The sequence below is a fragment of the Heterodontus francisci genome, chromosome 25 (assembly GCF_036365525.1).
Source record: "Heterodontus francisci isolate sHetFra1 chromosome 25, sHetFra1.hap1, whole genome shotgun sequence".
Taxonomy (NCBI): Eukaryota; Metazoa; Chordata; class Chondrichthyes; order Heterodontiformes; family Heterodontidae; genus Heterodontus; species Heterodontus francisci.
In genome coordinates, this window is record NC_090395.1 from 29,116,755 (window position 1) to 29,188,843 (window position 72,089).

The 72,089-nt window shown below is 44.0% G+C and overlaps 1 protein-coding gene across 4 annotated transcripts; it reads left to right on the forward strand.

Moving 5' to 3' along the window:
* The first annotated feature begins 3,480 nt into the window (after positions 1-3,480).
* On the forward strand, positions 3,481-51,511 carry ampd1 (adenosine monophosphate deaminase 1 (isoform M)). Of its 4 annotated transcripts, none has more exons than XM_068057638.1 (15): positions 3,481-3,502; positions 6,607-6,781; positions 11,420-11,585; positions 12,366-12,531; positions 14,647-14,866; positions 15,906-16,035; positions 21,837-22,031; positions 29,843-29,974; positions 34,166-34,329; positions 37,072-37,198; positions 38,367-38,530; positions 45,108-45,228; positions 46,628-46,801; positions 49,093-49,203; positions 51,353-51,511. In XM_068057638.1, the coding sequence occupies exons 1-15, from the start codon at positions 3,481-3,483 to the stop codon at positions 51,509-51,511; spliced, it is 2,226 nt and encodes a 741-aa protein (XP_067913739.1). The 4 variants fall into 4 exon arrangements, with proteins under 4 accessions (XP_067913739.1, XP_067913741.1, XP_067913743.1 ...); XM_068057640.1 differs by lacking the exon at positions 3,481-3,502 and adding an exon at positions 7,442-7,453 and having other exon boundaries at positions 6,717-6,797; positions 11,514-11,585; XM_068057642.1 differs by lacking the exon at positions 3,481-3,502 and adding an exon at positions 8,739-8,746 and having other exon boundaries at positions 6,717-6,797; positions 11,510-11,585.
* Positions 51,512-72,089: the final 20,578 nt, after the last annotated feature.

Sequence of the window (72,089 nt, forward strand, 5' to 3'; positions counted from 1 at the left end):
TTCTGTGCTGTGTTTTGTTCTATGTTCTATGTTCTAAAGGTGGAAGTTTATTAACCTTAAACTTTAATTCAGTTAATGACTACAAATACATAACGCGACCGCACTAGCATGCATACACGATAAGCACACACGAAGATAGAGACATAAAAGTAGACAGAATAAAGGGGAGAAGTTTGAGGCAATAACTGGGATTTATTTACGGTCCTTTGAGTTCGATGTAGAGTCTTTGATTGCCAGTAAGTCTTGCCGTTTCATTGGGGCCCAGTGCACGCTTTAAAACTTGTTTCGATGTAGGAGTTTTTTCTCTCGAGGTTTAAGTGACTTCAGTGGATCCGGAGATTCATGAGAGAGAGAGAGAGAGCTAGCCAGGAGAGGGGCTCTCTTCTGCCAAGTTCAGTTCAATCTGACCCAAACTGTGCTGTGATCAGTTCAAACAAAAACCTGGGCCAGCTGGTTAGTTATGTAACTAGCTGTTTTAACAAACTCCTGCATTTGTGGATTCTCCATCTTAGCAGACACCCTGGAATGCTGGGTTTCTTACACATTCAATGTCTGGTAATCAAAATCCATTTGGGTTAATTGGATCAGAGAGTCATTCTATTGTCTCTAGCCACTGACTCTTAGTATGCAAATGTTTTCCAGCCACTGCTGATCTCGTTAAACAAGTCATCTCTTCCTTCCAGCAACAGTTTAAAATTAATGTTCATATGACAAAATTAATATGCCTCAATCATGGCAGGTGGAGTCTTCATGGCACTCGCCTTGTTTGACCACAACACGTTTAATTCTTTCTTGAAGTGGATGGACTGGACAATTCAGTAGGTGTTTGATTACTTACTTGTTATGATCATAACAAGAACCAATCAGATAGGTTTCCTTGAGTTTAACAAAGAAAGAGGTTAACTTTATTGTACTAAACCGAACTAATGGAAATAATAAACTATGCACCAACTTTCACTCACACTAGAGGTTTACACACACACACACACAAATAGGTTACAGAATGGGGAAAGGTAGATTGGTTGAGTTAGAGTCCATAGAAAAAAAGAGGTATACAGTCTGTGGGGTTTGGTGATTCAGCTGGCTTCTAGCTGAATTCAGTGGTCCTGAGGCTTTTAGTTTGAAAAGTAGATGACTGGTTCGATGGGTCTCTTGGAGCCAACGATGTGGATGATTTCCTCCAACGTGGTTTCTGATTAAAGCCAAAGTACGCAAAGCTGGTCAGTCAACAGGCAGGATTTGAAGCTTGCAAACTGGAATGGAGAGTGAGAGAGAGAGAGAGGGACCCCCTCTTGGGTCTGCACGCCTGAGTCCAGATGCTTCTCCTCACTGCAGCAGAGAAATACAAGCTTAAAACCACAGATGGGCAGCGGCTTGTTACATGACAGTCACAGTCATTCAAGCATAGGAATTAGCAGTATTTCTTCTTTCTAAAAGAAAAAGAACAAGCAGTTCCCTTAAACCTCCTGGGTCTTGGTTCTTGCTGGGATGAGCAGACATTTCATCTCTCTCCTCACAGGCTTTTCAATGTTGAAAATTAGGTGGCCATCTTAAGCTGTCAGCAAAGTCATCTTTTTCTATTTTTTAAATTTCTTTAAAAAATATATAAATTCAGATCTCCAGTCAGTGGATTAAAGAAAATTATAATTCAACAAAGCAATTTGGCATGACAATATGAATACACATTTTTGTTTCATAATATTCTCTATCTCCCTTGTCATCCAAGGAGCCCTGGCTTTGGCTCTCCTACCTTTCGCCTTTGTTGGAATGTACCTAGCCTGTACCTGAAATATCTCTTCCTTACAGTTTTTCCTGCCAGCCTTTGGTTCCATTTTACCCTGGCTAGATCACTTCTCATCCCATTGAAGATAGCCCTCTTCCAATTTAGAAGTTCTGCTTTAGATTGTTCCTTGCTCTTTTCCATTGCTAATCTAAACCTTATGATACAATGATCGCTCTTACCCAAGTGTTCCCCCACAGACACTTGGTCTTATTTCCCAGCACCAGATCCAGCAATGCCTCCTTTCTAGTTGGACTGAGAACATACTGGTGAAGGAAGGTCTCCTGAACACATTTCAGAAATTTCTTGTACCTATCCTGTGCATCAATGGTAGGGCTGCTTAAAGGTGTAATCAACCACATCTTTAGAGGGTATCCCTTGTCTCCAAGGAGCCATCTGTTGAGTCTGCTTTGAGCTTGCAAGACTTCTGGGAGACTTGACTAGCACAGAAATGAAGGCATCATTGCAGCTTCCTAGATATCTTGCACAGATCTTCTGGTGGTTACATACCAGCTGCACATTAATGGAATGCCTTTCAGTTGATAAATACTCCTGGGTGATCTGAGGGCATCTTGATTGCCACATGGGTGCAATCAATGACTCGCTGGATTGTGGAAATCCAGCCATTGCAGCAAATTCTAGAGCCCTCTTTTTTGGACTGGCCTCATCAGTTTCAAAATGGATGGAAGTGGCGGTCCTGGCAAAGATGGTGTCAGCAACCTCGGAGATGCACTTGTGCACATCAGATGTCACCAGCAGATCCTTGGAAGGAGCCGTAGGTGAAGAAATGCAGAGTTGTGGTGACCTTGATTGCCACTGACCTTGATTGCCACTTGATTACCAATGGTCCATCAGGCAGGAGGTCTTATTACAGGGGTTTGGAGAGGTCAGCAATGACCTGCTAAGAGGCACTGTTGCTCAGTCAGAAAGTTGATCTTCTGTTGGCATACCCTGCGAGCATATTAGACAGGGAAGCAGCTGTCCTGGTTCAGTATTTAAAGGTTTTCAAGCCTGTCAATTTGCCAAAGCTATCAATTCTCCCTACTCTTTCGCCTTGTTGATCATGACGAATTTCAGACAGCTTGGGAAACCCGTGTGCTGGCAGTTAAAGCCAGAATGCAGAGTTGCCATTTTTCATTTTTAACTCATTGACCCACCTTTCCCAAGAAGATTTCCCAGCACTGTGAAACGCTCACAAGTTAAATGCAGAAGTCAGCGAGTTCATGTTGGATTTCTGACACACCAACATTTTTCCTTCTTTAACCCTATCCCGCACCGACATACGCCCCCCCCCCCCCCACCCCCCCCACCTCAGCAGGTTAACATTCCGCCCGGATGTGTCAGTCTGGATAATGCACTCAAGCCCTGATTGTGATGGGCTAGATAAAATTCCTTAACCAGTACCCATTTATATCATGTGTGTATGATTTAGAAAATCCAATAAAAATGCTTTCCAAATTCAGGATGGTAATCCAGTATCTGACAGCAGTATCTATCACACAGCATTCACACACTAGGACACTCCTCCAGAAATAGCTACATGTATAAATACTTCCAGCCTTTTATAGGAGCGGGTCAGGCGAGCTCAAGCAGCAATTAAAGGGCAGACCAAACACTGTGTAAGAGCTTCAGATCGACACTCAATGACAAATTGCTGCATTCTGCCTCAGGCGGAGAAATCACTGTGAACTACAGCTAAGATGTCTAAAGTCAAAAAGTCAGGTACAAACATTCTCAAGTACTGTCACCAATCTATACTACAGTCTGGTATAAGAAAAGGTTTGAGTTGAGCTGAGCAGTTTTCAGATGCATGGAGGGAAATGCTTATGTCTTTGAAGTGACTTGTTACGTTAGGAATCCAGTTTGGTTGCTGTAATCATGTGTGGTCCAAGTCCACACATTGATCACAATTGGGTACTTGCAGAAGAATTAAAACCAATGCTTCTGCTGAGTGGATTTGATTGAGTTAGCCATATCTCACAATAACATTCACATTATCTCTCAATTACAGATCCCTGTCAGGAACAGAGATATGTTTATGGTGTACTTTAAGGACTCTCCATTTTTTCTAGGTACTGTATTGAAATGTAATTATAGTTTCCTGGGAAATGTGTTATGATTCAATTTGGAAGCTTAGAATATAGCAAAATATCGAGCGGATCACGACAAAGCATGGGGACTTAGAATATTACGTGGATTTGGACTATATGCCAAGCAATCCATGTGCAGTAAGTGTAGGTTCTATATTCTGACAGTGAGATTTGGTTTGTTTTTGGATAAATTGGTTTTCCAAAGTCCAACATTTTATAGGGTTCATGATTACTGTGCATGAATTAGAAAATATGGTTCATATAAATTGAACGGACTTCAGGTCTTTGTGGAGGCCAGACAGCAGAGGATCCCACAGACCTGAAGGGGTTAAAACGTGATGTTGGGCAGAGTGGTAAAATAGAATGGAACAACAGAGAGAGATTCTGCAACAAGATCATCAAGATTAGAGTTGGAAAATGAGTCAAAAAGGCCAACTTTTACTGTGAGAAAATTAATAATTGAGGATGGAAGAGGACAGAAAGGAAGATTCACAGAAGCTGTAAAGGAAAGTTGTAGCAAGGGATCATAGAGAATAGTTGGTGAAAGGACCACAGTTAATGTTCCTTTTCAATAATGTTATGTTTAGCTGCTCTGATAATGGATTTATGGAGATAAAACGGTAAGTGAACACCACAGACAGTTATCAGCACACCAATATAGGAATTGAACCAAGGGGAAGTGTAAGAGGAAGAGTGAGACTTGAATCTTTCCATGCCAGCTGAAATAACATCATTACCTCTCTGGCATTGACGGAGACCAGAGCAGTAGGTGAAGCAGCTGAACCAAGGAAAAACAGCAAGGAATCCTGAAGACGGTCCCAATAAATTGATTTAGTGTCAAACATGATGGGCCGGATTTTGTGCTGGAGGCGAGTCTCCGAGCGCTGGGCCGAAAAGGAGGGGGGATCCCCGCCTCTGCCTTTACGTGGCCTCCTCCCCCAGCCCCCCATCCCATCCTCTGCTCTTTTTGATTCAAAGTTTTAGGAGGTGGGGTCCCTGCCCCTCCAAGAGCTGCTGGCCAATCAGAGGGTTGGCAGCTCAGCAGTACCACTGGGAGTGGTGGCCACTGCCAGTACTACAGAGGCCTGAGACCCAGGCGCAGCAGTAGAACCCCAGAACAGAAGTAGGTGAGGTGTGGTCGCCGGGGCCAGTCCGGAAGACCCCGGCGAGGGGGTGGGGAGGTGGTCGTTCAGTCCATGGGGAGGGGGGTCTCAGGGGGTAAAGTTGTTCCTGGTTGGGGTCCTCTGTGGGCCACGAATTTCCCATGGAGGAGGGACACTCTCCCCAAGCCCGCAGGGAGGTCGTCTTGTTTTGCAAGGCAACCTCCCCATGTGGCGGAGCCCCCACCCCCCACTGCTGGTAACATCCAGGCCGCAGCAGAAAGAGGCCCTTAGTTGGCCTTTAATAGGCCACACATCAGCCTATCCCACCCTGGGAAGATCGCTGGGCAATGGGGAGGTGACTGGGCCTCTGTCCCGTTGCCCTCCCTGCCTCTGACCCCACCTCAGGGGGGCCTGTAAAATCCCAGCTGATGAGTCTTGTTTATAGATAATAACGTTTAAATTTAGCAGCTTTGAACTATGATTCCTTACAGAGTCAAATGCATGTTGTACAAGACAGGATAGTGGGTGATGCTGGAGCCTTTATATCGAACAGGAACATGAACTGACATCTTCCATTTCCATCTGATCTGCCAGTATATTGGAAAGTGGCTGTGTGTTTCCTTTTTCTTGGCTCAGACAATATAAGAATTAGTCCTGTTCTTAATAAAACGTTCCAACTTATCTTGCAGGTCTTATCTTGCAAGACAAATCATTCAAGTCAACACAATCTTTTTATGATGCCTGGTGCATACCTCTGATTGGTAGATTGTCAGTCTTTGGTCAGCTTTACAGATTAAGCTCAGTTATTTTAATCTGGATCCATTACTTGCTTGAATAAGAAAGCAATTTATTAGCACAAAAAGTATGCAACAGCAGAGTCTTCAAGTGCCTTATCAAAACAAGGCTGACAAGATACTTGACAAATTCACATCACACAGTGGCTGACATTTCAAAGTGCCTGGTCCAACACTTTCCAACGTATTTTTGTGGATGCAGTAGGGATTTATAAACAACATACCAGTGGTATGAAGGTTGGCACCATTACTATCCCAGCATATTGATTTCAAAATACTTATCCTTGTTTATAATTCCCTTCTGCTTCTGCAGCCTCCTTCAGTTCTATACCCTAGCCAGTCCCGTCTTTAGTTCCGAATCTGGACTGGTTCTCCCCCTCCCATTACTGGCATAGCTTTCAACTACCATGGATCTACACATGGAATTCTCTTTCTAAACCACCCCTACTGCAACCTTGTTGCATCATTCCTAATTTCAAAAGCTTCATTGAAACCTATTGTTTTAACTACACCTTTAGTCACCTCCCTAATTTCGTTCACAACCCCTGCTTGATGTCCAATCCACTTCATTGATAAATATTGTGGGATGTTTTGCTACATTAAAACCACTATATTAATTCTTACAATATATTTTTAAAGTTTTGTAGTGATTCTACAAGAAAAGTCTTGCCCTTTGTTTAAAAAGTTGTCCCAGTCCAGTTGTAGTGGGTATGGTCTCATACCTCTAATTTAACACTTGCACCTGATAGTCAGTCTGAGGGTTCCTGCTGCTAATATTTTAATGCTGATGAACTAATCCTTCTCATTATTTAAAGTAACCACCTGACTATCCTATTTAGAATTAGACGAAGCTGCACGGATCTTGGCTGAGAAAGTCTTCGCCCATGATGCTAAAGATGAAGACTCAAGAGATGAGATCTCGCCATTCGACGTCGGAGAAGATTGTCCAATTGGACAAATTGAGATGCAACACAACCTAATTGACAGAAAATCAAAGGAATCCACTAAGAAGAGGTACCTAAACACAAAAGTTAAATTACAACCAGAACTTGCATTTATATATCACCTTTTACATAGCAAACCATTCCAAGGCGCATTATCAATAAAAATTTGACTGAACCACAGAAGGCGATATTAGGATAGAAGACCAAAAGCTTGGTCAAAGAGCTAACTGTTAAGAAGCAACTTAAAGGAGTAGAGAGAGGGGTGGAGAAGCAGAGAGGTTTAAGGAGGGAATTCCAGAACTTTGGGCCAAGGCAGCTGGAAGCATGATCACCAATGTTAGAGCAATTAAAATCAGGGATGGCAAAGGCTGGAATTAGAGGAGTACAGATATCTTGAAGGCTTGTAGGGCTGGAGAAGCTTCCAGAGATAGGGAGGGACGAGGCCATGGAGGGATTTGAAAACAATGATGAGGATTTTAAAATTAAGCTGTTCTTAGACTGGAAGCCAATGTCGGTCAGCAGGCACAGGGGTGATGGGCAAACAGGATTTGTTCAAGTTACGGGCAGCAGAGTTTTTGGTATGAGCACAGATTTATGTAGGGTAGAAGATGGGAGACCAGCCAGGAGAGCATCGGAATTGCCAAATCTAGAAGTAACAAAGGCATGGATGAGGGTTTCAGCAGCGGATGAGCTGAGGCAGGGTTGAATTTTGGTAATGTTACAGAGGAAGTATGCAGTCTTGGTGATGGAGTGGATACATGGTCGGAATCTCATCTTGGGGTCAAACACAACACCAAGGTTGTGAACGGTCTGGCTCAGCTTCAGATAGTTGCCAGGGAGAAGGACAGAAACAGTGGTCAGGGAACAGAGTTTGTGGTGGAGACTGAAAATAATGGCTCTGGTCTTCCCAATATTAGGACAGTACTCTTTGATCTGTGGAGCTGCTAGGAGTGCGGGGAATTCATGGAATATGAGGAAATCTGCCCAATGTCAGAACTGCTAGACCAAAGTGGTACTGTATTTACTGGTCTATAAGATGCACCAGACCATAAGAAGCACCAGGATTTTAGAAAGAAATATCCAGGAAAAAAATATTTTAGTGCATATAAGTAATTATGTATAAACATTTACCATCACAAAACAAGAACAACAAAGCTATACAAAGGCTTACTAATCGCAAAAACAAAAAAATTCGTCATCATCACTGGTGTTATGTGAACTGTCACTTTCATCAAATAGTACGTCATCTTCACTGCCAACTGGGGCATTGCTCATTCTGCATTTCTTGAATGACGTCACAATTGTCTCGTGTTTCACTAATTGCCATGAATTGGTCACTCACTTGCACACCTGTGAAATGCTGGGCCCTTTCATTCGCCCTGTTGGTGTCAAATCGTGATTCGGAGCCTCCATCTATTTGGTCCACTCCACACGCATGAATGCTTGTTACGTCTGGAGTATGGCTCTGAACCTAAGTGAGACTCCACAGGGGACTCTCATACCCTACACTTTAAATGGCTTGTTCAATCGAAACGTCCAGTGACTGTACTCGGCTAGCAAGACTGCCTGGAATCACAGCTAGCTGCGTCTTCAATTCTGCAACCCTCCTTTTCCTGGCCTCAGTTAAATGTGCCCAGAACTGGTCACACACCAATAAGGCTATTTTTTATCAGAAGGCCACCTGGACACTTTGACCACACTTTCTCCAGTCACAGTTTCATCCCTTTTTCATTCATCCATGCCTTAGGATGAACATGAACAAAAATTCCATGTGGAATTCCAACCTTTGGTGCTGTTTTGCTTTTAAAGGTCAGTCACAGCTGCACATTTTTGCCTTCAGAACAATACACCAAAATGACCGTGTATTATTTTAGCCTTCAATGTCCACAGTTTTGTTTGATGGAACATCAAAAGTTAGGGGAACTGTGCCCATATTGCCTATCTGTCCAAGTTCAAAACTCGTTTTGTTTTCTTGCGTTAATCATAAACCTGTGAAATTCAAAGATTTTTGCTTCATATACAGCCAGCATCTTCTGTGCTACCCTGGTTCCATGCTTAGCCTGTGCCACTTCATAAATCTGTAGCACCAAGATATTGTCCTGGCAAAATCAGTAATGCCGCTTGCTACCACGACTCTTCTTGCTTCATGTACAATCACTTTGGTAGATACATGAATTCTATTTTTCCTGTGATCTATTATCCAATTTTTCACTTTTTTCCAGCTGTGGCCATTTTGCAGCATGCCCACAAAAAGTGTGCTTGCCCTTTTCTAATTTCACTCGTTCTTCATCCTGCTTCTTCCATTCCCATGCCATTTTCTCGTTAGGAAGAGGACCAAAATGTCTTTCCGCATGCTCTTTGGCATACCTTACCACTTCCCGTTTGAAACCTACTGTCATGAAGACCTCACCTGTCATGAGTGAGGCATATTAATTTCGTCATATGAAATATTAATTTTAAGCTGTTGCTGGAATGAAGAGATGACTTGTTTAAAGAGATCAGCAGTGGCTAAAAAACTCTGCATTCTAAGAGACTGTTGCCTGGGAAAAGACAATGGAACTGCTCCCTGATCCAATTAACCCAAATTGATTTTGATCACCAGACATTGAAGGTGGAACAAGCCAGCATTCCATTTCCTTCCACGCTGCCAAACCCCCTGCCAACTACGGGTATCTGCTAAGATGAAAGGGATCCATAAAAACCAGGAGAGTTTGTTAAAAAAACAACTAGTCACATGGCTAACCTGCTGGCCAGGGTTTTTGAATTATGCTGACAAGACAGTTTGAAGACAGAGGCTGCTTTGAAGACAACAGAGAAGGAAGGTCTCTCTCCCTGGCTCTCTCTCAATCAAAGTCACTTAAACCTCAAGAGAGATGGCTCCTACATCGAAGCAAGTTTGAAAGCGTGCACTGGGCCCCAACGAAATGGCAAGATTTAACTGCAATCAAAGACTCTACATTGAACTCAAAAGATAATAAATGACCTCGAGCTATTGCTTCAAACTTTTCCCCTTTATTCTTTCTCCTCTTCCATCTCTATCTGCATGTGTGTTTATAGTGTATGCATGCTAGTGTGATCGCATTGCGTATTCATAGTAGCTTTAACCGAATTAGAGTTTTAAAGTAAATAAACTTACACCTTTCTTGTTTAAATCTAAGAAAACCTGTCTGGTTGATTTCTTTGCCTTACAATTGGAGAGCAGTGAACAAGGATTCACTGACGGGGAGCTAAAAACAGTGTTTTAAAAATTAAACCCTGTTACAGTTAAACCAGGAAAAGGCTGAGAGGGAACTCCTAAACCCCATTCTCACCTGGTCATAACACATACCATATAAGAAAACCTTGTTGTTTTGTACCTATTTGCACCAGATATTCCAAAAACTCCACAACTAACTACCAGTATCATCATCACTGTGTGTATCTCTGAAACACGTGCTCATAACTTGTGCGACATGGGTAACCTTCGGACCACAAGGCACACGGCAATTTTAGGTGACTTTATTTCCAGAAAATAAGTGCATCTTATGGTCTGGCAAATACGGTAAGTGAAGCATAAGATTACAATGGGGGAGATAAAATCTGATGTGCAATGGGAAAATATTACCTGTATTAACATTATTCAACATTCCATTGATTTCATGTGTGAACATTTTATGTATTTGATTATTAATAGTTTAATTAATCATTTGTTTCTTCTCTCCACAGTAAAATTACATTGGCCTCAAAAAGTGAAATCGAGATAAATGAGATTCTAGCTATTTAGCTTTGAACATGGCCCTTGATCTGAACAACAGTAGATTATGAGGCTTATCCTTTGAGTTTCAGCTCCCTCTTTGTAGAATAATGCTTTGAGGTGGGAATCACAGGTTACCAGTGTCTTCCTGCTGTGTGTCACAATGCAGTTGAAGATGAAGAAGAAAGATCTTGCATTTATACAGCACCTTTCACATCATCGGGGTATCCTAAAGCCAATGAATCTCTTTTGAAAAAGAGCCACTGTTGTTATGTAGATAAATTTCGCAATCAATTTGTGCCCATCAAGTATGCACACGTAGCAAATGAGATAAATGGCTGGTATACCTGTTTTGGTGGTGTTAGTGTTTAGTGAGGGCTTAGTGTTTAACACTGGTTTTCCCCTGTTTTATTTTTGAATATGTGATGTGACAAACACCTGAACAGCAACGTGTTAGGTCATTGCACTTTCCTGACTGCTGAAAAATAACTAAGATCACAATTGCTTGGATTTCACTGTCTGAAGCTTACCTGAAGGAGGTGAATCCTTCCCCCCAACCCCCCAAAACCATAGACACCATCTCACACTGGGGTAAGGTTCCACAAGTGCCCTATGGTAACTTGCTCGAGATACCTTTATTCATGTCTGAGACTATGCAAACTATTCAATCATGGGAACATGACTGCCAAGTCAGATTCTATCTTCACCTGAGGTCCATCCCACATTTCCAGTAGAGGTGACTGGATATGACCCACTGGCTATGACAGTGAGCTCAATTGTAATGACCTGCCTGGTTCCTGAGATGACATTAGGGTCTGAGATTAAACTGCTCTGGTCTCATGGCTCAATACTACAGCAATTTTAGGCAAGGTCTTGTGGCAAAGGAGTTGCTGGTGGCGATAACATGTTTCAAAACTAAGTTTCAATTTTTTTCTTCAACACTGGTATGACTTTTGGACTGTATCTTCATGTCAGGTTGAAGATAATAATGAGAGCAAAGGCATTTGCTACAACATTTCCAATTATCCAGGACTCTGAAGAAGCACAGCCTACAGACTCAGCCAGTCAGATGGTGCAGCCATTGTACGCAGATGTACCTGAGTTCCAGAGAGTCACTATTGCTGGAGACTTCACATCAGGGGTAAGGTGAATGCTACTGCATTGAATGGAGCTTTGGACCTAGTGCCATCCCTTCCCTACTATAGCCCATTGGAGGGGTATCTCTCCCACCTGAGTCATAGAATGGGCAGAATTGGGGAATCTGAAACATTTATGAGAGTGGGTGAGGAAAACTCAGCAGCTTGATGACAGGAGAAGGGTCCTTAGAGGCATGGAGAACCAGAGGAGAATTTAAGAGGGACAGAATAGTCAAACATGGGTTTTGCAGAGATAAGGTGGTGGCGCAGTGTTGGATTGGGCGCCTTTTATACTCAGTGCCTGGTTCTTGACTGGTTCTTTTACCAGTTAACTTAAATCTGTGTCTTCTGGTTACTGATCCTCCAGCTGATGGAAACAGTTTCTCCCCTTCCACTCTATCAAAACCCCTCATAATTTTGAACACCTCTATTAAATCTCCACTTAGCCCTCTCTGCTAAAAGGAGAACAATCTCTTCTACACTGGTCTTTCCACATAACTGAAGTCCCCCATCCCCGGTACTATCCTAGTAAATCTCATCTGCACCCTCTCCAAGTGTTTTATAAAGGATGGGCAATTTACTCCACCTGATTACTGCTCAGACAATGAAGATGAAAACCTACCCCAGAGTGTTGTCCACCTTTTTGGCCCTTGTATTTGCACTCTGGTTAATATGAATGGGATCCAAACTGGGTTAATTTGGGATGTGGGACAATTGGAGAAATTTAGCGACAGCGGGAGACTCCAAGCCTACCATGAGTTTGACTGTTTTCTGTTTATGAACAGGTAACTATGGAAGATTTTGAACTTGCCTGCAAGGGCCTGTACAGAGCTTTGACCATTCGGGAGAAGTACATGCGACTGTCATTTCAGAGATTCGACAGAACCACTGCACACTTCCTGCGAAACATGGATAACGAGCAATGGAGAGAAGAGAACGAAGTGCACCCAAGTAAGGATGTAGAAATGAGAGAAAAGGCTCCCATCCCATCCTGCTCACTCCACCAGTCAGTCCTGTTTGACAGTCTGATCTAACCATTTTCATCTTATCTCTATGCCAGACCCAAACTTTGCATTGTTCTCAGATCCAGAATAGGATCTAATTGCTTTCCCATTGATCATCTGAGTCGGTATTTGCTACATTCTTAAACTGCAAAACCTGGATGAAGGACAGCTTCAAGACTGAAAACTGTGGGAGAGAGGGGAGATCGTCATGAAGTAGTGATTGGGTGACACCACAAGCTTGCAGATTGTCGGGGGAGGGTTGGCTGAGGAAGATAAGGTGTTATACAGTTTCAAGACTCTGGAAAGGAAACAGCTAGTGTTAGATAGCATTCCATTTGATAAATAGTCTATATATGGAGTAATGATTCCTTAAGTGTTCCTTTTAATTTGGTGCTATTTATCTAAGTTAACTGTTACCAAATATAAATGGCAGGGGTACAGCCAACAGCTGGAGTGTGGAGGCGTTCAACCAAGCAAAGATTTACTTCAGTGAAGCTTGTGAATCAGTGGTGTATGGGACAGCTAGAATTCTGCAAGGAACCCTTGCACATCATCCATTTTTCAGTTAATAACCATGCCCTCTTGCTTTGCTATGCTGGTTTGCAATTATCTCTCCTTCCCTGTATTGATTCCCTTCATTAAGTTACAAATTTGGATCATACACTTCCTCAAATGCTTTTCCAACCACAATTAATTCAGTTTCTTTAATCTCTGTTCATCGCATGGCAATCTAATCCACTCTCTTGCCCTTATTTCTAGTCTTTCTGTTGCATCATTTTGTAACCACGGTGGTCACAACTGGACAAATACTTCATGTGTGGTAAGGAATGCTGAGGATGCTGAAATGAATTGTGATTTATTACAGTCTTTAGCTCAGCAGAAAAAGCAATGTGTGATTGTGAAACTTATAGGACTGAGTGGAGTACTGCTAAATTTACCTCTATTTCATTTTTGTTCTCAGCTGAAATTGTTTTGTGCTGTTTTCCATTGGTAGGTGGCAGAACATTCCTATAATTTCTGTTGTTACTTCAGTTTTCCAATTGCGGAATTTCTTTTTATCTCTATTTTTAATGTCATGTATCTCTCCCTTGATACTCAGGTTAGCTGATTCAAATGTGGAAAGTAATGGAGGGAATTAAGATATTTTCTGCTACTTATCTGTATTAGATCTGGACCTTAAAGCAGCAGCTCAAATCTAGGAAACCATCAGCGAGGCAAGAATTAAGAGTCTTTCAGATCATTTCGCTCCAACTAAAAGGGAAACAGCTGGAAAAGTGACTTGGTCAAAGTTATCGCTGGACTGTCTGCTTCACTGATACTTGGTGTGGGGATGAGATAAAATGACACAATGCTGCTTATCAATTCACCGGTCTTTCCTCAGCTCAGCTATGTTGGTCTTTTATTTTTAAGACAATTCAAATTATTCAACCAGAATTCATTAGAGTGCTATGCTGTTTAATTGAATCTCAACAGATTGAAAGAAATTACAGTTTTTAACAGCAGAAAAAGTACTATATATGTGTCTAAAAATGCCATCTATTTTACACAGTGGACTACCTACCATGGCATGTGTCTTGAAGGTATCCTCCGTCATAGAACCATAGAATGATATAGCACAGAAGGAGGCCATTTGGACCATCGTTCCTGTGCTGGCTCTTGGAAAGATTTATCCACTAATCCCATTTCCCTGTTCATTCCCCATAGCCCTGCAAATTTTCCCTATGGTCATAGGCAGATGAGAGAGGTAAGAAATTTTGTAGTATTGAAGTCTTGGGAAAGAATGAGTTAGAATAACAGATGGCATGTTGACTCTTGATTTCAAAGCAGAAAGGATGCAGGGAGGTAGGAGATGGTGTAGGGGAGTATAGTTATAGTTACATTGCTATAGGGGAACAATAGTGTAAAGTTCAGAGGACCAATCACCACAGTAACATCAGTAAAAGAGAAAGGCAGCGAGATTGGAAGTTGGATGCTAATGGTGATTTCCTGCCATACAAACTTTATCTTGTACCTTGCATCTGGTTTTGGTTATACATGGAATAAGAATTTTTTTTTATTTCAGAATTTACTCCACCTGTAAAGACTGGAGGGGACCCCTTTAGCCCAAAGGATCTACCTGAAAACCTTGGCTGCGTTTGTAAAATGAAAGATGGCGTAATCTATGTTTATGCCAATAATGAATCAGTCAAGAGAAATGAACCCAAAGACTTACCATACCCAGACCTGCCTTCCTTCATAGATGACATGAATTTTCTAATTGCATTGATCGCTCAGGGGCCTGTGTAAGTTACCACATTGACGAAGGAAGAGATATTTTAAGATTTAGCTCTTTCATGATTGTCATTTAAAAAATGGTGGGAATTAGACTTCCCTAATGGTCCATTAAGTCAATGCACCACACCAGACAAGGAAGGCCCCAGGTTTGATATTGGTGCACATTACTCTCTGCTAGGACAGCAGTAGGAGAAGAACGAGTGACTTGTGTGTGTGCAAGTGTGAGGTCATCCACTTTGTACTTAAAACTTAGAACTTTCATAATGATGAAAAGCTAGAAACAGTGGGTGCCCAAAGAAACTTGAGGCTCCAGTTACACAGATCTTTAAAATGTCATGAACAGGTACAGAAAATAATCAAAAAGCCTAATGGAATGCTGGTCTTTATATCTAGAGGACTAGAACACAAGGGGGTAGAAGTCATGCTACAGCTATACAAAGCCCTGGTTAGACCACACTTGGAGTACTGTGAGCAGTTCTGGGCACTACACATTAGATTAACCTTGGAGGGAGTGCAGTGTAGATTTACCGGAATGAGACATGGTCTCCAAAGATTAAATTATGAGGAGAGATTACAAACTAGGCTTATCCCCAGAATTTAAAAGGTTAAGGGGTGATTTGATTGAAGTTATCAAGATATTAAGGAGAAACAGATACAGTAAAGACAATGAGACACTCCCTCAATACTGCATAAACTGTCAACCTTAAATTATGGGGGTAACTTTAATCTAACCCACCCAGTGGAAACCAGCAGGATTGAATCAGACAGGGTGTCAAATGGGCACACAATCCGATCAGTTTCCTGGCGGGCAGGATAGGATTAAGTTACCCCCATGTACTCAATTCCTGGCATGGGGTTTGAAACCATAAATTGCAGATTTAGGGGTAGAAGTACTTCCACTGAGTCAAAGACAAGATGATACACATATGTGCTGCATGATCCTCCCCCATTATGTACAATAGAACAACCAGTTTTTGCAGAGGAGAATAAAGTTCTATTTTGCTTTAAAAAGTCCCTGAATGAGATGGGTTTCATTTCTTGATTTAGAAAGACGTACGCCCACCGCCGCTTGAAATTTCTTAACTCTAAGTTCAATCTGCACGAGATGCTGAATGAAATGGATGAGATGAAAGAAGTGAAGATGAATCCTCACAGAGATTTCTACAATGTCAGAAAGGTAGAGTGCTTACCTCTTTATCTTGGGATGTAATACAGCAGGCTTACCCCACTACTGTCTCTGAAATACATTTGTGTCCTCCCAAACATCTCAGGTCTCATTGATTGGACCACCCAATACTTCCTGGCCCCACCAAGTAAGAAATGAAACAAAAAGCAAAAGTGAAAATTAAGTAGAAGTGCGGTGCAAGAGAAAGAAACAAAAAGGAAGGCGAGAGAGGGAAGACAGAAAGAAAGAGGAGAGCACAGGAGATAGACAGGGACCAACATGAAGAAAGAGAGTGTTAGAAATGGAAGAGAAGCAGCACCACAAAGTGAAAGAGGAGAGAGGAACAGACAGAAAGTAAGGACAAAAGAAGGACAAAATGGCAAGAGAGTAAAGGAGGGAAAGGACAGATAGATAAAAATGAAAAGAGCGAGAGTGATAGAAGTGAAGGATAGAGACAGATAAATGGATCATGTTTCAGACTCTCTCTCTAAGTGTTCCTACTAAAAAGCTCTTCGGGATGTTTTTCAGGGTAAAACGTTTTTGTGAATATAAGTTTAACAGACAGCTGAGCCTTCGATTACCCTTGGCCTCTTCTCTCCTGTCATCTGATCAGGCCAGCTTTCATTTCTCCCCTCTCAGGTATTTTGCCCACCCCAATCTCTGTCTGACCACCTCACTATTCCTCTGCCTTTCTACTTTCCTGCAGCCATTCCAGGCTTGAACTCTCCTGGAAGACACCCAGAGCATTCTCTGTGCCTTTCTTGGTAGTCTCTGAAGAGCCCATCCTAGCACCCATTGCTGTCTCCTTACAAGCAGCAACCCAAATGTCCTGTCCTCCTATAGAGTCATAGAGTCATATAGCACAGAAACAGGCCCTTCGGCCGATCGTGTCTCTGGGTGAAAACATTTTTCCTCAAATCCCCTCTAAACCACCTGCCCCTTACCTTAAATCTATGCCCCCTGGTTATTGACCCCTCCGCTAAGGGAAAAAGTCTCTTCCTATCTAACCTATCAATGCCCCTCATAATTTTGTACATCTCATCTTATCCCCCCTTATCCTTCTCTGTTCTAAGGAAAACTTATCTTGCTGACCTTCCCAAATAATGCTCCCACTGGAGACTAATCTTGCCAACCATCTTTGGTCCTCTGCCATAACTCTATTCTCACTTAACGACTAATCACTAAATTCCCTTCCTGATCTCCATGGTAGGTGACATTGTAAATGGTTGCCTTCCAATGTCATCATCATATCTTTCCTCAAAATGTCCGCTTTAGGCATTCTGCCTTTCCAAACAACAGCCCCATCTTCAATGTTACTTTCCTCTTCAAAGTTCTTAAACGTGTTGTCACTTCCCAAATCAGTGCCCATCTTCCCTACAATTGTTTGAAATTCTCCAATCAAGTTTCCACCACTGCCTCAGTACTGCAACAGCACTAACCAAAGTCACAAATGACATCCTCTGTACCTGTGATATTATCCCTCCTCCTCGTCTTCTGCCTTGCTGCACTGCCTGACATAGTTGGCTACACCATTCTCCTCCAATGCCTCTCCTCAGTTGTCCAGTTCACTGGTTCCACAATTCAAAACCCAATTGTAGCCAGAACAGTTCCAGTAATGTCTTCTTGTCTCATTCCTGTACTGTTACCTCAGGAGTCCCTTAGAGATTTATCCTTGTCCCGTTTCTTCATCTGCATGCTGCTGCCCCTTGGTGATCTCATCTGCAGACAAGGGTTGGCTTCCACATTAAGCAGATAACACCCAGGTCTATCTTACCACCACCTCTCTCAACCTATCCAAGGCCTCTGCATTGTAGGTTGTTTGTCCAGAATCTCACATTCTCAAAAGAATTGCTGTTTCCTCCAGTTCAACATGAGATGACCATTGTCACTGCCCCTGCCACAAACTCCATTTCCTTGCCACCGATTCCAGCCCTTTCCCCAGCCACTGTCTAAGCCTGAACCAGGCTGTTTGCGCCCTCAAAGCCCTATTCGAGCCCAAGCTAAGATACCACACCATATTCTCTCCATCATAGAGCTCCTCCAAACCAGTTCTGCCTGTTGCCCAATCTTCACCCATCTGCCGTTCAAATTTTCATCTATGCCTTTGTCACCTCCAGGCTCGACTATTCCAATACTCTTCAGTACTCCCTGACCTCCCTGCTCTTTTGATGCCATCCCAGGCTTGACTCCCTATTATATAAGCCGACCGTTTCCCTCTATGCCTCTATTGGCATCCTCTGTTGGGCTCATCCCACTCTCTCGTCGATCTTCCCACCCAATCAGCCCACTGGGATCTAATCTTGCAAATCTTCTTCCTGTCCAAATCAGCCCACCCACTGTTGACTCTGTGGACTCTGCTAGTGGATCAGCTCTCAACACCCCTCTGCACATCTCCAACTAGAATGTCTATTTACTTGTGAACAAAGCCCTTGCCATCCATGAACTTATTGTGGATGATTGCATGGACATCATGGCCTTCACGGAAACCTGGATGAGGGGTGATGACACTTTTCCCCTTAATGAAACCTGCCCACCTGGCTAATCTTCCACCACTTGCCCCACCAAGACCATCATGGTTGCTGTTTGGCGCTTATCATCAGATCACACCTTGGCCTGAACCCCTACTCCTCTGGCACTTTCTCCTCCTTTGAGCATCTCACCTTGTTCCACCCCTCTCACCTCTCTTTCAAAATCATTGTTCTCTACTGCCTTCCAAGTACGATAAAAAATTTATCACTGAGATTATCTTCACTGCTTTTCTACCTCAGACTCTCCACCAAATGATTTCTCATCCTTGGTGATTTCAAAGTCTGTCTAACTCATTGTGCTCTCTCTCTCTCTGTAAATTCACTGCCCTCTTATCCTCCCTAAATTCCTCCCTCCATGTAAACTCCCCAACCCACACCCTTGATATGCCATCTCACGTGGTCTTGCTAGTCCCACTGTACCAATTACAGATAAGGCCATCTCTGATCGCTTTCTTGTCTCACTCTCCACCCACATCCCCCTTCCACACCCTAACCGTACCTCATTCTGTATCTGCCCCTGGAAAAACTATTCCCCAAATCACTTACAACTGTACTTTTAAAATCCCAACTACATAGCTTTTGGCCCTCTGTTCAGCTACTAATTTGTTCAACTGCAAGCTCACTTTCACCTTTGATGCCCTAGTCCCCAATAAAACATTACTCTCTTGCACCCTAGCTGCTCCCCTGGTACAGCCCTCATCACCACTCACTTAAATCCAAGGGTCACAGACTTTAAAGGAGATTGCGGAAAACTGCTTTAATCATCCACTGTCAGATCTGGCTGGACCACTTAAAACATGATTGGATCTTGCTGTTATTTGCTAAAACTGCTCACTATTGCAGGATCATCTCTGTTCAGCTGTTGTCCCTCACTCCTTTAAATCTGCCGTTATCGCCCCTCTCAAAACACCAACCCTTGACTCCACTGTCCTTACAAACTGCCATACTATCTCCAACTTCCCTTTCCTTTTCAAAGTCCTTGAACATATTGTCGCTTCCCATATCTGTTTCCATCTTTCCTGGAACTCCATGTTTGAATCCCTCCAATCAGGTTTCCCCTGCCACAGAACCGAAACAGGTCTTATCAAAGTCACAAATGACATCCTGTGTCAAAGATAAACTTTCCCTCCTCGTCCTTCATGACCTGTCTGCAACCTTTGACATGGTTGACCACACCACCCTCCTCCAACACCTCTCCACTGTCCAGCTGGGTGATACTGCTCGCACTTGATTCCATTCTTTTCTATCTAAATGTAACCAGAGAATCACTTGCTATGGCTTCACTTTCTGCTTCTGCACCATTACCTCTGGTGTCCCCCAAGGATCTATCCTTGGCCCCCCTCCTATTTCTCATCTACATGTGGCCACTCAGTTACATCATCCAAAAGCATAGCATTAGTTTTCACGCGTATGCTGATGACACCCAGCTCTACCTCACCACCACCTCTCTCAACTTCTCTGTTATTGCTAAATTATCAGACTTATCCAACATTCAGCACTGGATGACCAGATATTTTCTCCAATTAAATATTGGCAAAACTGAAGCCATTATTTTCAGTCCAAACTCCATTCCCTAGCTACTGACTCCATTCCTCTCACTGACACAGCCTGAGATTAAGCCAGTTTGTTTGCAACCTTGGTGTCACATTTGACCCCGAGATGAGCTTCCAACCTCATTTTTGTTCCATCACTAAGACCGCCTTTTTCCACCTCCCTAACATTGCCCAACTTCACCCCACCTCAGCTCACCAGCTGCTGAAACCCTCATTCATTCCTTCGTTACCTCGACTCTTGACTATTCCAACACACTCCTGGCTGCTCTCCCACATTCTACTCTCCTAAAACTTGCGGTCATCCAAATCTCTGCTGCCCATGTCTTAACTTGCACCAAGTCCCATTCCCCTATCACCCCTGTGCTCGCTGACCTACATTGGCTCCTAGTCAAGCAACAGCTTGATTTTAAAATTCTCATACTTGCTTTCAAATCTCTCCATGGCCTCACCCCTCCCTATCTCTATGTGATTTCCTCCAGCCCCACAACCCTCAGAGATATCTGCGCTCCTCTAATTTTGGCCTCTTGTAAATCCCTCATTTCAGTCGCTCCACCATTAGTGGCCATACCTTCAGTTGCCTCGGCCCTAAGCTTTGGAATACCCTCCCTACACCTCTCCACCTCGCTGTCCTCCTTTAAGCCGCCCCTTAAAATCTACCTCTTTGACCAAGCTTTTGGTCATCTGACCTAATAACTATTTATGTGGCTCAGTGCCATTTTGTTTTCTAATGCTCCTGTGAAGCACCTTGGGATGTTTTATTACGTAAAAGGTGCTATATAAATATAAGTTGTTGTTCGCTCCTGGAGGGCTATCCATCCTCCACCCTTCGTAAAGTTTAGCTCACCCAGGCTGTGCTGCATGTATCCTATCCTGTACCAAGTCCCGCTCACCCATCACCCCTGTCCCCATTGACCTGCATTCGCTCTCAGTCTTGATCCTAAAATATAAAATTCTCATTCCCCACATTACAATCCTTTTATGGCCTTGCCCCTTCCTATCTCTCCCACCCTACAATTGGCCCAGATTGCTTCATTCCACTGACTCTGAATTCTTGTGGATCTCCCCCCCCATCCCACCCCCACTCTTTCCATTTGCCTCACCATTGGCAGTTGTTCCATCAGTCGTCTAGGCCCCACACGCTGGAATTTCCTTCCTAGACCTGTCTGGCTCTCTTCCTCCTTCTCTTCATAAAACTGTCCAATAACATGCCAATGTTTCCTTCTGTGGCTTGGTGCCCATTTTTAAATTGCGCCTTTGTGAAGCTCCTGTGATGTTTTTCTTCAATGAAGGTGCTATATAAATGCAAGTTGCTGTAATTGTAAGTTTTTCTCGTACAAGGTGGAGAGTAGCATGATTAGGGATTCACAAAGTATACTGGGCAGCATTCATTCATGAGCCTGTCTGACTCAAAAACAAATGAATGATGAATGGTGCATCTTCTGTGACAAGGAGCCAAGCCCAGTGCTCCAAAATATTGTCCAACCATTCTCCTACTCACCTCATGCTTTATCAAGACCTCCAAACTGTCTAATTCCTTGTTTCTGTCAGTCTTTACTTCAAATTATAATGTAAAGTTTTAAAAACCCAGGGTTGGTGCCACCTAATTTTTAGATAGACCTTGTCCATTTTCGTACTCCTTTAAACCTTGCTGACATCCCACACTGTGACCTGCAGACTTTTACACATGAGAAAAAGTCTAAGAAATGTTCATCTTCCCTTTCTCTCTTCTCAGGTTGACACGCACATCCATGCAGCAGCCTGCATGAATCAGAAGCATCTCCTTCGCTTTATAAAGAAGTCCTCGAGGGTGGATTCAGATCGCATCGTCTGGACTTCCAAGGACACGAAGCTAACGCTGAAAGAGCTCTTTGCTAAGCTGAAGCTGAATGCCTATGACCTGACGGTTGATTCCTTGGATGTGCATGCGGTAAGTGTACTCAGTTACATTTAAGGCACTCCCAGCAGAGAGCTATGTTTGAAGGAAGAGTGGGCTGGAAATAAGGCTACAAGATTAGCCCATATTCCTCGACCCACTATCTGTTTGAGTGTGGATCACTCATGGAAGCATTGGAGTACTGAATTTACCTTATATAGTGACTACTGGGAATGAGTGGTCAGGCAGGGGCACAGAAGGTTGGTTGTGCAGATGCCCACGCAAGAGGGTACCTGAAACAAGATGTTTGCCTTAATTCTGCTTTTTATAACAGATTTCTTGTGCGACTTCTCACAGGTAGTGGCATTTGTCTGCTGACAGGGAGTGGTACTTGATCTGACCTGTCCCTTTAAAGCCACAGCTAAATTACTTTGTTTGGAGAAGGTGTCTCGCTAGACAAATCTGTGTAACTATCTACATTTACTGACTTGATTGAGTTTTCGGATGATGTAACAGAGAGGGCTGCAGGGTAATGCAGTTGATGTGGTGTACATGGATTTTCAAAAGGCATTTGTTAAAGTGCCATATAACAGGCTTGTCAGCAAAGTTGAAGCCCATGGAATAAAAGGGACAGTGGCAGCATGGATGTGAATTTGACTAAGTGAAAGGAAACAGAGTAGTGTGAACGGTTGCTTTCCAGACTGGAGGAAGTATATAGTGAGGTTCCCCACACCTCTGTATTAGGACCACTACTTTTCTTGATCTATATTAATGATCTAGTCTTGGATGTACAAGGCACAATTTCAAAATTTTTGAATGACACAAAACTTAGAAGTATTGTGAATTGTGAGGAGGATAGTGATAAACTTCCAGAGGGCATAGGCTGGTGAAATGGCAGATTAAAATTAATATAGAAAAATGTGAAGTGAAACATTTTGGGAGGAAGAACGAGGCAATATAAAATAACGGATACCATTCTAAACAGGATGCAGGAGCAGAGGGTCCTGGGAGCATATGTGCACAAATGGTTGAAGGTGGCAGGGCTTAAGAAAGAAGCTAAAAGGTATATGGTAACTTGGGCTTTATAAATTGTGTCATGCTGGGCCCCCGCCTGCCAAGAATGAGGTATATTAATTTCGCCATATGGACATTAACTTTCAAGTTGTTGCTGGGAAGAAGAAAAGACCTGTTTCAAGGGCTGCCAGACACTTGGCTGGAGGATATTTGCATACCAATAGGGACAAGAGAAGTTACTTCCCTTATCCGCTTATCCTAAAATGGACTTTGATCACATGATATTGTATGTAAGAGGAGACATTCCAGGTTCGGCTAGGACAAGAGAATCCACAAACACAAAAGTGGTTACACCAGTTGGTCATGTGGCTAACCTGCTGGCCAACTTGAGAGTTTTTGAATTGTGCACAGACAGTTTGAACTGAGAGAGACTGTTTGCTTCTGGACTGAGAAGACCTCTCCTGTCTGCTCCCATCCCTTTCTCACAAGCCTCTGGACCCACTGAAGACACGTGAACCTCAAGAGAGAAAAGTCTCCTTCATCAAGCAAGGTTTAAGAAGAATACTGGGCCCCAACGAAAAGCAAGAGCTACCTATAATCAAGGACTCTACAGCGAGCTCGAAGAACAGTAACCAAAACCATCTTCAGATATTGCCTCAAACTTTTCCACTTAATTTTTCTTCTGCTCTTTTCTGTCTCTATCTGCATGTGTGTATCATGTATGCATGCTCGCGTGGGCACATAGCATATCTGTAGGCGCTAACTGAATTAAAGTTTAAGTTTCATAAAGTTCAACCTCTTTTTTCTTTAAACCTAAGAAAACCTGTTTGGCTGGTTTCTTTGCCTTACAATTGGAAAGCAGTGAACAAGGATTCACCAAGGGGGAGCTGAAAACATGGTGTGTTTAAAATTAAACCCTGTTACGGTAAGACCAGGTGAAGGCTAGACCCCTTTCTTACCTGGTTGTAACAATAGAGGCATAGAGTACAAAAGCCAGGAAGTTATGGTGAATCTTTATAAAACACTGTCTCGGGCTCAACTGGAGTATTGTGTCCAATTCTGCATACCACACTTCAGGAAGGACGTGATGGCTTTAGAAAGTGCAAAAAAGATTTACGAGAATGCTTCCAGGGATGAGGGATTTCAGTTATGTGGATAGATTGGAGGAACTCCTTGAAGAAGAGAAGGTTGAGAGGAGATTTTATAGAGGTGTCAAAATCATGAAGGATATGGACAGAGTAGATAGGGAGAAACTGTTCCCATTGGCAGAAGAGGACACCAATTTAAGGTGATTGGCTTTGTTTCTTTTGCCAATGAGGAAAAATGTTTTTTACACAGTAAGTGGGTAGGATCTGGAATGTACTGCTTAAGAGTGTGGTGGAGGCAGAACATAAGAAATAGTAGCAGGAGTGGACCATACGGCCCCTCGAGCATGCTCAGCCATTCAATACAATCATGGCTGAACTTCTGCCTCAACTTGGCTTTCCTGCTCGCTCCCCATATTCCTTGATTTCCTGACAGACCAAAAATCTATCTCTGCCTTAAATACACTCAACAATGGAGCATCCACAACCCTCTGGGGCAGAGAATTCCAAAGATTCACAACCCTTTGAGGGAAGAAATTTCTCCTCATCTCAGTCCCAAATAATTGGCCCCTTATCCTGAGACTGTGCCCTGTTTTCTAGATTCCCAAACCAGGGCAAACAACCTCTCAGTGTCTATCCTTTCAAGCCCCTTCAGAATCCTGTATGTTTCAATGAGATCACCTCTCATTCTTCTAAACTCCAAAGAATAAAGACCCAAACCTCTAATTCCAGATGTGCACCTTCATTGTACTGCCTCCAATCCAAGTAGACCCTCCCTTAGATATTACTACCACATTCCTTTTCAATCCCCAATTGAATGACATCCTGCACCATGGTGCCATAGTCAGTTTGTCTATCCACCCTGCAGTCCTTGTTCTCATCCACACAGGTAGCAAGTGCCTCATATCTGTTGGTCAAAGTCAAGGGCTGAGGCTTCTCCATCACTACTTGCTGGAACCTCAAACTTGCCTGACTCTCAGTCACATCCTCCTGTCCCTGACCACTGACCAACTCTAAAGTTGTACTTAACCTAAGGGGTGTGACTGCCACTTGGAAAAAAGTATCCAGGTACCTCTCTCCCTTCCTGATACCCCACAAAGCCCTGTTTGGACTCCAGCTCAGCAACTTTGAGCCAGAGTTGCACAAGCTGCAGATATTAACCACAGATATGGTTGCCCAGGATTGCAATGCTTTCCACAAACTCCCATATGTTGCAGTTACGGCAGATCATCTGCCCTGCCAGGGTCTGTCTAACCTTATTTGATTACTTTACTAATTTAGTAACTGATTAACTAAAGTAATAGCAAGTTACAGTCTCCTAGCTTGGAGACAAAAATAAGAACACTCACCAGCTACTGGAGGTAAAACTAAAGGAATAAAAAGCAGCACCTCCTTTCCCCCTCTACACCAAATTCCTGACTTTAGCACTCTGTTTACAAAATGCACAGTTCCACAACCACTGTGCAGTAGCAAACTTTATCTATTATATAGAGAGCTTATGATACACACCCACACAACGCTGAGTAATTAACACTTTTCAGGCAACCACTTTGAGTTGATTGACAGTTAATTGCCACTGTCAGATAGTTTCTGTTTACTAGGTATTGTAACTAGCTTGCAGTTTTAAAGTGCTGAGTCAGATTTCTCCTGTTTACCTACATTACAGCTTGAGAAATACTGACCAGAGAGATCCCACTTGCACTAAATTCCCAACTGAGCACTCTGTTTTCAAAGAATTCTGTTCTGGATTGCTCTGTGCTCCACATTCACAGATTTAATCATAGCTTTCAAAAGTGAATTGGATACCTATCTAAAGAGAAAACATTTGCAGGGTTATGGGGAAAAAGCAGGGGAGTGGGATTAGGTGGTCTTGCAGAGAGCTGGCATGGATATGATGGACCAAATGTACTCCTTTTTTATTCTTTCACGGGATGTGGACGTCGCTGGCTAGGCCGGCATTTATTGCCCACTCTTAATTGCTTTTGAGAAGGTGTTGGTGAGCTGCCTTCTTGAACTGCTACAGTCCTTGGGGTGTAGGTACACCCACGGTGCTGTTAGGAAGGGAGTTCCAGGATTTTGACCCAGTGACATTGAAGGAACGGCAATATAGTTCCAAGTCAGGATGGTGTGTGACTTGGAGGGGAACTTGCAGGTGGTGGTGTTCCCATGCATCTGTTGCCCTTGTCCTTCTAGGTGATAGAGGTCACGGGTTTGGAAGGTGCTGTCAAAGGAGCCTTGGTACGTTGCTGCAATGCATCTTGTAGATGGTACACACTTCTGCCATTGTGCATCGGTAGTGGAGGGAGTGAATGTTTGTGGGTGGGGTGCCAATCAAGCGGGCTACTTTTTCCAGAATGATGTTGAGCTTCTTGAGTGTTGTTGGAGCTGCACCCATCCAGGCAAGTGGAGAGTATTCCATCACACTCCTGACTTGTGCCTTGTAGATGGTGGCCAGGCTTTGGGGGGGTCAGGAGCTGAGTTACTCACCATTGAATTCCTAGCCTCTGACCTGCTCTTGTAGTCAAGGTAATTATATGGCTGGTCCAGTTAAGTTTCTGGTCAATGGTAACCCCCAAGATGTTGATAGTGGGAGATTCAGTGATGGCAATGCCATTGAATGTCAAGGGGAGATGGTTGGATTCTCCCTGTTTAAGATGGTCATAGACGGACACTTGTATGGCATGAATGTAACTTGCCACTTATCAGCCCAAGCCTGAATGTTGTCCAGGTCTTTCTGCATATGGACACGGACTGCTTCAGTATCTGAGGAGTCGCGAATGGTGCTGAACATTGTGCAATCATCAATGAACATCCCCACATTGGACCTTATGATGGAAGGAATGTCTTGATGAAGCAGCTGAAGATGGATGGGCCTAGGACACTACCCTGAGGAACTCCTGGGACTGAGATGATCAACTTCCAACAACCACAACCACCTTCCTTTTTTCTAATTAGGACTCCAACGAGTGGAGAGTTTTCCCCCTGATTCCCATTGACTTCAGTTTTGCTAGGGCTCCTTGATGCCATACTCAGTCAAGTGCTGCCTTGATGTCAAGGGCAGTCACTCTCACCTCACCTCCTGAGTTCAGCTCTTTTGTCCATGTTTCAACCAAGGCTGTAATGAGGTCAGGAGCTGAGTGGCCCTGGCAGAATCCAAACTAAGCGTCAGTGAGCAAGTTATTGCTGGGCAAGTGCCTCTTGATGGCATTGTTGATGACATTTTCTATCGCTTTGCTGAATATTCAGAGTAGACTGATGGGGCAGTAATTGGCCGGGTTGAATTTGTCCTGCTTTTTGTGGACAGGACATACCTGGGCAATTTTCCACATTGTTGGGCAGATGCCAGTGTTGTAGCTGTACTGGAATAGCTTGGCTAGCGGCATGGCTCGTTCTGGAGCACAAGGCTTCAGTACTACAGCTGGAATGTTGTCAAAGCCCATAGCTTTTGCAGTATCCAGTGCCTTTAGCCGTTTATCTTGATATCATACGGAGTGAATCGAATTGGCTGAAGTCTGGCATCTGTGATGCTAGGGACCTCAGGAGGAGGCAGAGATGGATCATCCACTGAGCCCTTCTGGCTGAAGATTGTTGCAAATGCTTCAGCCTTATCTTTCGCACTGATGTGCTGGACTCCCCCATTATTGAGGATGGGGATATTTGTGGAGCCTCCTCCTCCTCCTGTTTGTTGTTTAACCATGCTATAATTATCTGATGCTATGATTTGTAAATTTACTGACGTCACTCAGTGGTTCATTATGCTTATTTGTAAATTTCTGGCCCAGCACTGGTTTCCTTGCTGACCAGCTTTTTTTCTTTTTGTTAAGCTTGTTTTACATGTGTAACAAACTGGGGCACCTTGAAGTGTGACAATTAGATTGTATCAAACGTCACAGTGTATTCAGAATATCTCAAATATCTCCCAATGATGTAGCTCACTGTCAGTGGATGATATGTTGTGATATAATAGGGCTGTGATATAATAATAGAGCTGTTATAGCATGTTATCCGAACCACTGGAGTGATCAAGTCAAATTCTGTTTTTAATTACATATTGACCCAGATTTTGTGGTTAGCGGTGAAGCAATGGCGCTTGCTGCTGGCCTTGAACTAATGTACAAACTTGCCTAACACGATGGTTGGATTTCAGCTCCAAGAAGCGAGGATTCCCTGACAGTGTGAGCCTTAGGGTGACCCTGCAGCATTCTGTGGTGCGGGTCGAAAGGACAGGTCATGTGGTGCAGGGACTGGAAACCACACCCACATAATCTGTCAAAACCAAGCTGCTCCCATATCTGTTATGCTAAAAAGTCATTAAAACCAAAAATAATATCAGATTAATTTGATTCGAATCATTTTACAAAATCAAAATTTATACATATTTTTAAAAGTCAGATAATTCATTTTAAAAGCCATGCACATTAAATCTTGTTACATCCGTTTGAACATTTTAAAAATCTGATAAATCATGATAAAAGGTTGTATACATTAAAACATTTAAAAAGTCAGATAAATCTTGTTAAATCTATTTGAACAATTTAAAAGTCTGATGGAAAGTTGAAAAATCTATCTGTGTTGGGCAACTATTTTGAAAGTTTCTTCTGGTTGCAGTGTCCTCAAGTATTTGCGAAATGAGAGGAGGCTTTTAACGCCTCAAAATGCCAGCCCAAAAACATTTTGGTCAGAACAATTCATTATTAGTGGGCAATCAGCCCAGACTCTAGATACTACCATATTCTTGTTTTAATCTGCAGTTTGGCGACGGATATTGCAAAGCCTCCGAAGTAGTGAAGATTGGCCCACCACAACTTCTGGATTTACGCACTGCAGTGTGCACTGTGGAAGTTACTGGGTCTCTCCACTGTGTGAGGGTGATGAATGCTGAAAGCTTCACCATCATTGCCTCTGCAAAATCTGGGCCATTATTTCTGAATCTTTATCAGTGTTTAGGGAACTGAGTTCTACAACTGCTAATTTTTCTGTAGAAACAGTAAACCAGTGGGCACAAAAGCTGAAAAGGCTCAGCAGGTCAGACAGCACCTGTGAAGAAACAGAAGTTGGTTGGATGACGTTTACCATCAAAGACCCTTCCAACTGGCTTGACAGGAAGTCTGATGCATGATTATCAAATGTGTACAGACTTTGTGATTGGTTCAGTTATGAACATTTTGTATTTTTTAAATGAGGCTGCAGATATGGATTTCTAACGAGCGTAGGCACAGGCCAAAAGCAAAAAAAAAGGAACGATCAGACAAGAGTCATTTCAGTGGACTGAATCGAACAAATTGAGATCTTCTCTGAGAGGTAGGTAGACTTTAGTTAACTCTCACAGCTCGAAAAGAGACAAGAACGGGAGCTGTGTATATAACAACTGTTTATATGGATAAAGGTTAGCATTTAGATTCAGAGGAACAAGCTTTGGTCTGGACCGGTTTTGAGACCCAGATCTCATGCTGCATTACCAACATGTGCCTGAACCATTGGTATCAGTCAAAATCACCATGAAGATTGTCAGACTGTCAACTGGTTCACAAATATCATTTAGGGAAGGATAATCTGCCGTCTTTTCCCAGTCTGGCCTACATGTAACTCCTGTATCAATGCTAAAGTAGTTGACTCTTAACAACCCTATAAAGCGGCTTAGCAAGATACAGTCAAGAGAACTAGGATGGGTGATAAATGCTGGCCATGCCAGTGTCCCTCACATCCCGAGAATAAATAAAAGTACAAAGTGCAGGAACTATCCTTTTTGAAATTATATTTACTCAGGGTCGTCAGACGTTCCAGCGTTTTGATAAGTTCAATGCTAAGTACAATCCAGTGGGTGCCAGCGAGCTCCGTGACCTTTATTTGAAGACAGAGAACGCCATAGAAGGCGAATACTTCGCTCATATCATCAAGGTAATGTGATATCTTAACTTATTTGATTTATGTCCACCCATATGTCTGCATCCTATCTTGCACTGCGGTCCACGCAACCATCATCTTATGTCCTGGCTGGTGAACAAGAGTTCCCAAAAGTACTAAATTTAAAACCCTTATCTTCAAAAACCTCTATGGCCTCAACCCTCTTGTCCATGCAACCTACTACACTCATTGGTCTTTGAACTCTGGCCTCTTGTGCATAACCCCTCCCTTCATCCCAACATCGGTGGCAAACCCTTCAACTCCTTGATCTAGTACTCCTTCCCTTAATCTTTACTCTTTTTTTTAGAGATACAGCACTGAAACAGGCCCTTCGGCCCACCGAGTCTGTGCCGACCATCAACCACCCATTTATACTAATCCTACACTAATCCCATAGTCCTACCACATCCCCACCTGTCCCTATGTATTTCCCTACCACCTACCTATACTAGGGGCAATTTATAATGGCCAATTTACCTATCAACCTGCAAGTCTTTGGCGGTGGGAGGAAACCGGAGCACCCGGAGGAACCCCACGCAGACACAGGGAGAACTTGCAAACTCCACACAGGCAGTACCCAGAATTGAACCTGGGTCGCTGGAGCTGTGAGGCTGCGGTGCTAACCACTGCGCCACTGTGCCGCATCTCTGTGATCTAACTCCATATACCTGCCTTTGCCCCATACCCTTTAATACCTTTGGCTCGCAAAAAACTATCAATCCCAGTTGTAAAATTAACACTTGATCTAGCATCAGTTTCTGTTTGCGGAAGAGAGTTCCAAACTTCTAGCATCCTTCACATGTAGAAATGTTTCCTAACTTTACTCCTGAAAAGCCTGGCTCTCCTTTTTAGACTATGCCCCATGGGTCTAGACTCCCCAATCAGTGTAATAGTTTCTCTTGATCAATTCCATCAGAAACAGATTAACTGCTTACTTGTCTTATTGCTATTTATGACATCTTGCTTTTTGCAAAATGGCTGCCACATTAACTTACATAGCAGCAGTCAGTGTACTTCAAAATAATTCATTACATGTAAAGAACTTTGAATGGTTCTGAAGATCACGTTATGACATTAAATAAATACTGGTCTTTTTTTCATGTTTTTGAACAAAAATGTCTGCTGAATCTTGAACAAGCTTTGGTATATTTTGAAATAGACACATAGGGGTCAAAAATCTGTGGACCTTTAATCCTGGTATAAATGCCGGAATCAGAGTGCTGGTGACCTCCAACACTGCCCTCACTGAAGTTTGTGGAATCAGGGGAAAGTCCCATAATTAAACTGGCTGAATGCCCATGCCCTTGATATACCTGCCTGCTCCAGAAGGGCTCCTGTGTCTGTTTCAGAGGACAGGTGCTGGGGTCCCCCAGAATGATACCAACCTTGCCCCATTGGCTTTCTTTATAAGACTTTTTTTTATTCATTCATGGGATGTGGGTGTCGCCGGCCAGGCCAACATTTATTGCCCATCCCTAATTGCCCTTGAGAAGTTGATGGTGAGCTGCCTTCTTGAACCACTGCCATCCTTTGGGTGTAGGTACACCAACAGTGCTAAATTTGACCCAGTCTGAATCTCAAGGTAGGCCCCACAGCTGCTAATGCTCTGCCAGGCTAAAAATAATGGAATTCCTGCCCAGCGAGTCCCAGCTCCCAGCCACATCTCCCTGATGATGGCGGTCTTGAATCCAACCCTAAGAAGGTCCCACAGCCAATGCTGTGGAAGGTCTAGTTTGTGACGCTTCTGCTGGTCTCCTACCCTGTTTTTGGTCCTCTTGGTTCTATTATGTTACTATGGGGCCTGAATGTCTTACAGCAAAAAGTTTGTTTTGCAGGATCCCCTTCTATGTATGAAACAGCTAATACTGCGGAAAATCAATCATTTTCAAGATCACCCTATCTGTATGATTATTGAGCAGCCATGTTCCAATTTATTGATCCTCTACCTATCAATCATTACAACCCCTGGGAACAGGCTCCCTTTGTTGGATACATATATTATTATGTATGTAGCCTGAAACACTACAGGCTCCTGTTTCTGATCACCATCTAGTACAGGGAACGTGTATGAAGCTGATTTAAACTTGGCTAAATTTTCATCAATAAGGCAGTAATGGATGTACCTGGAACCTGATTGTCACTTTGCAACAGAACTCGACATGGCGTGCGTCATGGATGCACTGACCAGTTTCAGTGGCCGTACAGCCAAACAGGACCAAAAAAAGGTAAGTTGTAAATTATTTTTGTGGGGCCCGGAGGAACACTCCTTCTTCCTGTGAGCAGCTGCCCGTACCCCAGAATTCCCCACTCCCTCCTCCTCCCCGCCCCTAGACTGTACCTTATACAGCTACTGAGCCATCTAATATTGTACCAGTCTGAATCCAGCGCATTGCATTGGGATACCCGTTTAGGGGTGAGCAATTCACCAGTTCAATTTAAATGAGATCTGGGACCATCCTCCCTCCCACCATCAATCAATCAATTGCCCTCTTTTGCCCACCTGAAAGTTACAATCTACCTGTTATGTATTCACCGGTTTGCTGGATATTTTATATATCAGATTTATCTCAGACAATGCAGATATGACACTAGTTCTAAATCAACAACAGGTTTATTTACAGTACTTTAAAATATCTCAGCACTTACAAGATTTCAACACATTGTCTCTACAGAACTCAGGTCTTTTTACCTTCTTAATGGTTTCCAGTCATTAACTCTCAAACTCCACCTACAGATTTAAGCAATTAAGCACAGTGAACATTGATCAGTTAAAAAACTAATACAATCAAACACAGATCAATTAAACCATTGAACACTGCACTACCCCTATGTGTTAAGGTCATGTGAGGCCAGGGCTGTGATGACGCCCATGGTCAAATAGCTTGTCAGCACTCCATGGTGCATCTGACATAAAAGGAAGAGCCTCCTGGCTAAATGCAGGATGGCTATTGTTGAACAGTAGCCCAGTTTGAACTGATGTCTGCAGGAGTGATGGGGCGAAAATTAGAGAGAAAAATTACTCCTTATTACTGCAGCATCACCAATACCTTCCAATACCTCAATGCTGTCTGTACACAAATCCTTGCATCTTAAAGATGCATTTTCTCCATCAAAATTGGTGTCAAGTCTTATTCTGTTTATTTACAAACACACACAATGATGGTGTCCACTGTCTAAGAACCTATTATTGCCCTGAAAAAGATGAATTGGTATTTCTCTCCCCACACGTAAAATGGTTTATCCAACAATTCTTAGTGAAGTCAGTACCTGGATTGGTATTGAATTCCATAACATTTTTGAAATGCCCACTTTTGGAGAACGTTCTCTGTTCATTGTTCTCTCTGACTGAGAAGGTAACTAGTGATGGTAATCGTGGATGATACTCTTAATCCAGACTCTTAGAGTCATAGAGAGATACAGCACTGAAACAGGCCCTTCAGCCCATCGAGTCTGTGCTGACCAACAACCATTTATACTAATCCTACATTAATCCCATATTCCCTACCACATCCCCACCATTCTCCTACCACCTATCTATACGAGGGGCAATTTACAATGGCCAATTTACCTATCAACCTGCAAGTCTTTGGCTGTGGGAGGAAACTGGAGTGCCCGGCAGAACCCCACGCGGTCACAGGGAGAACTTGCAAACTCCACACAGGCGGTACCCAGAACCGAACCCAGGTCACTGGAGCTATGAGGCTGCGGTGCTAGCCACTGCACCACTGTGCCGCCCACTCTTGCAGCTGGTAGCCTGGGATGATTTACTGAGGGTAATCTTAACCTATCTCCCCAGGTGGGAAACCCTTGAAACCAGGTGGAATGCCAGTTTTACGCCGTTCCAACATTACTCCCCACTGACTTGGATAGAAACTCAAATCGGACATGTTATGAAACCAAAGTTGCACCTGATTGCAGAGGTTTCCTGATGGGAGGGTTAGGTTAAAAGTGCTTCCATTAATTTTCTTTCCTCTCTGTGGGTGGAAATGGCTGGCATTGGAGGTGTTGAGTTGCGGGGAACATTGATATGAATCCAACTAGCAGCACTCTATATGTCAATGTGTGTTACTACTTCAATCCACGAACCCTCACAATGTTGTGTCGGACTCTCTATTTTTAGAGCAGACAGTCTGGAATATAATAGTGGCTGTCGGTAATATTAATGTTATCTCTATAACATGGCAGGAAGTGGCGTCAGATTTGGAAGATGCCAAGTATCAGCACTCAGAGCCGCGTTTGTCTATTTACGGACGGAAACCAGATGAGTGGATTAAGCTGGCATCTTGGTTCATCAGGCACAGGGTCTTCTCTCCCAAAATGAGATGGATGATTCAAGTCCCCAGAATCTAGTAAGTTGGAAGCTGCAGCAGAAAGAGTTGCAGAAGAGTTCAGATAGATTCGTTATCTAGACCCTGTTACAGACAGACTGCCAATATATGAATGCCAAGCTGAAGGTTATGGGCTGTACATAGGGAATCCCAAAGGGTGAAAAAGTAGGAGATGAGGTAAATTAAAAACTTGTGATTGGAGAGTTTTGTGCTTAGACGGTCTCTGAATTTTTGTTTCCAATTTCAATGGTGGGTTATATTTAAATAGCAGGCTCTCAGCAGTGGGCTTTCTGTGCTCTATTCAGTATGACATGTTCAATCAGAGGCAGGCACAGTTCCTTGTGTATCAGCCCATCCCCACACCTTGAATGCAAAGCACATCTCATCGGAGGGGAAAAAGTGGAAGTACGGGTTAGTACAGACTTTCACAAAAATTGCCTCATCATCTGGGAATTCTAAACATGGAATGTTAGGCAAATCACAGGGTGGGTTTAGTGCTCAAAATGTTTCTCCAAGGACAGACTGTCACTCTTAGGGATTGTTACCTGTGTTATGATTGAGGCACGAGGAGTGCACGTTTATACTAGTCCCAATTCTCCACAGGTCACAATATATATTTAAATTTTCTCACTTACCATTACAGTCAATCATATACTCTATTTTTCCCAGAATAAAACACACTAACCAGGTTTCTTTAATAAACAACAAAATTTCAGGTGAAGCAGCAATTTACTTGTACTTCTTTCAATGTAGTATACTGTATTCGCTGCTCACAGTGTGGTCTCCTCTACATTGGGGAGACCAAGCGCAGACTGGGTGACCGCTTTGCGGAACATCTCCGCTCAGTCCGCAAGCAGGACCCTGAGCCTCCGGTTGCTTGCCATTTCAACACTCCCCCCTGCGCTCATGCTCACACCTCTGTCCTGGGATTGCTGCAGTGTTCCAGTGAACATCAAAGCAAGCTCGAGGAACAGCATCTCATCTACCGATTAGGCACACTACAGCCTGCCGGACTGAACATTGAGTTCAATCATTTCAGAGCATGACAGCCCCCCATTTTACTTTCATTTTTAGTTATTTTTTCTTCCTTTTTTTTTACATTTTTTACAATCTTTTTTTTTGCATTTATTTCATTTCTTCTTAGTTTGTTCAGTTTGCTTACCCACTGTTTTTTTTTCAGGTTTGCACTTGCTGCTGTTCAATATTCAGTGTATTTACACCTATTCTGTACTAATGCTTTGTCTTTCAACACACCATTAACATATTGTTTGCCTTTGCTCCATGACCTTTTGGTCAGCTATGTGGCCTGGTCCAATCCAGACCTCCTTTGTTATCTCTTGCCCCACCCCCACCTCACTTGCTTATAACCTGTGACTTTTCTAATATTTGTCAGTTCTGATGAAGGGTCACTGACCTCAAACGTTAACTCTGCTTCTTTTTCCACAGATGCTGCCAGACCTGCTGAGTAGTTCCAGAATTTCTTGTTTTTATTTAAGATTTCCAGCATCCGCAGTATTTTGCTTTTATAAAATTATCAGTTTATTATCAAACAAGTCTTAACTAAAAATGAAATAAAATATACACACACAGATTGAAATATTAAAACCCCTTATTTATCTTAGCCCCTCACAGACACACACATGCAAACACCAGTTAACTGGAAAAATAAAAGGGATTGTTGTTTATAGTGCTGTTACAAAGAAAACAAAAAAAGCACTTAGGCAGAATACTTGTCCCTGGTTTTTATGTGGTGTCCCAAATGCGTATAGATAGCTGTCACTGGGATCTTCCCAGAACAGTTCTTTCCAGATGATGTTGAAGATCAGTTTGGGTAGGCTTTCCAAGAAATACAGCTACAGAGGCTTCAAATAGGTCTTACAGCAGAAATATGGTGACAAGGTTTCAGTTTCCACACATTCAATATGCAGGGTTTCTTCAACTACAGTTGGAAGTTGGAAACTGACACAGTGGAAATGCAATATTTTTTCAAGAGAGAGGGAGAGCTGGGTCCTCTTCTTTTGGCAGGCAAAAACCAACTGGCTGTTGTAGCAGTTTAAATTGAAACTAAAAACAATCCAGAAGTCAACCTCCTGATCTCCATAAATCTTGACCTGTCACTTCTTTGTAAACATCTCCCTAAGTAAAAAAACAACTCCTGCTGGGTGATTATCCACAGACAGGTGCCTTTCAGTAAGACTTGTTTACAAGCCAAATTCAGGGACCTTCTGGTGACTTCTTTTGAAACAACACAAAATGTAGCATCTCTTCAGGATTCCAGATGAATCAATGTCCACAATTCAATTATAAGCCCTTAAAACATATTTTACAAAAAAGGGAAGTAATTTCGTAGCACTTGCAAGCTCATAATGATATGGAACAAAAGTAGAGAAGGCTTGAGACACTTGGCAGGTCTCTGTGGAAAGAACAGATGAGTTATCCTCTTTGGTGTAGACCCTTCATCAGCCCATGCAAAGAGATACTGCGGAGAAAGTCTGTGGAGCAAGAACAGGCAATTACACCTCCTGGGTGGCCCTTAAAGTACAGGTTCCTCCGCACTATGGAGTATGGATAACAATGTCTGAAACATCCCGGCTCAATCACAAAACAGAAACAAGTTGCAAACAAGAAACATACCAAAGTGCTGATCTTCTTGAACACTTCTTAAGAGCTGCAGTTTCATCTTATTTAAATGTATTTTGACTTGTGGTACCAAATCTGTTTGCATTGTTTCTGATTTTTTTTTGTTTAAATCTTATTTTTAAGTGATATTTTCAGAGCCCAAAACTTCATCCCACATTTTGGTAAAATGCTTGAAAACATCTTCATGCCAATCTTTGAAGCGACGGTGAACCCTCAGGATAACGTCAAGCTCAGCATCTTCCTCAAACACGTGAGTGAGGATAGCAGGAGATATACCTACCGATGAGATCCATTTCCCCTGTACATGGGCTTTGTGGCATCACACATGTTGAATTTGGGTGGTTGAGTAACACGGTTGATAGCAAGTCAGCAGCCCTTCATTGACTTCAATGGAAATAATGGAAACCGAGGGAGATGTAAAAATAGCTGCTGTTCCCCTATCACCCACTTGACAATGTTGTACAAAGCCAAAATTACCCGTGAGTCTTTGGCTACATTGACTCTGAGACTATATAGCATTTCCTGACTGTTGTTCTCACTTCTAAGGTCTGGGTTCCCTGTGACATAACAGAGGCTGATAGCCCAGTATAACAGTAAGAGAGTGCTGCATAATAGCAGTGCTAACTTTCCTTCAATTGGTGTAAAAGATCCCATGGCACCATGAGAGCATGTCCTGACCAATATTCATCCTTCCAAACAAAATTAAGTGCATATTAACAGGTCATTCACCTCATTGCTGTTTGATGGATTTGGTTATGCGCATTTGTCTATATAACAGTCTTTGTGCAACCAGTGAGTAGATAGCTGTGCTTCAGTGGGTAGCACTCTCATTTCTGAGTCAGAAGATCCTGAGATCACGCCCCACTCTACAGCGTTGAACATAAATCCATGATGACCCTCACAGTGCAGTACTGAGTGAGTGCTATCAGAGGTACTGAGTTGGATAAGACACAGAACTGAGGTACTGTTTACCCTCCCAGGTGGACCAGAATGATATCATGGCACTATTTTGAAGAAGAGCAGAGGAGTTCTCTCTGGTGTCCTGGCCAATTTAGCCTTCAATCAATGTCACTAAAGTAGATTATCGAGTTATTCTCATATTACTGTTTGCGCGAGCTTGCTGTGTGCAAATTGGCTACTGCATTTCCTACATTACAGCAGTGACTACATTTCAAAAAGTACTTGATTTGCTGTAAAGGCACTGAGGTTGCAAAAGGCGCTATAAAAATGCAAGTCTTGCTTTCTTTACTTCAAGAGTAATTGAGTTTGCATGAAGCAGTTTGAGGTCTTTTAGATAGATGGTTATGAGGCGCTCTATAAATACAAGTCTTTATTGTAACAGTGGCCGATTCTGCATGATCGATAACATTTTTATTTTGACTAATGAGTCTTTTCTCCTCCTTTCTTCAATGACCCAGATCACTGGCTTTGACAGTGTGGATGACGAGTCCAAACACAGTGGCCACATGTTCTGCGTAAAGAGCCCAAAACCTGAGGAATGGACCATGCAAAAGAACCCTTCGTATTCCTATTACCTCTGTTATATGTATGCTAACATCATGGTCCTCAACAACCTCCGAAGGTAAAGCCCTTTCATCAGCCAAGAGCTACAGTATGAAGTTGTGAAACTTGGTGCTATTTATGTTGACCCATTTACATGCACAGAAAGTATTGATTAACTGCTCACAGCAATGTGATCTCACTACACTAGCACCTACTTCCACTTCTGTAACATTACTCATTTTCACGTCTGCCATTAAAATACTCATCCATGTCATTGTTATCTCCAGACTCAACTATTCAAATGCATTCCTGGCTGTCCTCCCACTTTCTCCCCTCTGTGAACTTGAGTTCATCCAAAGCTTTGTTGCCCATATCCTAACTTACATCAAATCTCATTAACCCATCAACTCACTTCTCACTGATCTACAGTGGCTCCCAGTCCAGCAATGCCTCAATTTTAAAATTCTTATGATTGTTCAAATCCCTCCATGGTCTCACCCCTTCCTATCCCTGTGACCATTGTTAGGACTGAAGCAGGAGGAGTGCACTGTCTTTTCTAGTTCCACTTCTCCACAGGTCACAACATCTATTTAAATGTTTACCTGGTTACCAGTACAGCCAATCATACCCTCTATTTTTTTTATCCCAGAATAAAATACACCAACCAGGTTTCTTTAATAAACAACAAAATGATCAGTTTATTATAAAACAAGACTTAACCAGTAATGAAGCAAAGCATTAATGCACAGATTGAAATATGAAAGTTTCCTTTTTAAATTCCCCAATTACACTCACACACATGCTGGAAAAATACAGAAATTCTCTCTGCAGAGGTCTGTTACAAAAAAAGACTACTTTGGCCAAATAGTTGCTAAATCTTGTTGAAAAGAAAAGATATGGAAGGAAGTCAGGTGTCCCTGTTTTGGTCTGATGTCCAGGTATGCGGAGACGGGTCACTGGGATTGTTTCAGAAGCAATCTGTTCTGGAGATGTCGAGAATTATTCTAGTAGGCTTTCTAGGAGAAATGTGGCATCAGGGTTTTCCACCAGCACACACTTGAGTCGCAGGATTTTTCTCAGCTTCTCAGGGGCTTAGCAGCACCAGGGATTTTAGCTCTCCCACACCGGATTTTTGCAGGATTTCTTCAAAGAGGTAGAGAAGGAGGTGAGCTGGGTGGTTTCTTTTTTCCTTAGCAGGAAAACAACAACTGTCTTCAAACAGTTCACACCCCAACTAAACTGAAAACAATGTCCAAACCCCAAACAGAGAGTTGACCTCCTGACTTCCATAAACCTTGACATGTGACTTCTCGGTCACCATTTTTCCCCAGGTCACCAAGGATTCTGTTGTTTACTTAGCCCAAATCACAGGTGGTTTCCAGCACAGGTGGTTTTCAAACAATGTCTCAAGTGTCCTTTCAGTGAACTTGGTAAAAAAAACATGTCAATGGAATCTTTTCAATTTTAACTCAAGTCCCGAAAAAATAATCTAAAGAATAGAAGCACTTTCGTAACACCATCAAAGCCTTATAACCCACTGAGATCTCTGTATTTCTCCAATTCTGGTCTCTTGAGCATCTCTGATGTGCATCTCTCCACTGTTGGTGGCTGTGCTGTCAGCTGTCTAGGCCTTAAGCTGTGGAATTTCCTCCCTCTATACTTCTCTCTCCTCATTTAAGTAGCTCCGTAAAACCTGCCTCTGAACAAGCTTTTGGTCACCTGTTTTAACGGGCTGAATTTTATTTGGGTGCTGTGCTGTGTGGCAGCACCCTTTCAACTTAGTCCGGCACCCGCATTTCGTGGCCGCCGCAGAGCCCCTGCGATATTATGCATCACTGCGCCGAGCCTCCCCCCACCCCCCCCCCGATATTACTTGGGGCGAGGCGGGACATTCGGCACAGTGAGGAACCCTTTGACAGCTGTGCAGCAGGTTCACAGACCTGAAAGTTAACTCTGCTTGTCTCTCCACAAATTCTGCCTGACCTGCTGAGTTACCCCAGCACTTTCTGCTTTGCTGCCACACACTTACCCTGCTGTGTCCCAGTGTCCTGTGAAGTTGCGATCCTCTTCTCCCACTCAAGTGTAATATTCCTTCTTGTAGGTGTGCTGCCACTGGGTGAATAATCTTAAATTTGCACATTCCAGGATGTGAGACTTAAATAGACCATAAAAGGCATTACAGAGGTTTACAGAGAATACACTGACACAAATGGGAATGCACGGGTGTCACAGCAATGTAAATACGTCTTTCACTAAATGTTCCTCACCAACATGTGCGTCCTTTTCTCTGTGCGAATGATGTGTACCAGCATGTAGTGCCAATGTCACATCCCTTTGTACCGTTGGCCCTTCAGAAGAGCCAATGTATGCAATAACATCATTGCCATGCCACCATTACACCTGAGGGTCTCCACAGATGCAATGACAGGGACATTGGCTCAGTCAGCTGCTGCCTCTAATGGTTTACACAGGGATGCTCCAGATGTGGACTGGTATACAGAAGGTGAGCGAGGGTGATGTTTGTCTTGCAGAGCTCATGTCTGTTCCTATGGAGCAGACAGCCTTTGTCTGATAAGCCACTTCCGTACATCCCTAGCTCACTGCTAGCCCTGCGTGCAGAGCCTGGGCGTCATCTGCCCTCCCATGCGTCTTTCATGATGTATGGCCTCAGCGTCCTCATAGTCCGAGGAGGAATCCTGTTGATGTCTCTCCTCATCATGCCAGGCCTGGCCCCTATTGGGTGCGTAGATGTGCAGAGCAGCAAGGAAAGGAGCTGGCCTTTTCAGCCTGTAGTACAGGGCATCACCCTATCCATCCAGGCATTAGAGGCAATCTTTCAGCATGCTGATCTTCTGCTCAATGGTGGCTCATGTAGCTCAGTGGCTGGTGTTGTATCTCTCCTCTGCAGCAGCGGTGGAGTCTCTCACTGGTGTCGGCAGCCATGTCTGCAAAGGATAGCCCTTATCTCCAAGAAGCCACCCCTTCATCTGAGCCAGTTCAGTGAACAGTGGTGGCGGCTGGGACTGGCACAAGACCCAGGTGTCATGGCAGCTGCCTGAGAAATGGTCACACATTCGCTGCAAGCATCTGTGGTGATCACATATCAGCTTCACCTAGATTGAGAGGGCTCCTTTAATGGTGACACCTGCAGGTGGTAGCCTGGCAGTAGGCCTGATGACCACATGAGAGCAGTCTATGAACATTACAACCTATGGTTCTCCGGCAATGGTGCCAGAACCAATGGCCCTCTGGGCCTGGCTGTGAGAGTCCATCCTGAAGCGGATATCCTCACTGGCCCTCCGGTGCAGGGCATTGGTGACTTCCCTGATGCAGTGGTGCACTGCTGACTGTGTGACCCCACAAAGGTCTCTGTCGGGCCCCTAAAAAGCTGCAGCGACATCAGGCTTGAGAACCGCTGCCACTATGAGGAACAAAGGCATTGGATGTCCACCAGAGCCCTTGGGCTGCAGGACATCCTTGAGCAGGGCACAGAGACGTGTCACCACCCTCTCTATATGTGCAATCTCTTCTGACACTGGTGCTCTGATATCCGATGGCATGTCATGTGGGGCCTGTAGATGCACGTCAAACGTAATGGTGAACTCCCCTTGGGGGCTGCTGCTCACAACCAGGGGCTTCTACATGGATCGCACCTGCCTGTTGTTATTGCCTCTGGCGCATAAGGATCCTCACGTGCAGAGGATCACACGATGTAGGTTGAGCCATACCTATTTCCATGTGATAAATAAGGTTGAAACCTGCATGTATTCGAAGATTCCTAACAGGGGCAGGGATTGGTGTTGACAGGTATATCAGCTGCTTTCCTTGATCAACTATGTGGTGTGCCATGGCATTGCCCATCTTGGCCAACACTCAGAGCGGCACAGCATGACCACATAAAGATCCTACTAGCTGAATCGATTGCCCCCACCATCCATACAATCTTAATACTCCTGCCCTTTCTGGCACCCTCCCCACACACAGGGTGCCTAGTGTGCCATTGCCCCCTCACAAACACAGAGCCTACACTGTTAACGGAGGGATGGTACACGGTGCCTCCCTTCATGCCAGCACAGCTTTCCCTCCAGTAATCTCAGACCCCCTCCCTTTCAGAATGCAGAGTGCGACCCCTGTGTATCCCTCCCACCATCCCTTTAGGAATGCAGAGTTAGACCCCTGAATATCCCCCCTCCCTCCTCCCTTTCATAATGCAGAGTGAGATCCCTGAATAACACAACTTACCTTCGCTGGAGACAACTTCTGCCTCTGAAGACCCGCTGGCTTTTCAGATCGTGAATGGGATGTCACATGACAGCCGCCCGTTCAGCGTAAAATCCGGCTGTGTCGGTGGAGCGACGGCGGGCTGCATAATCAGCATTACCATATGTTGATTGTGGTGTCGCCAGCATGCAGCAGGGGTGGGTGCCGCACCGAGGTCCCGCCGCTGCTGGTAATATGCGGCGGGCCCTTCTCGACGTCGCGGTTCGAGGCGGGCCTCTCCCTGGAGCATTTTACCGGCCCCCGCGCCACAACCAGCGGTGCAAGTGGCCAGTAAAATTCAGCCCAATATCTCCTTATGTGGTTCAATGTCAAATGTTGTTTTATTTATGCTCCTGGGAAGCTCCTTGGGATGTTTTACTACGTTATAGATGATCTATACTTGTTATTTTGCATCTCAAACACCTAAAATCCTCTGAAAAAGATTTTGACTCTCATTTCCTTGTCCAAGCTCCTTAACCCCCATCAGAGACAACCACCAAAAATCAAGAAAATAATCCCTGGATTTAGGATTTCCTCATTTTTTTCTTTTGCACTGTGACTTTATTCAGTCATAATAATTGGAGACTTTTCTTTGGGGTGGGTGGGTGATGGTATTAAAAGGGAATGATTGCATTTGGGGTTGGAATGTGTTAGACAATCGCCACCTAGGAAGTACTTCAGGCTGACTTTCGCACCAGTGTTTCATTGCATTCAGTCGCCATGACACAAGACAAAGCTTTGTTTCTGATAGACTTTTCAGACTGAAAATTGAGTATATATTTTGTTAAAGTGGATACTATTACAGTTAAGTGATAAAGTGAGACAGTGTGCTTCAGCTCTGAGGAATTGTACATTGAAGGCCAGGACCAAGGTTCACTCTATTGATTCACCCCATGATGAGTTCCCTCTCTGCACTGTAATGAGATGTTCAAGTGCTGCATTGGCAGAGGTGCCATCCTTTGCTCAGGTGAGCAATAAAGATAGTTTGGCACTATAATAAAAACAGAAAGTGCTGGAAATACTCAGCAGGTCTGGCAGCATCTGTGGAGAGAGAAACAGAGTTAACATTTCAGGTCTGTGACCTTTCAATCAGAACTTTAGGTCACAGACCTGAAACATTAACTCTGCTTCTCTCTCCACAGATGCTGCCAGACCTGCTGAGTATTTCGTGCACTTTCTGTTCTTATTTCAGATTTCCAGCATCCACAGTTTTTTGCTTTTAGTTTGGCACTATCTCTGTCACACCTTTTGAGTTTTTATGTCGATTGGGTTCACTGTCAATCACACCTTCTGTAAGTGGATCTTGTGGTCCCTATAAACCAGAGTGTGTCTCTGATTTCCCAATATCTCAGTAAATGTAACAAGACCCTGGGATCAAACAGAAGAAACCCACTCCATATTCCTGCTTACTAGAATAGATGACTGCCTCATCTTTTGTAGATAGATGAATATACAAGCAGAGTGAGGTTTAGGCTATAAATAAACACATTTATTTAACTTAGAACAGGTAAGTTAACAGTATTCATTTCAATGAGTATATTTTCAGTAACAAACAACTTTACTATTCTCTTCAAAATGGACAAATAAGAAAGAACTTTCACTTTGTGCTAACCCATAATGTAAAATTTATCCTTAGAATCTGGGCATTCATTTCTTATGTGACAAAATGTTACCATGGTATTCTGATGTAGCCCAGTCTCACTGCTGGTGTCAGGCAAGCTGCTGAGTTAAAACATAAACCATTTGCAATGCTTTGAAGATATGTCAGAACAAACATTTATAAATGCTTGTTAGGTTAACAGCCATTTACAGGTTGGCAGTCATATAGAATGTTTCTCTGCACGAGTAACGTTCAACAGAATCTCTCAGCCTGTTCATTTGTACTTGATCAAAATGTCAAGATAAATTGAATAGAATGATGGATGGTAGGGAAGTGGGGCAGTTAAAATGGAGCAAGGGATTTACCCACTTCCCTTCTTGCCCCGATTTGGCCGACTGCCTTTTAAATTGCAGGCGTCAAGGACATCTGCCCCAAGCTGGTGGTTACCCCTTTAAATATGCAGATAACCTCATCAAGTCCTGCTCTGCCATTTTAACCTAAGCCCTGAATAGGGGAAGCAGTGCTGGCTTCTCTGTCAGGATAAATCCATCCAGAACAGTAGCCAGGGACAGAAGAGCAAAGTAAGCTTTCTAACTTTTTTTTAGTTTCCTTGTGATCCAAGAGGAGCAGGAATATGTTTGAATTATCAGGACTGTTCTGCATGACCAAGAGGGCAGGATGGACTATAGGGAGACTGCGATATCCTTGGATGCATTCAAACAAGTGATTGGGCCTGATTTTTTAACTCTGTGTAAGTGAATGGGCTTTGAGTAAGTTGCATCTCTGTCTCTTTCAGGGAGAGAGGTTTAAACACTTTCCTGTTCCGTCCACACTGTGGTGAGGCTGGAGCTGTGACACATTTACTGACAGCATTCATGACAGCAGATAACATCTCCCATGGACTCAATCTGAAAAAGGTTAGTACAGAGAGAGAGAGAGAGGAAGTTGAGAAAAAGAGATCATGATGGTTTGAAGTGAATCCCATCAAATACATTTTCCTCATTTTTCAACTGGAGCAGCCACTCACACAGCAGACAGGTTCTCCATTTGAAAAAGTAAAAAAAAAAGACTTAACTGAACAGTAGCTCTTCCTGCTAAAATAATGTGAGCCCAACTGGGAAACAACCAATAGCAACCTCAGTTGGGAAACACTGCTCAGCCGCATAAAGCAAAGCCTGTGCATGGGAATTACAAGGGCGGCCCTAGCAGTGGAGCAGAGTTGGGGGTGGGACTCTCTATGCTGGGAATTCCTGCGTCCCTGGCCCAGGACAGCCTGATGGAAGACTGGAGGCCGAGTCAGCTGAGGTGCCATGCTCTTCGGGAAGGCTTATGTGGGTTCCAGCAGGGGTCCCATTAGACGTTTCAGCAGGGGTTTTCCATCAGGGGCTTCCAACAAATGGTTCCAGCAGGTGGACCCAGAAGGGTTTTCTGGAAAGGGATTACCAGAAGGTGCTTTCCACCAGGGAGTTTCCAGCAAGGGGGTTTCCAACTGGGGGTTCTTAGCAAGAGGACCCAGAAGGGATTTTCCAGCAAGAGATTTTCCAACAAAGGGTTTCCAGCAGAGGGTTTCCAGGAAGGGGTTTCCAACTGGAAGTCTCAGTCCGTCCCAGCAGGGAGTTCCATCTAGCGAAGCAGTTTGAATACTCCCCACCTCCACCACCCCCCCACCACTCCCAAAAATGAGTATTTTGTGCCCTTACATGAAGGAGAGGGACAGAATGTGCAAAACCCAAGGATGGCCTTGGCTAGTGGGGAGAGAGACTCAATACAAAAGGAAAATCAAAACAAAGGATGATTTGACAGAGAATCTGGATTAAAATATAAAACTACAACTGAGCAACGATAAATCTGGGACAGAATTAAAAGAGGTAAAGCTGAAGGAGGAACAATGGGAAAACTTCTTTTTATGCATACGCAAAATGGTAACTGTAAAATTTTGAGTATCAATTTATATCCTTATCTGCCGAATAACAGCACCCAATGAATAGGGACTGGTGTTGCTTTGGTGTTCACAGGTTCTAGGATGGACTGGTGTCTGCTCTATCAGTGAGATTCAATGGACAATTCAAAGATTGTGCTGAGAAAGCCTCCTGGATTATTCAATCATCAGTTATTATTATTCACATCTTTAGTTTCAATAATATGATTATTGCCCCATTCCTCCAAGACCAGGAAGTAGCTCTATGGCTTGGGTTTATCCATGGTTATTCCATGAGGTAGGGGGACATGTTCAGATATGTGGAAGCAGGCCAGTCACACACTGTATGGGGCCGAAGGTTGTAAAGCTGACATTTAGAGGTCCTGTTGTTCTTTCAGAGCCCAGTGCTGCAGTACTTGTACTTTCTGACTCAGATCCCCATCGCCTTGTCCCCTCTCAGCAACAACAGCCTCTTCCTCGAGTACGCCAAGAATCCACTTCCTGAGTTTCAGAGGAAAGGTCTGAAGATTTCACTCTCCACTGATGATCCTATGCAGTTCCACTACACCAAGGTGAGAATAACCTAGATCATTTCACAAACAGGCTTCGGCACTGCCACTGTCTTGCTGCATGTGTATTAGGGGAAGGCCTATTGAATAAACATTTTTAAAGCAATCCTGAAGGCTCACTGGATAAATGCAATTCATGGCATGGCATTGGTCAGATGGTATTGACAGCTGCTGTCAGCTGGGCACTATCAGAGGTTCCACAATCAGTCAAAACGTATGGAGCACAAATCAGCAAGGGTTCCCATTCTGACCACAATTCCCCTGCTGGAAGAAATAAAACAATACCTTGTCTCTGCATTGCACCTTTCACAATCTCAGAATGTCCTAAAGCACTTCACAACCAATGAGGTATATTTCAGGTATTGTCACTGTTGTAATAAAGGAAATGTGGCAGCCAATTTGCACGCAGAAAGGTCCCACAAACAGCAATGAGTTAATGGCCAGATAATCTGTTTTTTAATGATATTGGTTGAGGATTAAATATTGGTTTGGTGATGGGGCAGAACTCCCTTGTTCTTCGAATAGTATTAAGGGATATTCTATGTCCACCTTAGGGGGCAGCTGGGACCTCTGTTTAATGTCTCATCCGAATAACGGCTCCTCTGACAGTGCAGCCCTCTGTCAGTACTGCACTGCAGTGTCAGCCTTGATTATGTGCTCAGGTCTCTGCGGTGTGGTTTGAACCCACAACCTTCTGAAGGTGCAATGGCTACCACTGAGACAAAGGTTTGGATGTGTGGGTATTGAATGAGGACAGGCTTAAGCTTGGCTGCACATCCCCCAATATCAAAAGGCCACCAACACAGAAGATTAGCCACTTGTTAAGGTGCTGGAGGGATCCAGCACCTGTCAGCCTGTACCCAATGTGAACCACTGTCTTCAGGAGAGGACAGAAAGACACAGAATTGCCCTGATTGTGCGCTCTCACAGTTCAAGGCTCAGATACCTCAGTCAAGTGGCTGCTGTTCATATCTGAGTGGAGATAGTGATCAACGGCCATCCTCTATTTTCTTCTCACTCAACCTTCACAGCAGGGGTTACTGGAAGTGGCCACACTGGTTGATCTTTTCCCACCCTCCCGAGGGCCTAGACGACTCGAGGCTAAGTGTGTTGTATATCCCAAAGCCATGGCTGAGATACGATACCTCAACACAGACTGGGGATTGTGCGGAGAGCCTCCTATTCAGTACAGCTCAGTTCAACACCAGGCAACACATTAACCAACTGAGCCACCAAAGTAGCTCACTCGATGGAGCCGTGAATTTCTCAACCTCAGCTGGGGTTGCCAGATTTTTGGACAGGGTCTTAAATGGAGTCTTGAGAAGAAGGAATGAGATTGTCTGTAATCTCCTGCTCCCTTACCACCTGTCAGCTATTGATGGCAGAACTGAATTGTCCATCATCTGCATGCTCTGTGGATGGATAGTGGACAAATTGAAAGACAATGGAAAAGAAATGATGAACTGTTTGAAATCCATGCTGTCTTTCAGTTTCAAGTGTTAGTTGGCACTTAGCAGCTGAAGCCTGAAGGTTGTCCTGTTCTTGCTACACGCGGGCATGGACTGCTTCATTATCTGAGGAGATGCAAATGGAACTGAACACTGTGCAATCATCAGACAACATCCCCACTTTTGACCTTATACTGGAACGCATGACCTCCTCTGAGGACTCCTTAGCTTCTCCTGCAGCATCTACACTTGAAGGAGATGAAAGGCATGAATTAGAATTGACGAGGGGAAGGGTTCAGAATCATCTATGATCATATTTCAGTTGCAGGTTTCTTATTCATGCTCAGGTTATGGGCATCGTTGGCAAGGCCAGCATTTATTGCCCATCCCTAGTTTCCCTTGAGAAGGTGGTGGTGAGCCTTCTTCTAAACATTTTATACCACTGAATGACATGCTAAACCATTGAGAGGGCAGTTAAGAGTCAGCCACATTGGTGTGGAGAGAAGCAAATGTCCGACCAGATAAGAACGGCGGGTTTCCTTCCCTCAAGGATATTAGTAAAACCAGTTGGGTTTTTATGGGAGTCTGACAACTTCACGGTTATTTTTACTGATGCCAGCTTTTTGTTCCACATTTATCTAGTTTATTTTTAAAACAAAATTTAAATTCACAAACTGCCATGGTGGGATTTATGAACTCATGCCTCCAGATCATTAGTCCAGGCCTCTGAATTACTAGCCAGTAACATGACCACTATGTAACCATACCCCTGTGTTCTATTGTTGCTATGTGTTGGTATAAAATAGACTATTAACATGTCTTTAATTGTGTGTCACATGTTGACAGGAACCATTGATGGAGGAATATGCCATTGCTGCTCAGGTCTTCAAGCTGAGTACCTGTGACATGTGCGAGATAGCACGTAACAGTGTCCTGCAGAGTGGCTTCTCTGAAGAGGTAACTGGGCATGACTTGTGGTATTTAATGTTGTATCTGTGAGAATTCCAAAACCCTTTTCAAGAAAACTCTTTTAAACGTTGACATATTCTGGTCTGATCACACCTTAGCGTTTTGTTCATAAAGTGCCTTTCTTTCCTTTAAGGTGAAAGCTCAGGCTGTTAATGTAATGCCATTACACAGGAGAACTTATCTAATAACAATTATACATTTCATAAATAAAGGCACAGATGTAACTAGAGGCATAGAGTGCAAAAGCAAGGATGTTATGGTCAACCTATATAAATCACTGGTTAGGCCTCAGCTGAGGTATTGTGACCATTTCTGGACATCACACTTTCGGAAAGACGCTAAGGCCTTGGAGAGGTTGCAGAAGACATTTGTCAGAATAGTACCAGGGATGAAGGGGTTTAGTTATGTGAAGAGAGTAGAGAAGTTGGGGTTGTTCTCCTTAGAGTAGAGAAAGTTAAGAGGACATTTAACAGAGCCGTTCAAATTTATGATGGATTTTGATAGAGTAAATGAGGAGAAATTGTTTCCACTGGCAGGTGGGTCAGTAACCAGAGGACAGAGGTTTGAGATAACTGGAAAATTACTTGGGGGATCGATGAGGAAAATATTTTTACGCAGTGAGTTGTTACGATCTTGAATGTACTGCCTGAAAGCATATTCGCTAGTAACTTTCAAAAGGAATTGGATATATATATTTGTAGGGAGAAAAAATTGAAGGGCTGGGAAGGAAGAGTAGGGTAGTGGGACAAAGCCAGCACAGGAACAAAGGGCCAAATGGCCTCTTTCTGTGCTCTAAGATTCTCTGATTCTAATTACATCAGGATGGCTCACTGAAAAAAAAATCAAGATGTATATCAGAGACTATAAGCCCCAATTTTAACTCAGGGCAAAAATTGGGGGGGTGAGAACCAAAGCAGACGGTGATCCATCCAGCCTACTAGAGCATGATGCCCGGGAGATTTTAACACACATGCATACCATGACACTGACTGCCAGCAGGAGTGACATTGATGTCAGCGGTGGTCACCATAAACCCCCAGAACTGGTCCTTGGCAAAGTAAGGAAGTACCTGAGGGGATCAGAAAGTCCACCTGATCCTCTGATTCCCCCCAGTAAAGGATGCCCATGGAAGAGGAGACTTCAGGTATCCTTGCGGGGCCAGGAGATCCTGTGTTCTTCTCCTGGCTCACAAGGTGGTCAGGATCTTTAGCGGTCACCAACTTCTTGCCGACAGGTTTGAGGCTGTGCGTATCTTAAGTGGACTTGTGGTTGAAATAGCTTGTAGGCCATCATGGGAATGAATCAAAAGTAGTAAACAATACCACCGAGGGACAAGTAACCAGCAGCAAGCCCCTGATTGTAAGGGACACGGGGTTTATTGAACCAAAGTGGCTCGTCATGCTTAACATGAAAGAATATTTAGTGCCCACTCAAAATTTATGACAGTATTATTAACCCTAGTTTTGTCGTATTCCTCTTTAAATCTTACTTAAGGAACATAGGAACAAGAGGAGGCTGTTTCCCCCATCGAGCCTGTTCTGCCTGTTAACAGAGGCCGACTGGGATTTTCCAGTCGACGGTCGGGGACAGTTGAGCTGCCTGGAGTGGCAGACTGGGGGCTACCACTCCAGGCAGACTTAGAGGCCCTCCCTGCCTGAGGCTGAAAAGCCCATTTTTAATTTAAGGTTTCAAGAAGTTGAAGAGATGGCACCTCCATTTTGAAGCACCCTCTCCCTTACTTACCTGCCATGGCATCCTGCTGCTGCTTTCAAGCTGGAAGGCCTCTGATTGGCCCTCCAGCTTCAAGAGGTTGCCCACCATCCTTAATTGGACGGTGAGCCCATCTGGCCATTAATTGACTGCTCTGGGGAAAATCCCATTGAGTGACTGTTTCCTACCCAGTGCGGACTTCTGACCCCATTTCAGCCTGATAGCGGGGTTCAGAAGACTGCAGGGAAAACCCTGCTTGTGGAGTTTGTACCCGAATCATGTCCTGTTTAATCCTTCTCATAATTTGTTCACCATCTTCTTTGCCAGTTTGTTTATTTATCCCACATACCACCAAAGAATTCAAGTTGTTGTGAGATGTTTTGATGTGATATACTGATTCAAGCATTTATATAATCTTACTTTTCAGGAGAAGGCCCTTTTTCTGGGACCCAACTACCGACAGGAAGGTCCAGCAGGCAACTGCATTCAGAAGACGAACGTAGCTCAGATACGAATGGCCTACCGCTACGAAACACTCTGCTATGAGCTTAACCTGATCAAGGAGGGATTGAAAGATCTGGAATAAAGGCACTGCTGCTACATTGGTGGGAATTTAGTGATTTGGGTTGATATGCCACAAGCCAGGAAAGCTACTCCTGTAGTTCTAGTTGCTCAGATCTCCACAGAGACTGGGAACACCTTAATAAGCCAACAGCAAAATTTTGGGAAAATTGTTAGTGTTTGCTGCAAAATGTCACTCTAACCAATGGCAGGTCACTGCCTAGACTTTCAATGAAAATAGATAAGCTGTGCAGAAGTGTGGCTTCTGCTACAAGCCTGAGGAACACCTACAGTTTCCAGCCATTTGAACGTTTCTGCCTTTCTCCATTGTGCAATCATTGGATCTAAAACAATATAATGAATTTAAGCTCTATTTATTTTTAGTTCAGTTTTATTAAAGATTGTGACAGTGTTAATGCAGGCTGTGCTTTGGAACTCTCCAATGTTTCATGCGTTGTCTCTAACAGCCAGGAGCTGCCATTCTGAAAATCCCTGTGATGTGGTATTGAAGGGGCAGCATCTTCATCAGAATGTTCTCTTGTCTTTCTGCCCTCTCCCCTTCACTGAACTCAGCTTCTCTTTTTCTCGCTCTCTTTCTAGTTACAGATGCGATATAGTTCAACAATTTCAGAATGCAGCCATTTTATTGCGTTGCCCTGCTGCAATAAATCCTTATTTTGATGGGGCGTTCGCTGAAAAGAGGCAGCTTTCGCTTTGACTCCTCATGAACAAGTAACACAACAATGTTTTTCAACAAGATTCTCGAACAAAGGAAGCTGGCCTGGTGGGTAAAAGGACTGCCTCAGTCTGGGGGGCAATAAGGAAACCACAATTGCCCTCAGTTTTCCTGGGCTGGGGAGGGGGAAATTCTGATTCATAGCCAGTTACTTGCTTTAAAGTGGATGTGCATGCACGTCAGGTGAGATTGGATATAGCTTGGTTGTGATGCTCCCCTAGTTGAATAGCCTACCAATAATTGCTGTCTGGGTTTATACACGATGGTCACCTGTTGAGGTAATGGCGGGCACTATTGTGTTTTGGACAATACAATAAGTGTCATCGCCTTCAGGATAGGGTGGGGGGTGGGATGGGGGGATGACAGAAAACATGCGAGAAGAACAAGTAAAATATTAGCAGGAAGTAGCAGTCACTTCATGTTTAGACTGGGATGCAGCTGGGTTCGTGAGGCAGTCACAGCTCTGTATGAATATTTAGCTCCATGCCACCATGCAAATTTTTAAAAATGTACATACGATGCCAAACCTGCTGTTAGCTGCTGCATGTAGCACCTGTCTCCAGGTGGCAGTCAGTATAGAATACTGGTATCAGGCAGCTAAATACAGTCATAGCAGAGGGAGAGACGTAGCTCCAACCACATGCTACAACATCGTATATCACATCCAGAAGAGCTGATCAGAATCCCCACTCAAGTTGAGGTCTTAGCATTGACTAAACTAAAATATATGACAACTGTCCACCTCAAAAGCCAGTGGTGTATGCAGCAAAGCAGTCCAGTTACTTTGCAGTGCTGCAACACTGAAGAGTGCAATTCTTGAACAACAGACCTTGCCACAGATAGTGGAGATGAAAATCCGATTACTATCAGATGATGAAGCTAGCGCAGTACTGGAACTTGATGCATTTTCCATATTGTTCTTTTTTCTTTCCTCTCTTTAGCCTCATTGGCTTCCTAATGTAGCAAAGCCCTCCAGTGTAGCCTATTGTAGCCACATCTGCCCAGCTCGTTGTATTGGTGTTAAAAGTTTTCAAGCCCCCCTTGTAAACATCTTTAAACCTGAGCTTAGGTCGGCCCAGAGGCCTTAAAGCATCTGAAAGTTTTCCGTGCAAGACAGCTTTTGGAACAGGCCCATCTTCCATCTGATCTAGATGACCAGGCCACCAGAATTTAATAGATTTGGCATTTTAGCTCCCCTAAGTATCATAGCATCAGGAACTTTTGTCTTCCCACCTAATTTGTAGAATATAGTGAAGGCAGTGGGTGTAGGAAGAATTTAGCCTTCTCTCACATGGCTGTAGTGGGTCAATGTCTCACTGCAATTTGTCACAGTCAATTCTAGACCTGTATCTTGGTGCTCAATGATAATTTCCTATTATTCACAGATGCTTAATCAACCATCTGAATATGTTTTCTGCCTTTCTGATGTGAGAGTTTAGCTTGTCATCTGAAGATAATTTATCCAACATGGTTGATCTTTGATTGGAAAACTTGTGTACAATTTCTAGCCTGGTGTTAACTATAGGACCTTCTGGTGCCATCAATATACCTTGTCCCCCCGATCACTGTCTTCTTTAAACTGATAGTTAGTCCAAATCTATAACAAGCTAGCAAAAAGCCATTACAACATTGTTGAAGTTCCTCTTCACCATGTGAAACGAGCATTGGATTGTTGGCAAAGAGAAATTCTGTCTTCAATGGAAGTAGCATTGCGAAGAATGTACCAAAAAGTGTCGGTGTCAAATAAATCCCTGCTTGACACCACTAGGGATTTTTCAAATTGATTACTGGATTGTACCCTTAGTACCAGCATGGAAGGATTGAATCAGACTGAGGCAGACTGTGGGCTGCAATGGGCAGGGGTGGGTGGTGTGGGGGGATGGGGTGTGGTGGTGGGGGGGGTCAACCAACTCTGTGCAGCAACTGAAGAAGGCCCTTTCTGCAAACCAGCTCAGAGGCCTTTGTAAGATCTATGGAAACCATGTAAAGAGGCTTCCCCTGCTCCTGATACACATGTGAAGAATGATTGTCCATGCGGCAGACTGCCACTTGTGGACATGTACCTCTGAGTATACTATGGCTGTACTTGGATCTGCACTTGAAGTGCCATAACTAACAAGGTTACAGACCAAGAGCTGGCAAGAGGGATTAGGCTGGATAGCTACTTGGTGGCCAGCATAGACACGATGGCCCTTATGGTCCCTTTCTGTGCCTTAAACTTCTCCAATTCTCCGATTCTCTGAAATGAAATAAAAAGGGAGGGAGAGCTGAGAAGATTGATGAAAAAGAGAAAAGGGATAACATATTTTTGGCACTGATTACAAGGCTATAATTCAATTTTCAGAACTGAGGAAGACCAGATAAAGCTATAAGGACAAAGCGCAGTTGGTTTAAAGCTGTTATCTGAAAGTGGAGATTAGATTACAGCTTTGAATCCACTGGCTGGGAACTGCTGTTCTAATTATAATATCTAATGATTAATTTCTGGCTTTCATATTCTGTTTGCTTGATGTGGGTCTAGCAGATGATGGCAGGCTGTGTGTGCCATGATTATAAAAGGGTTTTCATGCTTTGTGATTTGGGCAAACAAGTATTCATCTTTTTTGACCTACAGTGCATCATCATGATTTAAACACCAGCCCTTCATCTCTGGGAACTGGCTTCAATTTCAGGCCAGACTATCGGGATGAATGGCTCCTCAGAAAGTCAACCCCAAGGGTCCTGAGCTTGGACCATTGTTTCACTCGAGCTCATCCCATAAATCTGCTCCTAATTGGCCAATTATGCTCAGAGAGTGACTAGTGTAGATTTGGGGATGCTTGTCTGACATTAGGACTGAGACACATCATTGGAGAGAATTAGAGGGAGTAGAGCAACAAACCTCACCACACTTGATCTGGGAGTACTGACAAAGTGCTCGGAAGTATTTCAGAGTCCAGTACCCACAGTGATTCGTACAAATTCACCAAAACAAATTAACAAATTCTTTCAATAGGCTGGAAATTCCTGGCCACTGGTGATGTAAAGCCCTTGTTGTATGCTTGGCCATGGAGAAATTAATTTGGGGTGGTGTGTGTGGAACTTACTGGCTCTCCAGCAATGTTCCCTCTAAGCTGTGTGGCCACACAACACCCACAAGTCCCCACGCAGGCCACGCACAAGTCGGCCCCTTTAAAATACCTCGAGTACGCAGCCATGCAAAAAAAATTAAGAAATCACCTGCGCTTTTGAAAAAAAGGATTACAGGGAATGGTGGTCTCCACTCCTTCTTTTCTCTCCTTTCTGGATTTGCACCTTCCCCGCTCACCTCACCCTCAGTGGGGGAGGGGGTCAGGAGTCTGCCAGGATGGTGTCAACTGCCAGAAATCCAACCAGTTCTGCCTCCTCTGCCCCTAATAAAGTGGAGAACACTTGGCAAAGGCATGGCAGGATGCCACTCTGAAATTCCTCCTCTCTCACCCAGGGAGTACTGCAAATAGTGCACGTGCCTGCCAATGATCATGTCCATTTGGAATGACGTCAGCACTGGGAGTACCTGTGCACGGCGGTCCCACGGGATGCTACCCGGAATTTCAAGGCTAATTTAATTTGTTTTCATTTGAAGCCTCTTCTCCCTCGAAGTGGGTAAATTTGGAGGGTGAAGGCCCACAGGTGGTGACCCTTTGTTAACTCACACTCGTGATCATTCTTCACGTGAGTCCTCACCAATGGGGTTCGCAAACACGTTTGTATGTTTGTGTCAGATTCCTCTCTGTGCTATTTTATCACATTTCTTAACCTGTGCACTAATGGATTTGTTAGCAATTCCATCTCCATCCCTATATTCTTCCAGCAAGTTTGCCTGATAGCACTGAGGAGTAAGTCCCGATTTTACAGTCCTTGAGACCACTAAGCCCACAACTACCCTGACAAGCTCAATCACCTAGCAATACAGAAGAGGGTTCGAGTCTTAAGCCTGATGTCTATCACTAGGGCCCTTGCTAGCATTTTATGACTTCCCCATGTAAGCTATGGTGCTCTTAGAGGATGACTTCAAGTTCTGAGCTGAAACCAATTTATATGTGAATATGGATTGAGGCCACAGCACATTTTATGCCACAGTTACTACATCGACCGTTGGCTGACTACACAACAGGCCTTCACATCTACATTCTGGAGAAGTTAGTGTCCCAGGGGTCCAACTTGGCGATGTCTCAATATGTTCTGTTACAGGAATCCCTCTGCCTATGATTCCCCATGTGCTGGGTTCCCGATGTCAGGCAGGTTGTCTGGTGAAGGCGATGTACTTTTACAGAGAGGGCAAGGGGAGGCTGAGTCCCCTCATGTGGCTCTCATGTATGTTTTAGTAGTCACTCTCAAAGTAAAGGCAAGAGAACAGATCAGCTGACTGCCCTTTTGGTTGGATAATGCTGCAGAGTTTAATGGGATGCCTAAAGAAGTAACAGGAGGCTGGGGTTGGGGCTTAATTGAAGCTCTGGAGTAGCCTGTAGCCAATTACCTTTGTGCGAAGATAAGACTGGAGGTCTTGAAGGGAAATGATGTCTTAAATCAATGTATACTGTGAAGTAACTTTCAGATAATCTCAGAACCCTTCTTGTGATGATACTGTATACTCTGTTCAGAAATGTAGAATTGTTCCCAGAAGGCAATTACGGAATTGTCCATTAAACATAAATGAGAAGAAAAAGTTTTCAGTTATCTTTGATTTTCCAGTCTATATTCTTGCTTACTTTAATGTCTCTTGAGCCTCCCTCGGAGATAAGACTGTGTAGACGTTTGGATTAACGTGACCTTGTGTGAATTTAAAAAGAGGTAAAACCTCAGGACCTCCCAAAGAGCTTTACAGCCAATGAAGTGCTTTTTGAGGTCAAGTCTTTATTGTAATGAAGGAAATGCAGCAGCCAACTGCACACAGTAAGATCCCACAAACAGCAATAAGAAAGTGACCAGATAATCTGTTTTAGGGATGTTGATTGAGGGATAAATATTAGCCAGGATGCCAGGGAGAACGCCCCTGTTCTTCCTCAAAATTGTATCATGGGATCTTTTATCTTCTCTTATCTCCATCTAAGAGGGCAGACGGGCCTAGTTCATCATCTGAAAGACAGCACCTCTGACAGTGTAGCATTCCCTCAATCCTACACTGGAATGTCAGCCCACATTTGATGCTCCCACAGGAGTGGGACCCATGACCTGCTGACTCAAGCAGTGAGAATGTTACCACCTGATCCATGGCTAACACCTTAGTAATGAAGGAGGGAAATGCCTTTATTGATAAGTTTATCACAGGATCTTAACTGCTTATTTGAAAGGGGTTACCGTCCTCACTAACATGTGGGCCTGTAAATCTGCCACCAGATCAAGGTTGCTCGTTTCAATCCATTGAACATATTGCCCCCAGCATTTCGCAGATTCATATAAAAGGAACTCCCTTCCTAACAGCACTGTGGGTGTACCTACCTCACATGGACTGCAGCAGTTCAAGTAGGCAGCTCACCACCACCTTCTCATGGGCAATTAGGGATGGGCAATAAATGCTGGCCTGGCCAGCGACGCCCACATCCCATGGATGAATTTTAAAAAACACCTCCTTGAGGATAGCAAACAACCCTTGCTTGGAATGGGTCATAGCTACACGAATATTTGATACAGGCTAGTTTACAAACTGCTGGAGCAGATGAAGTTAAATGCCCTGAAATGTATGATTAACGCCCATACTGTTAACAGGAGGAACTTTGTCAGGAGCTCTGCGTTATTTGGTGAAGCCCAGAGACTGGCATCCCTACGGACAGGTTATTGTGCAGAAACAACTTCACAGGTGTTGGGCTGACGTGCCTAAAATCTAGGGGCCTGCATATTTTGCGTGCGAAATTCGGATCTGTAGCACCACTGGGGATGGTGCTATGGAAGTGGTTATCCTCCGGAGGGTGCGCAGTGTGACACTCGCTGCTTCTGGCAAGGTCTGCACAGCACACCATGTTGAGAAGGGCACTCGCATGGGCATCCCCTGTGAGCACCGGAAGCAGCTGAAGTCGTCCTATCATGTCTCACTCAGCCCTACCAGCTGATGTAATGCCCATTTTCCAAATTTGGGCCACGTGGGTCCACTGGACGAATTTGCTTGTCACTCAACAAAGATCAAGCGTCCAGTGGCAAGACAGGCCAGCACTAGTGTTTCTTAAAGGGCCAGGGACCCATTTTGCAGGTAATGTAATTTTGAATAACTTCTCATAGAATCATAGAATGGTTACAGCACGGAAGGAGGCCATTCAGCCTGTCGTATCTGTGCCTGCTCTCTGCAAGAGCAACTCACCTAGTCCCATTCCACCCCTCCCCCGCTCCTTTCCCTGTAGCCCTGCAATTTTTTTCTTTTCAGATAATTATCCAATTCTCTTTTGCAGGCCTTTACTGACTCTGCCTGCACCACACACTCAGGCAGTGCATTCCAAATCCTAACCACTCACTGCATGAAAAAGGTTTTCCTCATCTTACTGTTGCTTCTTTTCCAATCACCTCGAATCGGTGTCCTCTAGTTCTGGCTCTTGTAATGTCTCTGGAGGAACTCGGGAGTGTTTTTGGAGGTGTTGGGTGAGCTACTGGATTTGGCAGAATGTGGCTGCATCCTCATAGTGATGGCATGGGATTGGATGACCTGTCCACACAAGGGCTGTAACAGGTATCGGGGCAGTGCCTCCGGGTCTGCCGCATGACAGGGAGATGGAGCAGAGGCTGCAGAGGGGGCAAGCTCTGCATGACGCCCTCTGCTAATTTGAAGCTGGACTCCTCATGTTGTTGGCAGTAACAGGAGGCTGCCTACCTGGCCAGTCAATGCACCCAGCATCTGGGTGTACATCTCCATTCAGCGCTATCCTGTACGCCGCCCCATCGAGGTCTTCATTTGTGTCCTCTGCACCAGAACTCGTCTGCGACCCTACACTCTGGTGAATTGGCAAACAAACCATCCTTTACTCCTGGTCTGGCTGCAGCCCACTCATGCCCAGTGACTCAGCTTGTACTGGTCCCAACTCCATGCTAGTTTCCAAGGTATTTGCAGTGTCAATATCTGAGCTGATGGCTGTGAGTGTCAGATCAAGTGATGGGGCCTTTTCATTAGTGCTGTTGCTCCCTTTCCTCCTCTTTGGGCTGCTGTGGCTGGGCAGGCAGCAGTTTCTGGGTATGGCTGAAAGCTGGAATGCAGAAAGGGGAAGGTTGGTGTGAGGGAAGGGAGATGGGGTGGAAAGCTAATGGTTTGTGGTCACACCAGCAGCAGCTTGCTCATCCTACCAGATGGGAGGATGAGGGTGTGTTGCAAGTTGAGAAGGGACATAAGGCAGGAACATACCATCACCCTCAATGTTCTCTGCAACGTCGGATGCCATGGGCTCTGTCGCAGCCAAACCCATGATGCTGAGAACTGATTCCTGCATAGGACTCGGGAGATGCAGGCATTCTTGTCCCTGATTGGTTCAGCTCTTCTTCCTTCTACTGTGTGCCACCTCGTCCTGCAAGAGAGAGGGAGGAATGTCAGTGGTTCTGCAGCACTGTGATTGGGAGATGTGCTTGCTACAGCTCAATAGCTGGAGATATGTGAAGGCTGTGAGAGATAGGTGTGAGGATTGCAGCATTGGTAGGTGCGTGAGATGGAGTATCTGGATGTTAGGCGTGAGTCCTGAGTGCTAGGGACTGGTACTGGCTGAGTGATGGGGGTGATAGTGCATTGAGTAGCACGAGAGACTAGTGGCAAGATGGGTAGGTGATGTCACCTGAAGATGACCTTGACCACCCATATTAGGTTGTTAGACGTCTTGTGGCAGTTTTCATTGACCTCCCTGGTCACGGCTCCCACTCCCTTCTGAGGGTAGTCCTTGAGGGCCTTCTGTCCCTCCCCAATGGAAACATGGGATCTCTCCTCTTGTTTGCCTCCACCATTCATAGAAACATAGAAAAATAGGAGCAGGAGTAGGCCATTCGGCCCTTCGAACCTACTCCACCATTCAATACAATCATGGCTCATCATCCAAACTCAGTACCCTGTTCCCGCTTTCTCCCCATATCCCTTGATCCCTTTAGCTCTAAGAACTATATCTAACTCTTTATTGAATATATTTAATGATTTGGCCTCAACTTCTGTGGTAGAGAATTCCACAGGTTCACCATTCTCTGGGTGAAGAAATCTCTCCTCATCTCAGTCCTAAGTGGCTTACCCCTTATCCTTAAACTGTGACTCCTGGTCCTGGACTCCCCTGCCATCGGGAACATCCTTCCTGCATCTAGTCTGTCCAGTCCTGTTAGAAGTTTGTAGGTTTCTATGAGATCCCCTCTCATTCTTCTGAACTCTAGCCTAATCAACCCAATCTCTCTTCATATGCCAATCCCGCCATCCCAGGAGTCAGTCTGGTGAACCTTCATGTGTCCATCGTCACTCTCTGCCCTCGTGTTCCGTTTTAGTTGTTTAGAATTGCAGCAATAGAATTCACCAGCATCCTGCAATTCAGTGCAGCTTCCCTTTAAGAGGCACAGCCTGTCTTTGAGAACAGAAGACTGGCTACACCACATGCTATTGGCAAATGCTGCTCGGTTTCCTGCTGAGTGTAGGGGTAGCTTGTCGCGTGGGAGATGCTTGGCCCAATGGTACAATCAAATTTGTGTGTTGTGCAACTTCAGTTCAACGAGATGCAACCCCCACCCCCAAAAAATGGTGTAGACCAATTTTTTGCCCTATTTTAGGCGTTCCATAATGGCTCAATTTGAACTTCCGCTGGAATTTAGCAGGAATGGACTGCATTCCTGTCCAGGTGTTTGAGTCAGAGGCCTGGCAGATTTTCACTGTAGCAGGGAGTGAGTTACCAGTATCTCGTGTCTCTCCACATAATTACAGCTTTCCACTTTGGGCATTATCCTGGTAAATCTTCATTGTATACAGTCCCCACTACTTATGCCACCTTATGGCAAACAACCATCCATGTCAGGGAATTAACCATCACCATTTTACATACGAGGGAAATCATTTACAAAGGTGCCACTTGCTAATTATTAAACATACTGACTAATTTGAGAAGGTGTTCAATAAGCTCTTCATAGCTGGTTAAAGTGTGATTACCACAATCTCCTGTACTTATCATTTTAAAAACTCTGCACAGCAAATGTATTTGTTCTTCTGGTCCTGAGTACACAGTGGAGTTTCAAACTGAGGTATTGCAAACCTAAAGATCGATATTTAATGGCTTGAACATGGAGCTTGTTTGCTAAGTTCATTGCAGTGTGACTTCCTTCAAAACAATTTTTTTCATTGCATCTAGCCACTATTCATGTGTAAGTTACTTCTCGACTTTTTTTCTGGCAAATATATCTCCTTCCCTATTTAAATTTGGAAATACAAGTTATATTGCTCAACACTTATAATGGGCAGATCGTGTTATTACTAATGTGCCCATTATAAGCAGTGGGGATTGTATTCACTATGGCTTTAATATTGTTTATATAATGAGGTACTGCACCAATACTGCACTCAGTCTTCTAACTGTGGCCTAACAAGTACTTTGTGCAAATGTATCTGTCTCTTTGCTCGGGTACTTTTTGCCTTTATTTATAGCACCCAGAATGCTCTTGAACTTTATTTAATGGCTTCATGTACTTGCGCTCGGACTCTCGGAGAAAGATGGGGCTGAGCCGTGATGTCCACCACAGTCAAATAGGCTAACAACATCCACTCTTTAGACTCAGAATTGAGGAATGGTGACTTGGGCAAGGTTCTGGGACTCCACAGAGCTGCCCTCAAACAAGGAGGGGAGAGAAAATAGAAAATGAAGCATTTCCTGTAGTTAGCTGATCCCAACTGTATGAATAAATGCAGCAGAGTAGAAGTAAGTTCTCAAATGACTTCAAAGCATGTGTCAAGACTGAAATCAAGCTAGTATAACATACCATGTAATCCAAGTTGACGCTCCAGTGCAGTAGTGAGGAGTGCTCCATTGTTGGAGGTCTTTTGGATGAGATATTAAACCAAGGCCTCATCTTCCCTTTCAGGTCGACATAAAAGATCTAATGGCATTATTTCAAAGAAGATTGTGTCCTGGCTAATATTTATCCCTCAACCAACATCATTAAAACAGATTATCTGGTCATTACCTCGTTGCTGTTTCTGGGATCGTGACTGCCATGTTTCCTACATTACAATAGTGACTACAGTTCAAAAGTACTTCATTGGTTTTAATGTGCTTTGTAAATGCGCTATATAAATACAAATCTTTCTTTCTTTAAGAACAACGGGGTGAAATTGGTCTACGTCAGCAGTATGAAACAGGCTCGTAGTGAATTAGCAGCTGATTTTTTGCTGTGCCCAAGCTTCTTTCCACTGAAGTTGACAAAACAATAGTTCAAACTCTTTTTGAAGACTCATTTTGTAGTCTCAGTGGCACTTTTACTTCATTTGAAATGAATAATCTTGACAATATTTTCCAAGTCAATGGAAAATTAAAACTGGTGCAGTGTATAACAGGCTGATTCTCTCCGGGTCCATTTCACACTGCTGGCACAGGCCAGATTTCACCCCCAGAAACTGGAGACTGCGGTTTGCCAACTAAAGTAAAAACACATTTACATCATCTAAGCTGAGTGGTTTTGCTTGTTCCCTTTTTCATTTGGATGCTTCAGCTTGCTCCACATTTGGATAGAGCAGTGTCTGATCCCCAGCACTCCCATCCCCTGTTCGGCCTCAAAGGAGACAGCCCAGAAACAGATTAGCTTATCTGAAGCTAACAGGCTTGAGTGGCAGCCGAGTCCACCCTGGGAGTCGAGTCCACCCGACCGAGGCAAGCAAGAATGAGTGAGTGACAGGTAAACCTCTGGGGAGCTTGCCCTGACCTGACCGAGGCAAGTGAGCGTGGGTGATAGGCAGCTGTGGGACACGTATTAACCCAGCTGAGGCAAGTGAGCTGCGTGACAAGCAGCCTTGTGAATTCCACTCTGCCGACCTGCTCATTAGCAGGGCAGTGCTTACGGTCTAACACTGCCCATCCTGCTTAACTTGCAAAACAACTGTCTCGTTTGTACTTGTGACGATCACGGCCTGGCCATTAAAAGGTCACAGTGCACTTTTTTTATGACCCTTGATGCTTTTACGAGTCGCTGCAAGGGGTTTGAAAGCCCACCATGGGCTGCTTAGGCCCATTCTAGTTTCCGCAGCAACCGCTGCTTAAACAGGATCCACAGCAGCTGTCATTGCTGAAATTTCAGCTACTGCCAACAGCACATTGTCAACTGCTTTCATTTTGTCCCAGTTCACTGCACAGTAACTGTCACTTCCCTGCGGAAAGATAACAGTCTTTACATTAGGATGACAGGTCACAGGCTGCCAGCGAAATTGGGACTCTCACTGTCGGACCCGGTTTGCTGGCGAGATCAATGATATTAGCCAAGTAATGTCCTGTGGGGAAGTATCAGAGTTTAGGAAAAGACATTGATATACTGGTCTGGAGTTTCGTCCTTGGCCACAACCCGGAAGTTAGTCCTGAAAATGCGCCCAGTGTTGTCCTCATTTGGCTGATGTCGTTACCTCCAAGTATCCTTCCTATCTCATTAACTTAAAATGGGTATAAATCAGCACCAACAATTGGGGTTCAAGGAAACACCAAACTCACACTTGTATATTTCTTCTTTGAGTCTTCCGATCATCATTCATGCACATAATTCACAGCATGGGAGAAGCTTGTTAGTCTTTAATGTGATTTATATCTTGCCAGAAAATGCATTAAAGCAAACAGAAAACACAGCACAGATCTCTGAGGAAAACGTAAAATAATAAATAAATAAAATTGCAATTAAGAGACAAGGAAAAATGATTCTCTTTCCTGTAGTGTCGCAATATCTGCTGGCAATTTTGAGACACCCCCCCCCCCAAACACAATTGGAGGAAACAAGTCAGGATGTGGCTAGTTTTGTGGGTAGGGATTTGTCGGAGTGAGGGTTTGACGGATGGGCATAAAAGATGGAGGAGACTTGGACGCATTGTAGACACGTAGGTGACTCACGTCCACAGTGTTTGAAGGCACATAAATTGGTTTGCGCCCAGATTGTGCGGGTGTATCTGAGCTCAGATGCTGGGGAAACTTTTCGAGGACTGCAGTAGTAGCAGACAAATGCTTAACACGTTTATTTTAAACTAGTTAACTCGGAGCCTGATTAAGAAAAGTTGGGGATCGGAGCACCCAGGAGCTCCTTCACACAACACCCGACCCTGCCCTGATCCATTAAACTAAAAACTCCAGTAAAATACATGAAGGAATTGACAGAATGTTTACACATTGCATATAAAGCAAATCAAATCACATATCAATAATTCTTCAGAAGAAGCGATAATGAGGAGCTGCCACCACGTAATGAGTTCCTTTTATGTTGGCTGATGCAACATAAATGAGATGTATGGGGTCCAATTGGTTGAAGATCTCAAACAGGTTCATTAACAGCTAACCAATATATGCAGCACAGAGCTAACTATTTACAGAACCTTACTCGAGGTGTTACAGTTACAGAGTGACTCAGGCTTGTGGTCACATGACTACACCCTGGCATGCAGCTCATTAGCATACTCAGATCTTAAAGGGATATCTCTCTTAAAGTCAATCACACAACAGAAGTTGTCATTATTTCTTAAAGCTAAGCTGGTTTTGCAGTCTCCCTGAACCCAAGTTTTTATTCCAAGCCACTCAAAATATTTTCAATTTGAAAATTCGAAGTTGGAAGGAAACAGTGTTTGACAGTGTATTTACATCACAGCGGAGTAATTTAGAAGTCTTTAGAGTTGGGGGTGCACGCTCTAGGACTGAGTCAGCAGGGAAACATTCCTGCTCCTCCTGGCTCCACAGTAAGTTTTCTCTTAAAGGTAATTTTAGAAACACTAACCTTTAGCTGGTAGCCACAGAATTCTGAGTGAGGTAGGCCAGAGGCCTTCACCATTAGTCATACACTAACCTTACTGAGGTCCTCCAACAGGCATTAGGCAAGTGTGTGTCCATATTGGGCACTCAGGTGAAGATGTGGCTGTACCTCAATGTGATTGAGGTGAAATGAGCTGAGGACACTCACTCACATGGAGAATGGTCACTTGGACAAGACACTGCTAGCTCATATGGAATTGTAACTCACTACGAGTCAGTGCCTTCAGCAGAAGGAGAAGCGAAGAAATCAAAGGTGTATATTATGCTGCAAAGCTGTACCATTAAAATCAGTATCCAAAACATCGCTAGTCAATGAAAACCTGCTGGCATTAACAATTACAACTTCGAAGGGCAGAGTGGCAAAGGATGGCCAGCTCTAGTTGGACATATTCCTAGAGGTTTTATCACATGACCTTCCACCTTCAACCGCCCCTCCTGGTTAAACAGCCTTTCTCCTAATCCCCAATATTAACTAATAAATAGAAGTGTTCGAAAGTAGTGAAAAAAAACACAACTTTTGTTCAATGATTTTTCTCCCGGATTGCTTGCAACAGTGTCCAGGAGATTAATCTTTAATCCCTGGACACTCCAGGGCAATCCTGGAGTAATAGTCGGTGAAGGTGGTTTGAGAGCAACACTGAGCTCAGTTGTAGTGTCCTCCTATCATGGTCGAGCAACCAGCCCACCCTTACAACCTAGCCTCACACATCAACACCTCATGAAGGGCCAGTTAACTGAGGTATCAGGAGGCATGTGGAACTAGCAGTGAGGCAATATCTTCAGGGGAGGGGGAAACCTGAGAAAAGAAAGTCAAGGAGAATGAAAAGAAGCAGATGGAGTAACAGGAGGGAGAGAGGCTGAGTAAATGGTGCAAAACACACGTAACAGGAGCAGTCTCCTGTGTATTGAGTTTATCATCTTTCATAGCACGACCCTAATAACTGGTATGAAATATTTCAAGGTTAATCTCTGCACTGCACCAGTATTAAAATGATTTTGAAATATGCAAGGAATCATCATATTTCAGGAGAAAAAGACATTCTCGTTACTTACTTTTGTTACAACTAGGTGAGAAAGGTGTCTAGGGGTCTGTTACTGTCTTCACCTGGTCTTATTAAACAGAGTTTAATTTTAAACACACTGTGTTTTGAGCTCCCCCTTTGTGAATCCTTGTTCACAGCTTACCTTCAGGAGCGGAGAACAGTCAGACCTGTGTGGAAACAACCAGAACCGGGAGCGGATAAATCCAGCACAAGGTTCGGGGCCTTCACTTACCTTCAGGAGCAGAGAGCAGTCGGACCTGTGTGGAAACAACCAGAACCGAGAGCGGATAAATCCAGCACAAGGCTCGGGGCCTTCGCTTACCTTCAGGAGCAGAGAGCAGTCGGACCTGTGTGGAAACAACCAGAACCGGGAGCGGATAAATCCAGCACAAGGCTCGGGGCCTTCACTTACCTTCAAGAGCAGAGACCAGTCGGACCTGTGTGGAAACAACCAGAACCGGGAGCGGATAAATCCAGCACAAGGCTCGGGGCCTTCACTTACCTTCAGGAGCAGAGAGCAGTCGGACCTGTGTGGAAACAACCAGAACCGGGAGCGGATAAATCCAGCACAAGGCTCGGGGCCTTCACTTACCTTCAGGAGCAGAGAGCAGTCGGACCTGTGTGGAAACAACCAGAACCGGGAGCGGATAAATCCAGCACAAGGCTCGGGGCCTTCACTTACCTTCAGGAGCAGAGAGCAGTCGGACCTGTGTGGAAACAACCAGAACCGGGAGCGGATAAATCCAGCACAAGGCTCGGGGCCTTCACTTACCTTCAGGAGCAGAGAGCAGTCGAACCTGTGTGGAAACAACCAGAACCGGGAGCGGATAAATCCAGCGCAAGGCTCGGGGCCTTCACTTACCTTCAGGAGCAGAGAGCAGTCGGACCTGTGTGGAAACAACCAGAACCGGGAGCGGATAAATCCAGCACAAGGCTCTGGCCCTTCTCTTACCTTCAGGAGCAGAGAGCAGTCGGACCTGTGTGGAAACAACCAGAACCGAGAGCGGATAAATCCAGCACGAGGCTCGGGGCCTTCACTTACCTTCAGGAGCGGAGAGCAGTCGGACCTGTGTGGAAACAACCAGAACCGAGAGTGGATAAATCCAGCACGAGGCTCGGGGCCTTCACTTACCTTCAGGAGCGGAGAGCAGTCGGACCTCTTACAGCGCGCCGGAATTTTGAAAAAAAAAGCCAACAATGACGTCACAGGAAAGCTGAAAGGTGATTGGTTGGTGAGTCACTGCTGTTAGGGAATAGCTCTAAATAGCTGGGTCAGTATGTAAGGTGAGAAAGGTTTACAGTTTTTTTATATATATAGTAAGTAGTGTTTTTTTAGGGAATTCTGTAGTAATGAGGACCAGGGAAGAAGGGCCCCAGAGTAATTGATATTATTTGACATTAAGATCTTCCAAAAGGCTAATTTAAAGGGTTAAGTCATGGCAGGAGAGCTCAAAGCCATGGTATGCTCCTCGTGCTCCATGTCAGAAGCCGGGAACATTTCCAGTGCCCGGCACCGGCATGCATGCAGGAAGTGTCTCCAGCTGCAGTTCCTGGAAGCCCGGGTTTCGGAGCTGGAGCGGCAACTGGGGACACTGTGAAGCATCCACGAGGCAGAGAGTATTGTGGATAGCACGTATAGAGAGGTGGTCACACCGTAGGCTCAGACTCCACAGGCAGGAAGGGAATGGGTGACCACCAGGCAGAGCAAGGGGACTAGGCAGGCTGTTCAGGAATCTCCTGTGGCTATTCCCCTGCAAAACAGATATACTGCTTTGGATACTGTTGGGAGGAAAGCAGCAACAGCCCAATTCGTTGCACTATGGTTGGCTCTGCTGCACAGGGGAGGAGTAAAAAGTGTGGGAATGCAATAGTTATAGAGGATTCAATTGTAAGGGGAATAGATAGGCGTTTCTGTGGCTGCAAAAGAGACTCCAGGATGGTATGTTGCCTCCCTGGTGCTGGGGTCAAGGATGTCTCAGAGCGGTTACAGGACATTCTGAAGGGGGAGGGTGAACAGCTTGTGGTTGTGGTACACATTGGTACAAACGACATAGGTAAAAAAAAGGATGAGGTCCTAAAAGCAGAATATAGGGAGTCAGGAAGTAAGTTGAAAAGTAGGACCTCAAAGGTAGTGATCTCAGGATTACTATCAGTGCTACATGCTAGTCAGAGCAGAAATAGCAGGATATATCGGATGAATACGTGGCTGAAGAGATGGTGTGAGGGGGAGGGTTTTAGATTCCTGGGACATTGGGGCCGGTTCTGGGGAGGAGGGACCGGTACAAACTGGACAGGTTACATCTGGGCAGGACCGGGACTGATGTCCTAGGGGGAGTATTTGCTAGAATGGTTGGGGTGGGTTTAAACTAAAATGGCAGGGTGATGGGAACCTTTGCAAGGAGTCAGACGGGGGGGGTCAAAGACGAGAACAAAAGACAGTAAGGGGAATAAGAAAAGTAATAGGCAGAGAAATCAACGGCCAGAATCAAACAGGGCCACAGTGAAAAATAGTGGAAAGGGGACAAGTAATGTTAAAAAGATAAGCTTTAAGGCTTTGTGCCTTAACGTGCGGAGCATTCGCAATAAAGTGGATGAATTAATTGCGCAAATAAATGTAAACGGGTATGATATAGTCGGGATTACGGAGACATGGCTGCAAGTTGACCAGGGATGGAAAATGAACGTCTAGGGGCATTCATTATTTAGGAAGGACATACAAAACGCAAAAGGCGGTGGAGTTGCATTGCTGGTTATAGAATAAATTAATGCAATTGTGAGGAAAGATATTAGCTCTGACGATGTGGAATCTGTATGGGTGGAGCTGAGAAATACTAAGGGGCAAAAAATGTTAGTGGGGGTTGTATCTCGACCCCCAAACAGTAGTGGTGATGTTGGGAATGGCATTAAACAGGAAATTAGAGATGCATGCAATAAAGGAACATCTGTAATTATGGGTGACTTTTATCTGCATATAGATTGGGCAAATCAAATTAGTCATAATACCATAGAGGAGGAATTCTAGGAGTGTATAGGGGATGGTTTTCTGGACCAATACGTTGAGGAACCAACTAGAGAACAGGCCATCCTAGACTGGGTATTGTGTAATGAGAAAGGAATAATTGACAATCTAGTGGTGCGAGACCCCTTGGGGATGAGTGGCCATAATATGATAGAATTCTTCATCAAGATGGAGAGTGACGTAGTTGATTCTGAGACTAGGGTCCTTAATCTTAGTAAAGGAAACTACAAAGGTATGAGGCGCGAGTTGGCTATGACGGATTGGGAAATGTTACTTAAAGGGATGACAGTGGATAGGCAATGGCACACATTTAAAGAGCACATGGATGAACTGAAACAATTGTTTATCCCTGTCTGGCGCAAAAGTAAAACGGGAAAGGTAGCCAAGGAATCAAGGGTAGATCCAAGGAAGAGGCATATAAATTTGCCAGAAAAAAAACAACAGACCTGAGGATTGGGAGCAGTTTAGAATTCAGCAAAGGAGGACCAAGGGATTGATTAAGAAGGAGAAAATAGAGTATGAAAGCAAGCTTGCGGGGAACATAAAAACTGACTGTAAAAGTTTCTATAGGTATGTGAAGAGAAAAAGATTGGCGAAGACAAATGTGGGTCCTTTACAATCAGAAACAGGGGAATCTATTATGGGGAACCAAGAAATGGCTGACCACTGAAATGCATACTTTGGTTCTGTCTTCACAAAGGAGGACACAAATATACCAGAAATGTTGGGGAACACAGGGCTTAGTGAAAGAGAAGAACTGAAGGAAATCAGTATTAGTAGAGAAATGGTGTTGGGGAAATTGATGGAATTGAAGGCTGATAAATCCCCAGGGCCCGATGGTCTGCATCCCAGAGTACTTAAGGAAGTGGCCCTAGAAATAGTGGATGCATTGGTGGTCATCTTGCAAGATTCTATAGACTCTGGAACAGTTCCTACAGATTGGAAGGTAGCTAATGTAACCCCACTATTTAAAAAGGGAGGTAGAGAGAAAGCAGGTAATTATAGACCAGTCAGCCTGATGTCAGTAGTGGGGAAAATTCTAGAGTCCATTATCAAAGATTTTATAGCAGAGCACTTAGAGAACAGTGGTAGAATCAGACAGAGTCAGCATGGATTTACGAAAGGGAAATCATGCTTGACAAATCTACTAGAATTCTTTGAGGATGTAACTAGTAGAGTTGATGAGGAGGAGCCAATGGATGTGGTTTATTTGGACTTTCAGAAGGCTTTCGACAAAGTCCCACATAAGAGATTAGCATGTAAAATTAAAGCGCATGGGATTGGGGGTGGTGTATTGCAATAGATAGTAAATTGGTTGGCAGACAGGAAATAAAGAGTAGGGATAAATGGGTATTTTTCCGAATGGCAGGCAATGACTAGTGGGGTATCGCAGGGATCGGTGCTAGGACCTCAGCTATTCACAATATATATTAATGATTTAGATGAGGGAACTAAATGTAATATCTCCAAATTTGCAGATGACACAAAACTGGGTGGGAGGGTGAGTTGTGAGGAGGATGCAGAGAGGCTTCAAGGTGATTTGGACAAGTTGAGTGAGTGGGCAAATGCATGGCAAATGCAGTATAATGTGGATAAATGTGAGGTTGTCCACTTTGGTAGCAAAAACAGGAAGGCAGATTATTATCTGAACGGCTATAAACTGAGAGAGGGGACTATGCAGCGAGACCTGGGTGTTCTCATACACCAGTCGCTGAAGGTAAGCAGAAAGGTGCAACAGGCGGTAAAAAGGGAAAATGGTATGTTGGCCTTCATAGCGAGAGGATTCGAGTACAGGAACAGGGATGTCTTGCTGTAATTATACAGGACCTTGGTGAGGTCACACCTGGAATATTGTGTGCAGTTTTGGTCTCCTTATTTGAGGGGGGATGTTCTTGCTATAGAGGGATTGTAGCGAAGGTTTATCAGACTGATTCCTGGGATGGCGGGACTGACGTATGAGGAGAGATTGAATCAGTTAGGATTATATTGGCTGGAGTTCAGAAAAGTGAGGGGGGATCTCATAGAAACCTATAAAATTCTAACAGGTCTTGGCAGGGTAGATGCAGGAAGGATGTTCCCGATGGTGGGGGAGTCCAGAACCAGGGGTCATAGTCTAAGGATATGGGGTAAACCTTTCAGGACTGAGATGAGGAGAAATTTCTTCTCCCAGAGAGTGGTGAGCCTATGGAATTCACTACCACAGAAAGCAGTTGAGGCCAAAACATTGTATGTTTTCAAGAAGGAGTTAGATATAGCTCTTGGGTCTAAAGGGATCAAAGGGTATGGGGCGAAAGCGGGAACAGGTTACTGAGTTGGATGATCAGCCATGATCATAATGAATGGTGGAGCAGGCTCGAAGAGCCGAATGGCCTCCTCCTGCTCCTATTTTCTATGTTTCCGATAATAAGGCAAAGAAATGAGCACACCAGGTTTTCTTAAGTTTAAAGAAGAGTGAAATTTATTAAACTTTAAACTTAAACTCTAATACGGTTAATGCCTATGGATATACGATGCGCCCACTCTAGCATGCATACACGATACACACATGCAAATAGGGACCGAAAAGAGCAGAAGAAAAATAAAATGGAGAGGTTTGAGGCAGTCTCTAAAGGAGGTTTCTTGTTACTGTTTCTGTATTTCCAGCTCGCTGTAGAGTCCTTGATTGTAGACAGCTCTTACTTTTCGTTGGGGCCCAGTATTCTTCTGAAACCTTGCTCACTGTAGGAGAATTTTCTCTCTTGGGGTTCATATGTCTTCAATGGTTTCCAAAGCTGGTGAGAGCGAGATGAGAGCAGACAGAAGGGAGATGTTCTCAGTCCAGGAGCTAACAGCCTTCTGAGTTCAAATCAGTGGCAAGTTCAAAAAACCAA

What these genes read in the sequence shown, in the direction of transcription:
- ampd1 (XM_068057638.1), top strand. Translation starts at nt 3,481, where the DNA reads ATGTCTAAAGTCAAAAAGTCAG. An exon ending in CTGGAGACTTCACATCAGGG is followed by an intron (nt 11,586 to 12,365) that starts GTAAGGTGAATG and finishes GTTTATGAACAG; the next exon opens with GTAACTATGGAAGATTTTGA. An exon ending in ATTTCTACAATGTCAGAAAG is followed by an intron (nt 16,036 to 21,836) that starts GTAGAGTGCTTA and finishes CTCTCTTCTCAG; the next exon opens with GTTGACACGCACATCCATGC.